The 72,089-nt window shown below is 38.7% G+C and overlaps 2 protein-coding genes, 2 non-coding genes and 4 pseudogenes across 5 annotated transcripts in view; 5 read left to right on the forward strand and 3 right to left on the reverse strand.

Moving 5' to 3' along the window:
• The first annotated feature begins 7,776 nt into the window (after nt 1–7,776).
• On the forward strand, nt 7,777–7,883 carry LOC147925435 (small nucleolar RNA R71). Its single transcript, XR_015585512.1, has one exon. It is a non-coding gene; the product is annotated as a small nucleolar RNA R71 (small nucleolar RNA).
• Nucleotides 7,884–17,742: 9,859 nt separating this feature from the next.
• On the reverse strand, nt 17,743–19,330 carry LOC104773313 (uncharacterized; annotated as a pseudogene). Its single transcript, XR_015583718.1, has 2 exons — nt 19,072–19,330; nt 17,743–18,035 (listed from the first exon to the last, which is right to left on the reverse strand). The product of XR_015583718.1 is annotated as an uncharacterized LOC104773313 (transcript).
• Nucleotides 19,331–24,727: 5,397 nt separating this feature from the next.
• LOC147925436 (small nucleolar RNA R71) lies at nt 24,728–24,834 on the forward strand. The gene has a single exon (XR_015585531.1). It is a non-coding gene; the product is annotated as a small nucleolar RNA R71 (small nucleolar RNA).
• Nucleotides 24,835–34,401: 9,567 nt separating this feature from the next.
• LOC104773318 (GPCR-type G protein 1-like) lies at nt 34,402–38,000 on the forward strand (annotated as a pseudogene).
• A 1,291-nt stretch (nt 38,001–39,291) lies between these two features.
• Nucleotides 39,292–40,459, reverse strand: LOC147925437 (uncharacterized; annotated as a pseudogene).
• A 551-nt stretch (nt 40,460–41,010) lies between these two features.
• Nucleotides 41,011–43,126, forward strand: LOC147925438 (uncharacterized; annotated as a pseudogene).
• Nucleotides 43,127–66,270: 23,144 nt separating this feature from the next.
• LOC104773310 (protein CDI) lies at nt 66,271–68,234 on the forward strand. The gene is made up of 2 exons (XM_010497892.2): nt 66,271–66,710; nt 67,117–68,234. Exon 2 carries the CDS (start codon nt 67,133–67,135, stop codon nt 67,910–67,912), a length of 780 nt encoding a protein of 259 aa, XP_010496194.2. The 5' UTR covers nt 66,271–66,710; nt 67,117–67,132; the 3' UTR covers nt 67,913–68,234.
• Nucleotides 68,235–71,772: 3,538 nt separating this feature from the next.
• The window catches only part of LOC147925439 (uncharacterized), a 1,473-nt gene continuing 1,156 nt past the window's right edge, over nt 71,773–72,089 (reverse strand). Inside the window, exons 4-5 of the mRNA XM_087492627.1 lie at nt 72,053–72,089; nt 71,773–71,938 (exon numbers count right to left, since the gene is read on the reverse strand). The exon at nt 72,053–72,089 is cut by the window's right edge and continues 33 nt beyond it. Coding sequence (XP_087348753.1) covers nt 71,773–71,938; nt 72,053–72,089 — 203 coding nt within the window. The remainder of the gene's footprint in view (nt 71,939–72,052) is intronic.

Here is a 72,089-nt window from a genome sequence, read left to right on the forward strand (position 1 = left end):
TTGAGTGTTCTGATAAGTGCTCGGCTGCTCGTCGCACTGCATGTCGTCGACTCTAGACTCGCCATGGTCCGAGACCAATACTACCACATCCGTAGGCTGATAATCACCTTGCTGCCCAACTTGTTGCTCAACCTCTTGCTCAGCTTGAGCTGCAGAACGACGCGCTGATCGACGACTTGAGGAGGCTTTTGAACCACGCAAACCGCGTCCCCTTCTCTCCCTAGATTCATGTGATGAGTGGCGTGAAGGGACGGGAGAAGATGGGCGCTGTCGTGGCACATATGAAGATTGACGTGCGGGTGATGGAATCGGAGAAGGTGTTCGCTCTAGGTTCGCGGAAGGGCGTCCTGGCATTGGTATGGTATCCTCGGGGATGGACCTTGGGACCGCGGTTGTGGATGTCGAACAGCTAAACTTACGCATGAAGTTCATGACACTCTTGGTGAAACGGCTAAACGTTTTGTCTCTGGCTTTCCCCCATTGTTGCAGCAGGTTGAGTCTATGATGAGCGGCTCGATCCCCCTTGGACATTCTCGGATCCGAGTACTCCTCGAAGTGGAATTGCTCCGGGCGGTACTCCTCTGGGCGGTAGTCCTCTGTGTCTTCTTCCATTGGCTCCGCGCGTGTTTCCACAACGTCGACATGATCCTCTTCAGCTTCAGAGTTGTATAAGATTGTCGTAGGAGGGATAAACTCGATATGCTCTCCACCTAAGATTGTAGTCAACTCGACGCAAGGGAGGAGTAATCTCGAAGGTCCGACCGCAGGATGCACAAAATTGTAGAGCAACCTTCCATGCCTCAAACCCCAATCCAAAGTGCGTAGCTGTCGCAGGTAGCGGAGGTCTATCCAACGTGGTGGGTGCGCCTCAGAGTGTAGGGGGACGCCAGCAGCCTCAAGGAACCAAGTCACGATGCCTCCCATGCACATCACTCCGGGAGTGTGGTTGAGGCTTAGTCGCGAGACCCAATGCTTGTATGTCAGCATGTGGTTGATAAGGTAGAGCGAGACGGAAGCGTTGGATATGTCACCTTGCAGCGCGGTGCAATCCATGGCAGTGAATGAGAGTCCCTTAAGCGCCAAATCGATCATCTCTAGATCGCCATTCGTCATGTATCCTTTAATCTCTTTAGCGTAAAATGCATTGGTGACCGCCTTCTGGAAGTAACGCAACACTGGGCTCCGCACGTTCAGCGCTTTTGTCTTCGAGGAGGTGAATGTGGGTGCACTCCCAATCGTTGCCCAGAGTGCGGATATCTCATCTCGATCGAACTGCGGCGTAGTCCCTGTTCCGCTGGGAAATCCAAACATCTCTTCGACAGTTTTGAAACTGAGAGTGTAGAACTGGCCATGAACGCGAAATGTAATGTAGCCCAGACCTCCATCAGACATCATTCCCGGCTCATCCGCATACAGATGCGTCTCCAGAGTACAGAGGAACTGAATTGTCTCCTCCCTGTATCCGCTTTTTGGTGTGTTCATGATTCCCCCCAGATGGCACCGGCTAAACAGATACTGAACATCCTCCCAAATCCCAAGTTGCTGCATAGTCTCAACATGGGGATATCTTGTTCCCTCAAACTCCATCTGCTGGAACAGCTCGTAGTATTCCTTGGGAGTTAATTTCGTCTCAGTGCTCTTCCGTTTGACCGATTTTCTGGGAGCTGGTGTTGAGCGCAAAGCGGGTTCCTCCTGTTCATAATCGCTCTCGTCCTCCTTTGAGTGTGAAGCTTGTGCCGGTCGCTTCCCGCGACTCTTACTCTTAGAGAGCGGTTTGGCCGGTCTGCTTGACCCAGCGCCTTGCGTAGGCGGCTTGGAAGTAGCAACACGTCCTGGAACCTGACAACCATACTTATCATACATCTCATCCCAAAAATTGTCAGACATTGCAAAGGTGAAACAATTCAAACTCAAAATCAAAGATTAGTAGGTTAGTGACCGAGCAATAATAAAAATCGCAAAAAAAATCAATGAGAGTGAGTATGGCGCGAAACACACGAAGATGGTCGCAGTGGCTCGGACGACAGCAAGATGGTCACAGTGGCTCGGTCAAAACGCAGATTGCGACAGTAGCTCGGTTGATGCCTCACGGAAGCGCGGGGTGAGACGGCGGTGATGAACGGGAGAGTGGAGCTTCGGCGAGAAGATGGAGAGTGAACTGCAGCAGGTCGAAGATGGAGAGTGAGCAGAGGTAATAGAACAAAGTGAGAACGTAAACAAAGAGTGATGAGGGAGTGGAATAATAATGGTCGTGAGGAGAGTATTTGTTTGGTAGGGGTGAAGAGTGAAGGGAGGGGAGAGTTGAATTTAAAGAGGAGAAAAGAAGGAAGAGTGGTGGAGTGATGGGAAGAAAGAAGACATAAAGTGATGTGTTTGTTGTGAGGGAACAAGAGAGGGGGAGGAGTGAGGTGATTGAAGATAATAGAGGTTCACGTGGGAGGGGAAGCCAACAAAGAGGGAGATGCAAGTGGGTTGCTTTCTTTTCGTTTTTTCGTTTTTTTTTTTTTTTTTTTTTTTTTTTTTTTTTTTTTTTTTTTTTTTTTTTTTTTTTTGCTCCCTCTCCTTTTCACTCTGTTTTTCTCTGTATCCTCTATCTTTGTTGCACACACTCCCTTCTGTAGATTCCTGAACACAGAAAACCAAAAACAAAAATTAAAAACACAAGAATCCTAAAAATATTTACAGTGATACCTTTGGGACTTCCTCCCAAGTGAGCTTGTTTAAAGTCTCTAGCTTGACTTTTCAGCTTTTTATGCTTTTTGGGGTTCATGGAGGAGTACAGAAAACCCCTCTGGGCGGATTTGATCAGCTAAATATTTTTTTACTCTTTGGCCGTTTACAGTGAATTCGCTGCCATCCTTGTTCAGAAGAGTGATAGCTCCAAATGGCAAAACGTCTTTGACTGTAAATGGTCCAGACCACCTAGACTTAAGCTTTCCAGGAAATAACTTAAGTCTGGAATTGAACAGCAAAACCTGATCTCCAGCTTTGAGCTCCTTGACAATAATCTTCTTGTCATGAAAATTCTTTGTCCTCTCCTTGTAAATCTTGGAACTCTCATAAGCATCAAGTCTTATTTCTTCCAACTCATGGATGTCAAGAGTTCTCTTAGCCTGAGCTGTGTCAATATCCAAGTTCAGCAGCTTGATTGCCCAAAGTGCCTTGTACTCAACCTCCACAGGGAGATGACATGCTTTACCATATACCAACTGAAACGGTGTTCTGCCTATTGGCGTCTTGAACGCTGTTCTGTATGCCCAAAGAGTCTCGTCCAACTTGACAGACCAATCTTTCTTCGAGACTCCAACAATTCTTGACAAGATACCCTTGATCTGTTTGTTCGAAACTTCAACCTGACCGCTGGTCTGAGGGTGATACGCAGTAGACACTTTGTGCTTGACCCCATACTTTCTCAGCATGCTCTCAAAAACTTTGTTGACGAAGTGAGTTCCACCATCACTGATCACCGCTCTAGGTATCCCATACCTTGGAAAGATTATACTTTTGAACAGCTTCAGAACAACCTTGTGATCATTGGTGGGGCTGGCTATGGCTTCGACCCACTTAGAAACGTAATCAACTGCCACCAAGATATAGACATTCCCATTAGATGGGGGGTTGAAAGGACCCATGAAGTCTATCCCCCAGACGTCAAATATCTCCACTTCCAGGATTGGATTTTGGGGCATCTCGTTTCTCCTTGTGATGTTGCCCATCCTCTGACAAGCGTCACACTTGGTGATGAAGTTGTGAGCGTCTTTGAACAAGGTTGGCCACCAGAGACCTGCTTGGAGAACCTTCTGAGCTGTCTTGAATGTGGCGAAATGACCTCCGTAGACGGAACCGTGACAATGCTCAAGCACTCCCTGCACTTCCCCTTCTGCTATGCATCTTCTGAACAGACCGTCAGAACCTCTCTTGTACAGATAGGGTTCATCCCAGAAGTAGTGGTTGACCTCTCTGAAAAGCTTCTTCTTCCTGTATGGATCCATGTCATCAGGAACTTCTCCACATACCTTGTAATTCACAACATCTGCATACCAGGGTGCAGTCTCAGAAGTGATTGCCATGCATCTGATTTTGAGGTTCTCAACCCCTGTGTCATGCATCCGCTCACAAACCTGGGCTACCAGAAGTTGTTCCTCAGGCATTGAGTCATTTATTGGAACAACATCTTCTATCCTCATTCTTGACAAGTGGTCTGCAACTCCATTTTCTATTCCTTTCTTGTCAACTATCTCCATGTCAAACTCTTGGAGAAGCAGGATCCATCTCAGCAGTCTCGGTTTGGTATCCTTCTTCGAGTAGATGTGTCTCAGAGCGGCATGATCGGTATACACAATGACCTTCGAACCTACAAGATAACTCCTGAATTTCTCGAATGCAAACACAACTGCTAGGAGTTCCTTCTCTGTGGTAGCATACCTTCCCTGGGTCTCGTCCAAGGTGCGACTTGCGTAGTAGATGACATGAAGCTTCTTGTCAATACGCTGTCCCAGAACTGCTCCAACTGCGAAGTCTGAAGCATCACACATGATCTCAAAAGGATGATCCCAATTCGGAGCTTGCACTATGGGTGCTGAAACCAAGGCCTCCTTGATCTTGCTGAAAGCTTCCAAACATGCTGCATCAAATTCGAACTCAACCTCCTTGCACAACAACCTTGTCAAAGGTCTTGCAATTTTTGAGAAGTCCTTGATGAATCTCCTGTAAAACCCAGCATGTCCCAGAAAACTCCTGATGTCCTTCACTGTCTTAGGCTGTTGAAGCTGAACCATGACCTCAATCTTAGCTTTGTCAACCTCAATCCCTTTCTCAGAAATTTTGTGTCCCAGAACAATCCCTTCTTCAACCATGAAATGGCACTTCTCCCAGTTCAGCACCAGGTTCGTCTCCTCACATCGCGTCAATACCCTGCACAAATTTAACAAACAGGAGGAGAAAGTGGAACCGTATACAGAGAAGTCGTCCATAAACACTTCCACTGACTCCTCAATTAAATCCGAGAAAATTGAAGTCATGCACCTCTGAAAGGTGGCAGGAGCATTGCACAAACCAAATGGCATGCGTCTGTAGGCAAATGTGCCATAGGGACAAGTAAAGGTTGTCTTTTCCTGATCATTTGGGTGAATAGGGATTTGGAAGAATCCACTATACCCATCAAGGAAACAATAATAGGGATGACTAGCTAGTCTTTCCAACATTTGATCAATGAAAGGCAAAGGAAAATGATCTTTCCTAGATACAGCATTCAACTTCCTATAATCTATACACATCCTATGTCCTGTGATGGTTCTAGTTGGGATTAACTCATTTTTGTCGTTTTTGATCACAGTTATGCCTCCCTTCTTAGGTACACAGTGCACTGGAGATACCCAAGTACTATCAGAGATAGGATAGATAACTCCAGCATCAAGCAGTTTTAGGATTTCTTTCTTTACTACTTCTTTCAGATTAGGGTTCAATCTTCTTTGGGGTTCAATACTAGCATAAGACTCATTTTCAAGATTGATCCTATGTGTGCAAAGACTAGGTGAGATTCCTTTGATATCATCTAAAGAATAACCTATGGCCTTTCTAAACTTTTTTAGCTCAGTGACTAGCAACCCCAATTCATCATCACTCAACCTAGCATTCACTATGACAGGATAAGTAGAATTGGTTCCCAGAAAAACGTACCTGAGTCCGGAAGGGAGAGTTTTGAGTTCTACCTTCGGAGCTTTCAGTTCCGACCAGTCATCAGCACGGGAGTCTGGAATGATCGCGGTCGAGTGGGAGATATCACGTTCTGAACTCTCTGTCTCAACTGCACGTACCTCCTTTGCGTCAGATATCTGCTCGAATTCCTCTGATCCATCCGTTTCTCTGTGGGAATCTAGCATATTCTTGTAACAAGTTGTCTCCCCATGCAGGAACCCTTCTTCTCCATCCTTGGTTAGAGCAGTTTTGAGATGATCCTCCTCAGCTAGTTCCTCCAACAGCTCATCAGCCAACTTATCCATCTCTTCAATATAGAAGACTTGTCCTCCTATTGTTGGCTTCTTCAAAGTATCCTTGATATCAAACTTCATGATGAAGTCATCGCCCAGATTAAGATCAATCTTGCCATTTCTGACATCAATGATGGCTCCAGCAGTCGCTAGGAACGGTCTTCCTAAAATCAGAGGATCTTTAGGTTCTTCATCCATCTCCAGAACCACGAAGTCAGTTGGTACTTCCACGTCTCTGATCCTGACAGGTAAGTCCTCTAAGATACCATGTGGAAGTCTCACTGATCTATCTGCAAGGATGAGGGAGATGTCGCATCCCTTAAACCTTGTGAAACCCAACCTCTTAGCCACAGAGAATGGCATCAGATTCACTGAAGCGCCAAGATCACATAAGCACCTCTCAAAAGACATGGGTCCAATGGAGCAGGGAAGAGTGAATGATCCAGGATCTTTGAGCTTCTTGGGTACAACCTTCTTCTGGATGATTGCACTGCACTCAAGACTTAGTACCACCATGCCTTGAACTTCTTTTGATCTCTCCATCACCAAGTCCTTGAGGAATTTCTGGTAGTGAGGAACAAGTGCGAATGCATCTAGCAATGGCATTCTCAACTCAATCTCCTTGACTTGCTTTTCGAACAAGGCTTTGTACTTCTCAGTAAGCTGCTTCTTGAACCTCACTGGAAATGGTAGAGGAGGCTTGTACGGTGGAGGGATGAACTTCGCAGGTCTGTCTTCAGGAACAGCAGGCTCCTTAACAGCTTCAGGCTCGGATTGCTTCACTGGCTCGATTGGATCTTTGACTGCCTCGACGGGGTTCTCCATCTGAGTGTCATCCTGACCAAAATCCTCCCCATCTAATTCCGCACTGTCCTCAGTGACGTCTGGTACTCCTTGCCTGGGAGGCAATGTTTTCCCACTTCTTAGCGTAATGGCACTGGCAAACTCCTTGGGGTTCTGAACAGCTTTACCTGGGAATTGGCCAGGCTTTGGTGCAGAAGTAGAAACCGATTGGCCCTCCATGTACCTTATCTTCGAATTCAGAGTTTCGAATTTGACGTTCAGATCATTGTAGGAACATTCCATCCGCTGACTTAGGTCAGCGAACTTCTTTGCAGTATCCATGGAACCGCTAGCTTGACCCTGAAGAATTTGTTGCATCATATGCTTCAGTTCTTGATCTGGGGTTGGTGTAGGCTGAACTGGTTGAGGGCGGAATCCTGGTGGTGGTCCCGAGGGAGCTTGGTAACCCTGCTGGAACTGTTGTTTTGGAGCGAATCCCGGATTGTAAGGCACAAAAGGTTTTTGTTGCCCTTGCTGTTGTTGTTGAGGAGGGTACACCTGATCTTGTGGATTAGCAACATTGGTACTTCGGTAAGACAAATTGGGATTCGTCTTGTAGGGGTTGTAACCTTTGTTGTAGCCACCCTGATTCTGAACATAGCTGATCTCTTCACTCTGCTCACCCTCCCCATCTGGAACTTGGAAAGGGTCGTCCTCAGAGACGAAGTGGACGCTCCTCTGCTGGCTCAGCAAGATACGGTCAAGCTTCTCATTTACATTCTTGAGGTCCTTCTTGTACTTCTCTTCAGACCCAGCGTCGCCGCGAAATGTGCGGTCATAATCCTCATTGTAGTTGCCGTCTGACTGGGCGAGATTCTCAACCAATTGCCATCCTTCCTCAACCTCTTTGTTCAAGAAATTACCGTTGGAAGCAGTGTCAAGCAGCATGCGGATTTTTGGAAGTACACCACGGTATAGAGTGCTCAGCAGTGACTCGTTGCTGAAACCATGGTGTGGACACTGGCTGTGGTAACCCTTGAAACGCTCCCAGGCTTCACAGAATGATTCTGAGCTCCTCTGAGTGAAACTGGAAATCTCATTCCTGAGACGTGCCGTTCTGGAGTTAGAGAAAAACTTGGCCAAGAATGCCTTCTTGCAGCCATCCCAGGTGGTGATTGAGCCCTTGGGAAGGTTTTTCTCCCATTGATGAGCCTTGTCTCCCAGGGAGAAAGGGAAGAGGCGCAACTTGTAACCATCCTCACTCACGCCGTTGATCTTGGTGAGACCACAAAGACGGTCGAACTCGTCCAAGTGGTCGAGTGGATCCTCCATAGGCAACCCGTGAAACTTGTTTCCTTGGATCATGGTAATCAGACCACTTTTGATCTCGAAGTTGTTGTTCGGCACGGCGGGAGGGACGATTCCAGCACGTTGAGTGTGAGTGTTCGGTGCATCCCCAGCACCAATGTTTCGCGGTCCCTGATGTGGTTCATGCTGTTGTTCCATAGTGACGTGTGCGAGATGCTCAACGGGTTGACGAGCTTGTCGTGGGCGTTGCAACCGGTTGATTTCGTCGATCACAGGAAGGAGATTCTGATGCCCTCTTGATCTGGTGTGCATGCAAGGTTGCAATCAACAGGTTCCTGAGATGCAAAACAAACAAGCAAACAACCAAAACAAGTCAGTACTCAGAATGATAAGTGTAACAGAACTTAATCTTGCAAAACTTGAAATCTCAAATGTAACAATACGAATCCCAAATGGCAACGGCGCCAAATTGATACTAAGATTTTTGTGTCTCCTAGCAGGTTCAATTAACCTTAAGTGTTGTAGTATTTAAGGTGTCAATCCAAATGGGATGTTGCTAGCAATCAAGATGCAATCAAGGAATCACAAGTTAAGCCAATTCAAAGAGTGTTTTTATCTAAGAGTCCTAGAATGATCAAAATGCGAAATGGAAATGAGTCACAGAACAAGAAACAAGAATGCATGACAAGAAGCGAAAGTGAATAAAAACGCAAACGATTCTAAGCATGAACAAATGAAACAGTTCCAAGAATGTAATAAAATCAGAAAGAAAGAAGTCCTAAGGATGGGGTAATTGATGTCGGTGGAGTATTCTAGTCTAAGGAGTGTTTAACATACCATAAGCAAAGTATCCCTAAACAATGAACATCACAACTTAGCTAATCCAATCTCTTGGCAAAAGCTACTCAGACGCAACCACTTCCATACCTAGCTCTCGCTAGAGAAACGTGGTCGAGCAGGCATGACAGACAAGTTCATTCGTGTCAACAAACATCCTAGACAACTAATCTCTTAGGCTAGGAACGTAAGTCTCTGGCACTAGTTGGTCAGACATTTCATCAAACACCTTTTGGGTGCGGAAATGTCTCGAACCTAGTTCCAATTGATCAGAGAGAAACAAGTAATTCTAACTCTAGTCCAGAAGGGAATTTTACAATCAAAGCTTAAACACTCTACATCCTAAGATCCTCCACCTAATCTATCCCATCCTCAGGAACTACCACACTACTCAGATCCGAAAATCATAGTCAAGGATGCAAACACAGAAATCATTGAATCAAGCATAATAAGATAGATAAAAATAAGATTAACAACTTTGTAGAAGGAATCAAATGCAAAATCTCAATAAATCTCAACGATATCGGAATACAAGTCTGAGAACGTGTTTTGGATGCTAGGTTAAAAACCTTCTGGGAACGAAAACGAGATTAAAAGATAAGATGTCTCCGCAAAGACTTAACAAAATGTATATATAGTAGTCCAACATGGAAAGCCCTAAAACTTAAAACGACAAGGTAAAGCGTCGGTTCGGTAATCTCCTGAAGCATGTGAAACCAAACGTCTTTCTTCCCGACATGTGCGATCAAGTCCATGTGCGTCGAATGGAATCCAATGTCATCATAGCTCGGATGGAAGGCTGAGGAGCATGGCTTGGACGGATAGCTCGGACGGAACGGAGATGGTGACAATGGCTCGGACGAGACGGAGATGGTGACCATGGCTCGGACGAGAATGAAGATGGTGACCATGGCTTGGACGAAACGAAGATGGTGACCATGGCTCGGACGAGAATGAAGATGGTGACCATGGCTCGGACGAAACGAAGATGGTGACCATGGCTCGGACGAGAATGAAGATGGTGACCATGGCTCGGACGAGAATGAAGATGGTGACCATGGCTCGGACGAAACGAAGATGGTGACCATGGCTCGGACGAGAATGAAGGTGGTGACCATGGCTCGGACGAGAATAGCTTCCAACGTTTCCTAAATACCTGAAATACTTCAAAATGCACAATGTATGCAAGGATGATGCAAGAGCTACCTAGACGTGCAAAGTGTATAGAAAAAAACTAGAAAACGATGCAAACCAATGAGTTATCCTAGCTAAATGCATGATAAAAATAAGCTAAGGAGAGACAAAATATAGACATATCAAGGATGTTGACTCAGAGTATCAGGTTTTGGCTAATGGTACTATTCTGGTGCATGGGCGGATCTGTGTACCCAAGGATGAGGAGTTGAGGCAGGAGATTCTGAGAGAGGCTCATGCTAGCATGTTCTCTATTCATCCGGGAGCGACTAAGATGTACCGAGATCTCAAGAGGTACTATCACATAGCTAGTTGGGTTGCGAGGTGCGATGTGTGTCAGCTAGTGAAGGCTGAGCATTAGGTACCAGGTGGTAGCTGAAGAGTCTTCCCATTCCAGAGTGGAAGTGGGATATGATTACTATGGACTTCATGGTGGGTTTGCCAGTGTCCAGGACGTATGATGCTATTTTGGTCATTGTGGACCGGTTGACTAAGTCGGCACATTTTCTGGCCATTAAGAAGACTGATGGAGCAGCGGTCTTGGCTAAGAAGTATGTGAAAGAGATAGTCATGTTGTATGGGGTGCCATCGAGCATAGTGTCTGATAGGGATTCCAAGTTCACTTCGGTGTTCTGGAGGGCATTTCAGGCAGAGATGGGCACTAAGGTGCATATGAGTACAACTTATCATCCCTAGACACATGGACAGTCAGAGAGGACGATCCAGATGTTGGAGGATTTGTTGAGGATGTGTGTGCTGGATTGGGGTGGCCATTGGGTAGATCATTTGAGCTTGGTAGAGTTTGCTTACAACAATAGTTACCAGGCGAATATTGGCATGGCTCCTTATGAGGCTTTGTATGGGAGGTCATGCCGTACACTGTTATGCTCGACTCAGGTGGGGGAGAGGAGCATGTACGGGGCAGATTTTGTTCAGGAGACTTCGGAGAAGATTCGGGTTCTCAAGCTGAACATAAAGGAAGCTCAGGATCGGCAGAGGAGTTATGCCGATAGGAGGAGGAGAGATCTTGAGTTTCAGGTTGGAGATAGAGTGTACCTCAAGATGGCCATGTTGCGGGGTCCGAACAGGGCATTGACTAAGACTAAGTTGAGTCCGAGGTATATGGGTCCGTTCAGAGTGATTGAGCAAGTTGGACCAGTGGCATATAGACTGGAGTTACCTGAGGTTATGCGTGCATTCCATAAAGTTTTCCATGTGTCTATGTTGCGGAAGTGTCTCCACTAGGATGATCAGTTGTTGGCTAAGATTCCTGAGGATCTTCAACCTAACATGACTTTGGAGGCGAGGTCAGTGAGGGTTCTCGAGAGGAGGATCAAGGAACTTCGGAAGAAGAAGATTCATTTGATGAGAGTCCTTTGGGACTGTGATGGTGTGGAGGAGCAGACCTAGGAGCCTGAGGCGAAGATGAAGGCAAGGTTTAAGAAGTGGTATGAGAAGCAAGCCGCAACTTGAGCTTGCCTAGCCTGGTCCTATCTGTAATCCGTGGCTGGAGCGGGAATGGAGTACTCCAGCCCATCTCTCTTGTTTACTTGGTCGCTTGGGATGGTTGGTTTTGCGACTAAGTAACAAGATGAGGTGGTGTTTGGGTACAAATTTTCCGCGAGGCAGTGTGTTGGAGGAAAGGTTTCTGTTTGAGAAGTTTCTATAAGTGGAAAGTTTCCAGAAGTGGAAAGTGCAAATAATGGAAAGTTTTATGTGAGTTAGAATTTGTCCATTTTTAGTGGCGGAGACCCTTGGAGAGGGCTCGTGTGGCCTTTGTGGCAGGCTGTTTAGCCACAGTGTGGCCTTTGTGGCAGGCTGTTTAACCACAGTGTGGCCTTTGTGGCGGGCTATTTAGCCAGAGTGCCTGTTAAAGCGGTCCTCCGGGACATATGGTCTTTGTGATGGTCCTTCGGGACGAGTGGCCTTGGTGGCGGTCCTTTTTAGGACATTTATTTGGCCTTGGTGGCGGTCCTTTTTTAGGACATTTGTTTGGCCTTGGTGGCGGTCATGTTTAGGACATTTGTTTGGCCTTGGTGGTGGTCCTGTTTAGGACATGTGTTTGGCCTTTGTGGCAGCCCGTTGGGCAGTGGGATGATCTTGGTGTGGTCATGAGGTATCCCAGTGAGGGGATATGTGGTTTGTAGGGCATCGGGTTGTCTTACGCGAGCCACAGAAAGGACTTAGACGTGTTCAGAATTGTTTGCTCTCGACTCTTGGGGAACTTAGGTTCTCCTAGTACCATCATATTCTAAGACTTTGTAGCTTGGGAGTATGGCTGGTATATCGACTTCGGATGACAATCCGGGGGCGCGCTGTAGGGTGGCAACCCGAGAGACGAGTATTGGACTCCCTTATATACATTATGACATGCGAGCTTAGACCCGATGAGGAGCCAATATTATGGCATGCAGGCTTTGGTCTGATGAGGAGCCAATAAAAAACTCAAGGTTTAGGCCTGTGAGTAAAAAGGAGAGTCCAAATGTCGAGAGCAAATAATGCCTAGAGCGTGAGTCTATCGCCTAGAGGTGACCTTTCGTATGTCGGTCAGAGGAGTGCAGGCCGTGGAGACGGTAGCACGGGAGTCCTTGGCTGAGGGTTGATCGAGATTCGAGGATGAATATAAATTGGTGGGGGAGAATTGTAACATTCGTGAACCAACATACGACCGATGCAAGGGTGTTTTTTGCGGACGAGTTTAAGTGAAACGCTGCGTTTTGGGCAAAGGAAAAGTGGAAAGAGTGTTCTTAGTGTTCTTGGTGATTTTTCTGTGGATTGGTTGCTTTCCTGCTGAGATATGAGATTTAGGACGTTGTAGGAGGCTTCTAGAAGTGTTTTCCTGCGTGTTTAAGGTTCAAAATCTTCTTGGCAAAGGCAAGTGTATGACCATGGCTTATCTAAGCTGGAGAAATCTCTGATTTGCTTGTTTTGTATTGTTAGGCTTGTTAGATTGGTATTGTTGATTGTTGATTGTTTATTGATGGTTAGAGATGACTCTATTGCTTGTGTGTATAGCCCAGTAGATGGGAGGATTGCCTTATTGATTGTTTATAAAATACTCATGCATTGCAATTTGCGTTTGTGGTGCAGGTACAGGCAAAGTGTGATCGTGGAATCAAGGCAATTAAGAGGAGGATGTTCTAGTGGTTCGCTTGGTTGTCTGGCTTATGTTAGTTTGCTAGAGTTGAGTCCTAGAATATTGTTTAGGATTGCTGGTTCTCTGGTTTATGATGTTTGGATCATTAGTTTATGATTTGCAATTAATATCGGTTATTGGATTATGATTGGATTATTTATTGGTATTGATATCTGTTATTTCCGCTGTTGGATGTGTTTGTGGTTAGGTGACTAGTGGGTATGAGACCACTAGCTGTAGTGTATTTATTATTATTATTTATTATTCATTAATTTAAAAAAAAAACAACGGGGCACTCATTAATCTTCAATTCTTCATGTTTATTTTCTGATTGTAAAAGCTGGTGTACTGCTGTTGTGTGATGAACGACAACATATCCCTACTATCTACAAGGAAACAGTAGTGGACTTTGATAAGCAGATTCACAGTTGTGGAAATACCACAAGAAATTGAAATAATCTGTTGATTGTATATCTTCGTTTACAGTGTAACTCGCTCCCTAAAAATATGTATCATTAACTTTAGGGTTTTGTGCAAAAAAAACCCTTCAAATATTTTTTTTGCAAGAAAACCATTTACATAAAAAAATTGTAAATTAATACTAGAATCTCAAAAGTCATCGGCAATATAAATGTAATGAACGCCTCCGGAAATCGTGGGTGGTACCACGAATATCAGGACCAGACCAGCGGACCCGCTACACATATGGTACATGCGGCGGTCCGAGAGCAGTACGTGGTACATTAGCGGCTACAGTAGTGATACATTAGAAGCTACGGTAGCAGTACGTTAGACGAGTTTCCTAAGAATCGTGGTCGAGAATCCGAGTGTTAGACGAGTTTCCATCGAGTGTTAGACAAGTTTCCATCGAGTGTTAGACGAGTTTCCAAAGAGTCGTGGTTGAGAATCCGAGAGTCATAGTCAATAGAGATTGGTAAGTAACGATCCATGGACTAATGTTGCAATTAGGAAAACTTTGGGGCCACTTTTTAAATCTTTAAACTTAGGCCTTGTTGTGTCGGTTAAACGGGGTGTTGATTGACACCAAAGGTGATGTCAATCGACACCATCACTTTTTATTGTCTTTAAGTTGATTTCCTTTTGTTCAATGCTCCAAAACGTTCCAAATTACTTCACTTTGTTCTATTTGTGCCAAAATCTTAGAAAAACTGTTAGAATTCATAAAAAAACCTAAAAATACATCGAAAAGACACTAAAACACTTTTTATATCATCGTTAAAAACCGTAAAAACCATGATATATCATGATGATTGATGAAACTAGAACAATATTGAATATTATGTCCCTATTCTAAGACAAAGTACTATATGGTGTTCTTTTTGAAACTAGAACAACACTATTTACCCGATGTAAAAAGAAAATATGGGTGTCGTAAAGTGAAATAGCAAGTTAAAAAGGTGTCACATGATATAACTTGTGTTGTAAAATGAGACGCATAAGATCAAACTCTTAACTTACAAAAAGACTTACGGTCAAAATCCAAATATTCACATCAATAAAATTTGACATGTATTTTTTAATTTAAAACTCTCGTAAAAACCACAAGTTTTTTTTATAATAAATTTTCACAAATCACACCAAATAAACATTTTCTCTCATGAATTGACAAAGTCAATTTCACTTTTCACAGAATAACTACCCTAAAAAAAAAGACAAAAATACCCTATAATTAGAAAATTATAGTTTGGTGTCATTACTCAAAGGTGCCATGTTCGGTTAATTAAAAAATAAAAATATAATTGAAAGTTATCTTAAGTATTTGGTTCTTCTTCCTTCGCATAAAAAACAGGAAACTGAGAGAATAATAGTAAGAAATTCCGATGAAACAAAATTGTGTTTAGCACTCCAGCAAGAAGAAGAAGAAGAAGAGGAGGAGAAATATTTTGATTTGCTGTGTAGAACTCCGGCGAGGAGAAGAAAAGAAAAATGATTATGATTTGCTTCATTGGTTTTTCCAAACAAATTAAAAACTCAAAAATTTTAGTTTTTGAATTTAAAATATGCTACTATATGTTAGATTTACAAGGTTTAGGTGTAAATTACATTAAACTGTAAAGAAAAACAAGGTTCAAGAGGAGCTGTGAACATGGCTGCAATATTAGGGTTGCAGAAGATACCAATGTTGAAGAAGAGTGCAAAAATACAATTTTATCCTCTATTAAAAACAGACTTATGGACGTACACATTAAACAAATGAACATAATGGACGTACACCAAACTATTATGTACATTAAACAAAATATTATGTACACCAAACTATTATGTGTATAATTCCGGCGTGTTTGGATGTCTTAGAAGATTTAATGAGTTTGGGTGTGTATAATTCCAGCGATAAGAAGAAGTGGAGGAAAATTTCGGTGAGTTTTGATGTGTAGAACTCTGGTGAGAAGAAGGGGAGGAAATTTCTGATGTGTATGGGTGTGTAGAACTCTGACGAGAAGAAGAAAAAGAGAAAATTTCTCGTGAACAACAACGACAATATTAGCTAGGGTTGTAGAAAAAGATATGTTGAAGATGACTACAAAATTACAATAATGTCCTTCATTAAAACGGATTTGTGGACATACACTATGCAAAAGAACGTTATTTACATACACCAAACTGCAACATACACTAAATAAAAGAACGTTATGTACGTACACCAAACTGCAACATACATAGCTTATATTTTTGACACCTCTATAACTATGTTCAACGATGGGTTTAACACCTCTATAACCATGTTCAACAGTGAGTTTATTTGTAATTGTGTGAATACAGTGAGAGAATGTGTTATTGCTTCAGTTATACATATCTTTATGTGTGATTGTTTCACTTCTCTCCCTAATTAGTCTCAAACAAGATTGAATGACATAATTCGTTTTATGATGATTGCCATCGCATTTCTCACATAAGTACATATTTTGAATGTTACATTAAAATAACTAGTGTACGTACATGTTTTGAATGTTTTGTTTGTAAACAACTTGTGTGTTCATATGTACGTACACGTTCATATGTACGTACATTAAAATAACTTGTGACCACTAGTGAGGTATTGTAGGACATGATTTCAAATGTCAATGTAGTTGTTGACATTGTTGATATTTTTATGTTTCATTAGTTAGCTTCAAACCTGCAATTGGGGTACGATTGCCGGTGAAAATGCAAGCATTTCTCTCATGGCAAATTGTATAAACCGCTGCTTGAGCCGCAATAACCTTCAAGGGTTTTATTTTTGGTTCATTAGAAGGGGATCTAAGCCAAAGAAGGAACTGATCATAAGTGTTGAAATCTATGTGAAAATGTAATTGCAATTTGTAATCATAAGTGTAAGAATGTAAAAGAAAAAATGTATGTGAGATAGAAAAGTTTGAAATAAAATTTGAATTTAGAATGTAAAATTGCACTAAGTAGTATATGTTTAGTGTAAAATGTTGCGTATATCGTATATATGTATTTAGTATAGTGATGTAGGGTACATGTACGACATTGTGTACTATTATATACACTTCCTCCTTATATATGTTTTTTTTTGTAGAAAAACTCCATCCTTGTAATTTCATATATATATACAATCTTGTACACAAATTATTACCATGTACGTACTAATTATTACCATATACGTACACATAAGTATACAAATCATTTTAATATTTACGTACACAAATGTATATAATTTATTACCATATACGTACACATAACACATGCAAATGTTAATGTTAACACATATACGAATCATTTTTAACGGTACGATTCAAATAAAAAAAAAAGTTATGAAAATGGGTCTTAAAAAATAGAGAAAAATGAATTGTAATTAAAAGGACAAAAATAAAAAATAGTTATAACGATAGAAAGAGAAAAAATGTGAAAACAAAAGAGGTTGAAGAAATAATAATAAATTTATATTATCTAATATTTCATATTTTTTATTTATATTTTCTTTGAAGCTGACGAAAAAAACTAACTACCCATATATAATTACTGTATCATCTAGTTTAGTTACGGATATTTTGGTCTAAAAAAATACCTTGTGGCTATTCTATAAAAGTTGTGTTTGACTTTGCCAAAAGATGAATAAAAAACATGAACAGTTTCTATTCTATGTAATTTACCTTTTTTTTTTATTAAGTTATACATAAAGTAAGAGACAAATAGAGGTTCAAAACTACCTCTATGTTTGATATTTCCAAGTAGAATATTTTTGTCTTATGATTTTGGTATTTTCCTTAGAAGACAAGATATTTATATTTTAAAATATGTTTTATTTAGATTTTAATTCTCCGTGTTAACTAAAGAAAATGTATTCATTGAAAAAAACAATAATGATCAGATTGATCGATTTAAAAAAAACTATCAGACCAATTCATAATTTCACTCTCTTTTACAAGCATTCACTGATAACAAGACCACTAGTGTACGAACAACCAAATAGACTGTAATCGTCCAAATCCCTAGCGAAAATTCTCACGTCAAAAAATTCAGACACCCCTATTCACAAAACCCAACTAAGATGCAATAAAACAGTTTACGCTGTAGCCAATGTGCAAAACTGCAGCAAGATCACAAGCTAAGTCTTTTGTTTTACAAGAACACTAAGAAATGTGAGATTTTTTACAAAATGTTTCAAAGAAAAAGGGTCGTGAGAGCTCATTTATATATTTATTAGTCATCATATGAAATGTGAGGACTGGTGACACAACCTGGTGCATTAGGATCCTCTGCTCCGCAACAGTCGTAGAACTTGGCTGCAATATGGTGGATATTCTGGTTTCAATTCATAATACCTTTATTCTTGACAAAAAACAAGTTTTAGTTTGTCTAAAGCTCTTAGTTCAAAAAAAAAAAAAAAAAAAAAGTTTGTCTAAAGCTCTTGGTAAAAAAATACAAAAGTAATCAAACAGATGGCATCATACTCTAGTCGGATTCTCCACGTAGGAGCGACGGTTGTGAATGAATATATAATCAGTTAGTTCACCTTATACAATAGACATGAAATAACGAATCTCAGGAACCAGCGAGAATATGAATGCAAAAACTAAGAAGCATGAACATCAGGAATAAACTCATTTGCTGCACATAACAATAAGAGCTCATTAGCTTTTGCTATGTGGAACAGAGAACACCAAAAGCCGAGGATGTAAGTAAATAACAAAAGACCAAGGAGAAGAGAACAGACTAATAAAGATCAATAAGGAACAGAGAATCAGAGAATCAGATAATATCCTCTAAGATTTATCTTCACCCGCTCTTTACTAGTTCCGTTAACCTTAGGATAAACAATATCTTGATTTCCCAAGAAAAAATGTAAGCCACTAGGAACCTCCAGTCCTTGGAAGTATTCTAGGTTTAAGAGAGATTACAATCATTATACAGCTTCATGATTATGCCAAAATCTCAGACTATCTCATTTAAACTTGGAACTAATATTACTAGAGCAGATCAGGAATTGGTAAACAAACTTGATTTAAAGAGTATTATTAAATGGGTAAGGCAAATACAACAAAAGTAGCTAAGTATCTGCAAAGAAGGCTTAAGAGCTAGTTTCAAGAAAAAGAAAAAAAAAACATGCACTTTTCGACCCTAATGATGCAACAAAAAAAAGCCATTAAACTGACTGAGATAATGATCAGCTCTCACTTCACCATTATTGGCTACAACGAATTGACCAAAATCCACTAAATTAGCTAACAGATCCAGAACCTTGGATACACAAATTAATACATGCTAATTTGATTGCTTTCAAAAACCCATTTCATAAATCTGTATAGGGTAGGGGATCAAGCTGTTGTTTAGGATTGTAAGCAGATTTTAGGAAACCACCTTTTCTGGTCATCGTGGCGACGACAAACAAAGAAGGAAGGGTGAAAACGGCAAGAGGAAGCGTCGTTTGAAGAATCTGAGTAGCTTTGTTTGCACCTCTGGCACAGCTTCTCTATCTCCTTCGTCTCCATTCTCGATGAGCACTGGAATCAAATTTTCTAATTTCAATCGCAACTCCAATGGATCCCATTCCGGGTAACCGGATGTTACGTTTTGGTCTTTTTTTTACCGATAAATCAGTTAGTTACTTAGTATTGATCCCTGGGGTTTTTTTTTTTTTTTTTAATTAAGTAAATGGGCCTACTTGGTCTCATATTCAATAGTGAAATCATCCAAAAGCAGAGCAATAAAAACATATATCTTTTTTTTGGTTTTAATAAAAACATATCTTAAACAGATCTCATGGGAAGGTTTCTCTCTCTTTTCTCTCTCTCAAAATTTTTCAAAGAGAGAGGAAGCTTTTCCCGTTTGATTTGCCGTCCAAATCTTTTTTTGGCTTTTCATCCAGCATCATCTGGTTTCTTTAACAGTGGTGGCTGACTTCCATTTCCAACATCGTCCAATTTCTTTAACGACGGTGTTTGGCTTGCCGTCCGGTGTGGTATCCGGCTTTTGCTCGACATGGACTGACTTTCACAGCAGTGCATGGTCGGTTCTTGTCTAGCATCTTCGGCTCATACAACAGTGATGGCTAGCTTAAGGTTTCAACCCGACGTAGTTCGGTTTATTTCTGTTTTTTGCCTTCTCTCTTCTCCGGCATGTCGGTTTGCTTTTTTTTTTGTTTTTTTATCACGGTTTCGTTTAGACCGTTGATTGTTTTTAGTTAAAATCTCATCGGATGTGTGTGTTGGTGCGTAACAGTGACATCTCTGCTCATGAGGGTTCAATTCCAACCTATCCTTTGGGTTTAAAGTTTACGGATAAAGATTAGGCGATTTGCAATTTCAGTTGAAGATTCAAAGCTCTTTCCTCAGCTTATTACTATTGCCTTTAGCTGTACTTTTATGTTTAAGCTTCGACTGGTTTTTAGTCAACAGAGGTGGATTAATCGGAGATCTTTTTCTCTTTTGAGATTAATGGATCCGTATTAGATCTTCACTTCTGTTTTGCAGTTGTCGGAGAAACACAAAAGAATCTATCTTCGATCTTTAGTCGACGTTAGTTTCATTCTCCGGCGGAATCGATGGCTTCAACGGCGAAGGATGATGACGGAAAACTTTTAGTCTCCTCACGTTACATGTTCCAGCTTCGTTATGTGCTTTTGACTAGTTTTCAATTGTAAAAGTTGTGGTAATTGCATCTGTTTACATACAAGTCCGCCTATTCTGTTTCTTGATAAATAGACTCTGATTGTAAGAAGAATGCGGGAACTGACTAAAGAAGGACTCCAGTGGACTGACAAAAGAGTCAGTATCATAAATGAGATTTTGGCATCTATGGATATTGTAAAGTATGATAATCTTAATTACTTCTCTTTTAGCATTTTATGAACGGTACATTCTTAAACCATTTATTCTTCATATAATATATTCTCTTGGCATTCTCCAACTTTGTTAGATGTTATGCATGGGAGAAGAGCTTCGAGTCTCGAATTCAAGGAATTAGAAATGAAGAGCTCTCATGGTTTCGTAAAGCACAGTTACTATCGGCAGTATGAATCCTTATCTTCGATTTTTTAATGCCTGACATTTTGAGGGAAACCTTTAATCTCATGGTTTCATCCTGTTTGCCCTTAGTTCCATATATTACTTAGTCCTTAAATAAGGATAAACTAATTTTGCTTAAATGCTTAACATTTCTTCCCTATAAACGTTTTCCCTCTTCCAGTTCAATAGTTTTATACTAAACAGCATTCCAGTAGTTGTGACACCATCACCACCGTGCCTTCGTATATCGCCCATCCGTAACCCATCGCCAAATCCAGATCCAAGATCTCTCTCTCTCTCTCTCTCTCTGTGTATTGCTCTCCAAGTTCTTTCTAAATCTCTCTTAACACCAGAGTTTATTCTAAGTTGATAAATTACAAACAGTCCACAGAAAATGCTGTAACATGTGGCAGCAAACTGGTAGTCTAGGATTTAATCAGGAATAGAACCATGAATACAACAATTGTTAAGGCAATAAAGTAATGCTTTCTCAAGTCTAGCTATCTCCATCAAATTGAACTCTCGATTTTTTGTAAAAGAAGCAGCAACAACAAAGCCAAAATTAAGTCTCACGATTATCGTATGGAGCGAAAGACTGTTAATACATAATTGTAAACAAGTTTTGTATAAAGAAATACCAGTTGGGTAGCATTTCTATAATAAAAATGGTTTCAGGAACTCCTACGAAAGTTGCAACGATTTTCTTAGAACTTCTTCTATTGTTCGATTCTATTCGAATTTCATCATTTCTGAAACAATTAAAAAAATATATGACTTCATTAAAATAAAACTAATAGAAAAAAAGGTATTTAAGAATACCTCACTTGTTATGATTAGGGTTTATTTTTAGTTTAAACTCTAATCAAACTCATCATCATCTCCACCACCACCATCACCATTACCAAATGACTCTACTCGAACTCGCATAGATGAAGGCGTTGTTATACACCAACCAACCATTGAGTTGTAGAGTTGAGTCAGACAGAACTCTCAACACTAGAGTAATTATTATATAAACGAAATATTTTGTTTTTCTCGTTGTTTTTAGGTTCTGTTTTTTTTTTCCCAATTGAAGATTTTATTGATATAAACAGTACACAACAACCGAGCAAAAAAACCCACAAAACATACGACAGTTTACAGAGACTAAAGAAAGTCCAACTGGCCCAACATTGCATCACTTAGAGAAGAAGATTGGATCGAATTAAAATATCTCAAGACACATGTCAACAATAAAGACACATGTAACGTGAGGAGACTAAAAGTTAAGGTTAAACTCATCATACATCTCTAATACAATATATGAAACATTCTTATATGAAACATGCTAACAAGATCTTAATATGCAATGCAAACTACATGAATACTTTATTTTTTTTATTTAAAGATTTTTGTGAAAATTTTTCAATTTGTTTTTGTTTTTTCTATGCCTTAGATGAAATTTAAGTACCAATATATTTAATGCATTGAAATAAGAAAATAGAAAATAATGTTAAGTGTTGTCTTAAACCCTCCCCCAAACTTAAATTACACAGTCCCTTGTGTAATAAAAATTTGAAAGAGAATTTAAGAACTAAAACAAACAAAACTTGAAATGAAATGATATAAACAATGAGATAGGTGGTGTGGTACCTCATGGGTTGTGGAAGAAGTCATCTAAAACCTCATTCATGCTGTCATAAGTGTATCCAGTGTCTTGAGGGTCCATTTGAACTTCTGGTGGAGAGGGAGGGTACTCAACTATGACTCCAGATTGGCGTCCAGTCGAGCCCCAGCTCGAGTGCCCTGGTCGAGTGGGTGGTGATGGGTAGAATGGCTCCCCATACTCGAGCATGCACTCAATCGAGTGTGTGCTAGAACTCGAGCAGCTGGTCGAGTTGGCATTTGAACCTTCCTCTTTTCCTCTGATTAATCTCTCCTTCTTTCCTGGCCACAAAAACACTAAAGCAAAACCAAAATACTAAAAATTTAGACTAATATTCACAAGGATACCTTAGGGACTTCCTCCCCAGTGAGATTGGTTTTGAGACCAGAGAGGTGATGAGGTCCCCCTGGTTCAATTTGATCACCATGAACCTTGTTCTTGGTCAAAACTGTCATAACACTTGAACCTTGCTTATTCTTGATATTAAACCTTGGCCTTGCTTTCTTAACAGATTTCTTGTTGAGCTTCACTTGGAGATCCTTCACCAAATTGGTCAACTCTTGAACTGTAACCTTGAGGTCTTGAACAACTACCTCATTGGCTGAAACTTTGGCCTTAGAGTCCATTTCTTCCTTGAAAGACTCAGCATCAGCTTTATCTTCTATAACAAAGGGTTGGCCTCCAATGGTGGGTTGACTTGATGGAATCTTGATATCAAACTTCATAGTAAATCCCTCAGCAATGTCCAGGCTGATCATACCCTTTTTAACATCAATAAAAGCTCTAGCTGTAACCAAAAATGGTCTCCCAAGGATGATAGGATCATCAAGCTCCTTTTCCATCTTTATGATGATGAAATCAGTTGGTATTCTGGCCTTGCCTATCTTCACTGGAAGATTCTCCAGTTTACCAACCACATCCTTCTTAGAGCCATCAGCTAGACTTATATAGAGGTTGCTTGGCCTGAACTCTTCATATCCTAGCTTCTCTGCTATTGAGAAGGGCATAACACTTACAGAAGCTCCATGGTCACATAAGCACTTGTTGAAGTGCATATAGTTCAGTGAGCATGGTAGGTTGAATGGGCCTGGATCTTCAAGCTTGGTTGGAATCATAGCTGTTCCAATGTCTTTTAGATCCCTTTTGGCTTGATTCTTAGCCTTCTGCTTGGATATGTTAAGTAACATGCCTTTATAGAGAGGATATGGTTCATACTGTTCCAAGGCAGGTCCTCTCTCCTCTTCTTTCTTCTCAACAATCATTTCATGTTAAATAGCCATCAATTCCTGTTTCTCAAGCTTTTCCTTGAGTTTCCTAATCATTTGTTCTTTGAAACGCCCTGGGAATGGCAGAGGTGGTTTATATGCTGGAGGAATGTACTTGGTGGGCTTATTAGACTCAGTAGTGATCACTCGACCAGTGACTCGGTCAGGCACTCGATCGTGTGCTGGATCGAGCATACTGTCGAGTATCATCTCTGTTTGGTCCTCTGCTTCATTCTGAGCTGAAACTTATTGAATCTCCTCCCCATCTTGAACTTCACTGTCCTCAGTAACAAAGATAGCCTTGGTTGTGTATTCTCTTGGGTCTTGAATAGCTTTTCCAGGCAGTGGATTAGGCTTAGGAGCAGAAGTTGAGGCCATACTGCTCTCCATGAACTTTACTTTGGAGTTCAAGCTATCAAACTTGATATTCAAGTCATTATAGGTAGAATCTATCCTCTAGTTGATCTCAGCAAACTTCTTTGTTGTTTCCATCTGACGACTTGCTTAGTTAAGCAACAACTGCTGCATTAGAGTTCTTAAGTCTGGTTCCTGGGTTTGGTTGGTCTGAAACCCTGGTGGGGGACACAATGGGGCCTGGTAACCTTGTTGTTGCTGCTTTGGTATATAATTGTGCTGCTGTAGTGGTGGTTGAGGTGGATAAACTTGGTCTTGAGGATTGGCCACATTTGTGCTTCTATAAGATAGGTTGTTAGGCTTAAACTGATTATAGCCTTTGAAACCACCTTGGTTCTGCACATAACACAACTCAGCTACATCATTCTCCCCATCTTGAACTGTTGTGTCTTCTTCACCAAGAAAATGTGTGTGTATTTTGTTGGCTAAGCAGTATCCTATCCAACTTGTCATTAACAACCATCAAATCCTTCTTATACTTCTCATCTGGTCCAGAATCAACAAACCTCACTTTTCTATCATAGTCCTCATTGTAGTTCCCATCAGACTGAGCCAAGTCCTCCACTAGTTCCCAGCCTTCATCCACATGCTTGTTGAGGAAGTTTCCATTTGAAGTTGTGTCTAACAACATTCTGATCTTGGGCAATACTCCTCTGTAGAGTGTGCTAAGTAGTGAGTCATTGCTGAACCCATGGTGTGGAGATTTTGTTTGATAGCCCTTGAACCTCTCCCAAGCCTCACAAAAGGTCTCATTGTTCTTTTGTGCAAAGCCTGAAATCTCATTCCTTAATCTCCCATAGATGAGCCTTGTCTCCTAGAGACAATGGAAACAACCTGAGCTTGAAGCCATCTTCACTAACACCATTGATCTTGGTTAGGCCACAAAGTCTGCCAAATTCATTTGGATGATCCAATGGGTCCTCCATTGGGAAACCATGGAACTTATTGGCCTAGATCATAGTGATTAGCCCACTTTTAATTTTGAAATTATTATTGGCTACAGCAGGAGATACTATGCCAGCTCTCTCGTTGTGTGTATTTGGAGCATCCCCTGCCCCAATATGCCTTGGCCTTTGATTCTGGATGTTTGGTGGATCCATCAGCAACTGTTCTTCATGTTCTTGAAGGATTCTGGTTTTCTGCTGCCTCAAGTCCCTTGGTAAGCGGTTTATATGATCAATGTACTTCTGTAGGTTCTGGTTTCCTTTGGATCTTGTCTGCATCAACCAACTCGATCACTTGCTTGATTAGACACACAATCGAGTGCTGGTTCGAGTTGCTGGTCAACTGATTGAAACGCGGAAACAGACTGGTTTTTGGGTTGGTGCTCGATCATAGGGTAGAGTGACACACGATCGAGTGCTTGTCCGAGTGTACACCTGAAACTCAAAACAACCAACCAAAACAAGAAACTAGACAGTGGTGAGCAATTAGTAACATAATTTAATCTTGAACCTTTGTAAATCTTAAATGAAACAAATCAACACACTAATGGCAACGGCGCCAATTGAAACATGTGGTTTTTTTATGTGTGTGATGCAGGTCTATGGAATAAATGTAAGAACAAACAGACAAACCCAAGCTATGATGATCAGATGCAGTGCAAGGTGTTTCAATACCCTTATGATGTTGTAGCATAAAGGATGTCAATCCATAAAGTGTGTGATGTTTAAACAATCAAGATGTGAAGAGTGGTTCAAGTTAAGCCAAGTATGATGATGGTTTGATTACTAACAACCTAATGAAAATAATGTAAATGCAGAATGTAAACTACTCAGAACACAAACTAAATGCAAAGTAAACAAGTGAAAACTAAACAGAAACTAGACTAAACAGCTAAAACAACTACATAAATGCAATGAAATACAACTATAAGGATGCAGAACATAAGCAGGAAAGTAAACTGAACAACCTGAAGGTGCTCGATCAAGCACTCGACCGTGTGTGTGGTCGAGTGGCTAGGTCGAGTGGTTTGGTACAAAGAACACAAACGAACTTAACAACTTAAACAGAGACAAAAGGTAATGAAACAGGCTAATATGCAGTAACAGACAATCAATAAACAAAGTAGGCTCCTAGAGATGAATTCATGGGCTGGATTTCATATTGTGGCTATCTAAACTGGTCAACAAAACCTCAACCAACATGAGCTATCTCTAGACAATGATCTTAATGACTCACTAATCCGTTCTCATGACAGAAGTGATCACGTTTTAGTAACATCCTAACCCAACTATCATTGGTGAAACTATACTAAGCAGGCATTAAGAATCAGACCATTAATTGTCAAAAGTCACCTTAAATAACCAATCTCTTGGATTAAGAATGATAATCTCTAGCATTAACTTTATCGAACAACCTAAACATTGGTATGATGCAAGGAAGCTTAAGATCTGTTCTTCACCTCTCAGATATAAGAACAGCTTAGAGCACATCTAACCTAGAAGAGATATATTATCAAACAAGCTTGAGCAATCCAAACAACTACAGCCTGATGTTCATATATTTTACCCTGTTTTTCTTTAATATATTCACATCTTTTGCATCTTTTGCTATCCATTTTGACCATTATTGCATAGCTTTAGGACTGTTCTTGCATTAGAGTTTAGTTGCATTGCATTTGTATCTTTTCATGCATAAGCAGGTGATTTTGGAGCTTAAGGAGCATGGAAGCAATGCTGAGGAGACTCGACCGAGTGGGAGGAGCACAAGAGGAGCCAACTCGACCGGTCACTCGACCGAGCACCAGGTCGAGTTGGTCGAGCCGTCTGGCTATTTTGTCTTTTAGCGTTTTTAGGGCTTCCACTACTTTTTCTATATAAGGGCTTGTACCTGCAGCCACCAAGGAGTCCAGCTTTTTAGAGAGTCAAAAACCTAGTTTTTACCTTTTTTAGAATTATTCCTTTTGCACTTTTATTTTCTTAGATCTTGTACTTCTTTTAAAGGACAAAAAGACTAAATTCTTCAATATTGTTGGTTTCATAACTTTCTTAATATTGAGAATTTGAGTTTGGTTCTTTCTTCAATATTGTAGATCTTTGATTTATCTTTCTAATGATGCAAGTTTCAGTATTTTCTGGGTTTATGACTTTGTTGTTCATCATGTGTTCTTGTGAGTAGTTGCTTAGGATCTTGAGGATAGGTTAGGCTGGTTTGTGTTTGAGGTTTGTTTGATTTGGTCAAGCTTGATTGTTTTAGATCTCTTCTAGGCTAGATGTTCTTAATGCTGATCCTATATCTGAGAGGGTAGGATCTGATTTCAAGCCTCTTAGCATCACACCAATGTCTAAGGAGTATAGATAAGGCTAGATCTAGAGATTATCATTAGGCTTGCTAAGAGATTAGAAGTCTTGTTTGATTTTTGACATATTGCTTAATGCCTGCTTGTGTAGATTCTTTACTTTGTGAGAACAAGTCTAGAGATGCATGAGTTTGATTGTTTCTTGCCATGAGAGTGGATTAAACATGTCTTAGAAATATATGTCTAGAGATTAGCTCAAGTTGTTTGAGATTTGTTGACCAAGTTAGATGACCTCAATCATAGTCCAGCCCATGAATCCCTCCTCAAGACCTTCCTTGTTTATTGATTTTTTAGCTTAAATCGTGTTGTGTGATCGTTGTTTCAATTTGGCGTTGTTGCCCATTTGAGTGTTTATTTGTGACAATTAGGGTCATTATTAGTCTAAGATTAAGTTCTATTGCTACCTTGATCACTACTAATCTCGATTCTTCTTCTGCTTGTCTGTGTTGAGTTTCATTTACCAACTCGACCATCAACTCGAGCTAGCACTCGACCGAGTGCTGATCGAGTACCTGATCGAGTCACAACCCGAATACATTTGTCTTCTCATCTCAGTCAGCCCGACCTTCAACTCGAGCCTGTGCTCGACCGAGTACCTGTTCTAGTCAGTAATGATGTACCACAACAGTATGTTCAATTACATACCCATGCAACATCAACCAGTATACCAGGCTGAATTGTATCCCTCTCCATGGTTCCAGACCTCACAAGCTCAAGAACCTGACTTAAGAGTTATGATGCAACAAATGTTGCTTGGGCAAGCCACTAAGCAGATTGAGGAAGCAAGGCAGTTTGGTGAGCTGCACCAAACGTTGAATTCTTATTCTACTGGACTGAATAACCAGTTGGAGAGATTGAGCTCTACAATCACGAACATGGAGAGTTGCATGGCTTCTACTTCCTTTGCCTACACCAAACCAACTTCAACACCCAAGGGAATGCACTGCTAAGGCCATTCATCTCAATGAGGCAGTTGTCACTGAGGACAGTGAAGTTAAAACTGGGGAGGATTGGTTATTTCTTGAAGCTCAAAGTGAAGATTGTGCAAAACAAGCTGAAGTTGACAAAGAACTCGACCCCCCACTCGAACAGACACACGATCGAGTGACTGATCGAGTTTCCAGTCGAGTTGATGTCCCAGAAGCTGTTAAGCCTGCTAAGTACATTCCTCCTGCTTATAAACCACCTCTACCATTCCGAGGACGTTTCAAAGCACAAAAGCTGAAAGAACTCAGAGAAATTATTGAGAATAGGGAAAAGTTGGCTTTGCAACAAGAGAAGGAGTTAGCTTTACAACAAGGGGAAGTCATTGAGAAGGAAGAAGTCATGGCTTTGAAGGAAGAGGTTGTGTTTGAAAAGAAGGAAGTGAAGGCCATTCAACAGGAGGTTGTCATTGAAGAGAAGGAAGAGGAGAGAAGACCAGCTTTGGAACAATATGCCCCATATCCTCTCTACAAAGGCATGTTACTTGACATATCCAAGCAGAAAGCTCAGAATCAAAACAGGAGAGATCAAGAAGAGATTGGGACAACTATTGTACCAATAAAACTTGAAGATCCAGGTCCATTCAATCTACCTTGCTCCATCAGCTACCTTCACTTCAACAAATGCTTGTGTGATCTTGGAGCATCTGTTAGTGTCATGCCCTACTCTATAGCAGAAAAGCTTGGACACACTGAATTCAAGCCAAGCAATCTCTACATAAGTCTAGCTGATGGTTCACACAAAGATGTAGTTGGTAAATTGGAGAGCCTCCTAGTCAAGATAGGCAAGGCAAGAATTCCCACTGATTTCATCATAATAAAGATGGATAAGGAGGTAGAGGATCCAATCTTGCTTGGGAGACCATTCCTTGCCACAACAGGAGCAATCATTGATGTTAAGGAGGGGCTGATAAGGTTGAACATATCTGAAGGTTTGACCATGAACTTTGATATTACAAATCCATCTAACCTACCAACCATTGGAGGTCAACTATTTAAGATTGAAGATAAGGCTGATTTTGGGGTTTTGAGAGAATAAGAGACTTCAACAGCTAAGGTCACATCTCATGAGGAATCAGTTCAACATCTTAAGGGTTCAGTTCAAGAGCTGACTGATCTGGTGAAGGATCTTCAAGTTCAGCTCAACAAGAGGTCTTTGAAGAAGGCAAGACCAAGACTCAAGTTTAAGAAGAAGCAAAGCTCAAATGTTAAGGAGGTAGTGATCAAGAAACAACACCAAGGTTATCAAATAGAACCAGGGGGGATTTCATCACCTCCTTGGAATCCAAACCAAGCCTGAACAGGCATCAAAAGTCAAGCTTAGTGACTCTAAACAAGCTCACTAGGGAGGAAGTCCCTAAGGTATCCATGTACATATTGTTTAAGGTTTTTGGTATTTTGATTTTTGTTTTGGTATTTTCATGATCAGGGAAGCAAGGGAGGCCAGATAGAAGAGGAAAAGAAGACTCGGCAGCCAGCTCGACCAGGCACTCGACTGAGTACCAGTCGATGGCCATAGTCGAGTTGCCCCAGTCTCCTCCTCCAAATCAACAAGACCCCAACTACACTTTTGACAGCATGCAAGAGGATGTGGACAATTTCTTCTCCAATACTTGAGGTACCACTATCATCTTCCCTTGTAAATACCATTGCATTTCATATTGTGTTTTGTTTTTGATCTTGAATCCTCTTACAAATTTCTTTCACACAGAGGACTGTGTGATTTAAGTTTGGGGGAGGGTTTGAGATAGCATTTGATGTTGTGTTTTGTTTTCTTATTTCAAATTTTTAGCATCATCATGTTAGTATTTGCATAGCATCTAAGGCATAGAAAAACCCTAAAAATTTGAAAATTTTTGCAAAAATCTTTATAAAAAAAGAGTGTTCATGTAGTTTGCATTGCATAATAGCATCTTGTTTAGCATGTTTCATGTAGGGTATAATATTTTCATTAGGGATCTATGATGAGCTTTGCCTTGTTAGCTTGTTTAATTCACTAGACTAGGATCAATGCCCAAGTTAATAGTACTTTGATGCTAGTTGAGTGGTTAGAAGCATAAGATTGAACCAAGCCTTGAATTCCTGCATTGCATTTTGTCTTAATTGAAGCATGTTGTGATTTGATGCCATTTCCTACTTATAAGAACTTAATATTGACTGTTAAATATCAATGTGTGCATTGCTTTAAACTCATGGATATCATATACATATTTGGATCATCTTTCTCCTTTTTACCACTCTTGTTGATCCAAGTAGCTGATTGAATTATTAAAATCAGTTTCCAATACCCTTAACCAACCCTTCTTTCAAGCCATGTTTATTCTTGAGTGTGTGAGGCCTTTTTGGGATTGAGCTTGGTAGAAAGTGTTAGGTTTGAACTGACAAGAATAATGCCTTGTGTAGTTCTAGTTTGCATTTTCCAAACTAGATAGGACTAAGTGATTTCATTGTTGGGTTTGGGATTTGGTTGTTTGAAAAAGAAAGAAAAGAAAAGAGGAAAAAAGAAAGAAAAGGTTAAAGTCTTTAGGAGGGGAATGTGTTTAAGAAAAATCAAAGTCTAGTGAAAGAATGGGAAGTATGATATTATTTAAAGATGGTTTCAGTCAAAGAAAAGCAAAATGCTTTTATGTTTTAAGAATAAGAAGTAAAGAAAACCATAGCAAATAAGTAAGAATCTCTCATTCCATTAGAAAGATCATATAAGAAACCTCTCCTAAGACTTTAAAATCAAAAGAGAAAAGGGTGAAAGAGAAGAGAAGAAGTTAAAGGGTAGCACTAGGATCAATTGGGTTTAGATTGATAGGATAAACACTTTGGGTGCCTTTGGGTAGACAAGGTTTTGTTCTTGTATGTGTCTAAGTGTTCTTACCTTTAGCATTCTTCTAAAGCTCAATCCATTTTTATGAGAGAACCTTGATATTGATAAGCTCCACTCTAAAGAGAGACCATCATTGTCTCTAAACCTTTTACTACCAAGCCAAATGAGTTTAAGCATTGCATAGAATTGATTCATGTTCTTGATTAATGAATGTTAAAGGAAATGGTTGATTTGAATGCATGTGGACATCTAAGACTCAAATCAGTAAAGGTTGTGATATGCTTGTCTAAAATCTTTAAGTACAGCTCATTCAACTTGCATCATAGTACTAGTAACTTGGACATTGATTCTAGATGGTCTATTTGCAAGCTTTAGGAGCTGAGATCCCACTTTCAAACCTCACCTACTTTCTTATGTCTTGTTCATTTGCTTGAGGGCAAGCAAAGACTAAGTTTAGGGGTGTTGATGTTCATATATTTTATCCTGTTTTCCCTTAATATATTCACATCTTTTGCATCTTTTGCTATCCATTTTGACCATTATTGCATAGCTTTAGGACTGTTCTTGCATTGCATTTGCATCTTTTCATGCATAAGCAGGTGATTTTGGAGCTTAAGGAGCATGGAAGCAATGCTGAGGAGAAGTGAAGCAATCATGAGGAGAAAGCAAGAGAGCTAAGGCTGAAGAACCAAGGTCCGGAGTCCAACTCGACTGCCCACTCGACCAGACACTTGACCGTGTGCTGAGAGGGACTCGACCGAGTGGGAGGAGCACAAGAGGAGCCAACTCGACCAGTCACTCGACCGAGCACCAGGTCGAGTTGGTCGAGCCGCCTGGCTATTTTGTCTTTTAGCGTTTTTAGGGCTTCCACTACTTTTCTATATAAGGGCTTGTACTTGCAGCCACCAAGGAGTCCAGCTTTTTAGAGAGTCAAAAACCTAGTTTTTACCTTTTTTAGAATTATTCCTTTTGCACTTTTATTTTCTTAGATCTTGTACTTCTTTTAAGGGAGAAAAAGACTAAATTCTTCAATATTGTTGGTTTCATAACTTTCTTAATATTGAGAATTTGAGTTTGGTTCTTTCTTCAATATTGTAGATCTTTGATTTATCTTTCTAATGATGCAAGTTTCAGTATTTTCTGGGTTTATGACTTTGTTGTTCATCATGTGTTCTTGTGAGTAGTTGCTTAGGATCTTGAGGATGGGTTAGGCTGGTTTGTGTTTGAGGTTTGTTTGATTTGGTCAAGCTTGATTGTTGTAGATCTCTTCTAGGCTAGATGTTCTTAATGCTGATCCTATATCTGAGAGGGTAGGATCTGATTTCAAGCCTCTTAGCATCACACCAATGTCTAAGGAGCATAGAGACTATCATTAGGCTTGCTAAGAGATTAGAAGTCTTGTTTGCTTTTTGACATATTGCTTAATGCCTGCTTATGTAGATTCTTTACTTTGTGAGAACAAGTATAGAGATGCATGAGTTTGATTGTTTCTTGCCATGAGAGTGGATTAAACATGTCTTAGAAATATATGTCTAGAGATTAGCTCAAGTTGTTTGAGATTTGTTGACCAAGTTAGATGACCTCAATCATAGTTCAGCCCATGAATCCCTCCTCAAGACCTTCCTTGTTTATTGATTTCTTAGCTTAAATCATGTTGTTTGATCGTTGTTTGATGCGTTTATGTATTGCTCTGTTTTTCTTGTGTTGCTTTGTTTTGCGTATTTTTCCAGCTCGACCCTGCACTCGATCAGCACTCGATCGAGTGCTTGCTCGAGTTCCAACCCAGAACTTGTGTTTATGATTTGTGTTTGTCCTGTTTCACTCTAGTTGCATTTCTGTTGCATTCATTTAGTATCATGTTCATTACTTACCTTGCATTAATTCAATACTTGCATTATCATAGTTTATATTTCTGTTTTAGCTTCATAATTGTCATAATCATTCTGTTCCATTTGCATTTAGCTCATACTTCTTTTAGTTTTACTTTCTGCATTTTACATTTCATCATAGGATTGTTAGTGACAAACAACCATTACATCTGGCTTGACTTAGACTCATATGCACATCTTGATTGATCACAAACACTCAGATTGGATTGACACCTCTTATACTACAATTTCATAAGGGGAATTGAAACACCCTGCCACCCATTCATTCATAAGTCATCATTCCATACATCATTCATCACCACCACCACAAAAATATCTGTTTCACAGCCCTAAACCAGTCTAATCCATCCCTAGAATCCTAACCCACTACTCAGATGAACAAAACATGATGATGATAAACATAAACCCAGAAATTAATGAAACTAACATGATAAGATAAATAAAAGAGAGATCTTTAACATAATATAAATAATCAAACTCAGATTCTCAATACCCAGATAGTTATAGAACTTAAAAAGTATGAAAATCTGGAGAAAAGTAAGAACAAGAGGAAGAACAAGAGTGGCAAATGTTCTAAAAATGCTAAAAACCCAAAATGGTCAAAAACTAGGTTTTTTTGTGGCTACAGATAGTTTTTCTGACTTAAGCTGACTTATTGGCGGTCATGGGGTATAATAGATATTTATAGGATAAGAGGGAAGCCCTAAATTAGATAGCAGACAAAATAGAGAGGCGACTCGATGTGCTTGACCATGCACGGTCGAGTGGCCATGGTCTAGTGCTTGATTCCTCTGTTTTTCACTGGTTGAGTCCCTCAGCAGCACACGGTCGAGTGTCTTGGGGCGTGGTGGTCGAGTGGCCTCTAAACCTTGGTTTTCATCTTGTCAGCCTCTGTCTGCTTCACTGGTTACACTCTACTCCTCTTAGGCTTCATTTCCATGCTCCTTGGGCCCAAAGCACCTGTTTAAACAAGAAACAATGCAAATGCAATACAAATCCTACTCTAATGCACATATAGACTTTAAACTACACAATAATGATAAAACTAGCTAACATATCATGCAAAATGTGTAAATAAACAATAAACTATGCTAAAACATGGTAAAATATATGCACATCAATTATGTACCATTATGTTCTTGTATCATAGTTCATATACAATTTTATGAAAAAAACTATTTCATGCTTACATGTCAAGCTGCTCATTGTACTCTGAAGTGATTGTATCATGACACTTTTCTTGGCATTAGTTTGGGAGGGACCTGAAAAATGTTTTTTTTTTTTTTAATTTCAATAGACTGATAAAATAATGGTGCTGTAAAAGTAACCAAAACTAAGGATCATATTTATTTAGTGGAGTAAACAACCCATGGTCTTGGTTCCTTGCTCAGCTGCAAGTTCTTTTGTGCGTGGGTACCTAAATTCTTGTTTAATAGTTTCGTTGCTGTTATCCCAAACTTCTATCTAATGTTTTTTACTTGAATAATATGCCTTTATTTTTAGTGATGATTTTGGGAGCTAATCTTCTGATGCTTTTTTCTCCCAGAATAAAAAACATAGCTCTTTCTTCAGAAGAATTGTTGGGACTGTTGTGCGGTCGGTTCAAGATGACCAAAAGGAGCAAGGTCAGTTTAATGTGTTCTGGTTGTAGCTGTGCGAAAACTGAAATGAGTATACTCTGGATGCATTACCTCGACACAATTTAGCGTGAAAACTGTTTATCTTTAATCATTAGCGGCTTTGGCTTGAGGAGAATGAGCCTGGTCAGAGGGATTATATTAGTTGAACACGAAATTTTGGTAATATAATTTATTGTGAATGTGTTCTGTGCTTTGATGGTGCTGTTAGTAAGTAGTAACTAGATCAACTACAAGATCAAATGGAAAACATACTGTCCTTTTTTTTCCAAAATAGTCTAAACCAAAAAGTAATGTTGATACTTACTACAGGGGGAGGGAGACTTGCGTCTATTTTTGCCCATAAATATGTTGAGTTGACCATGAATCTTGTCAGAAGAAATGTATTCACATAGACCAACTTGAGATCAATTTTTTCCTTGTTTGTTTGAATTAGTATTTTGTTGAGTAGTTATCACCTTAGCATTTTTGCAATATTGAACCTTTAGCAGAGGATGATTCAATTAGGTAAAAAATTTCAAGTGTACATGGGGAGATATTAGTCTATTTTATGAATAGATTGTCTGGTCAAGTCCCTCCAATTAATTGATAACTTTTCTTTATGAAGACATTAAAATATCGGAGGCGGAGGTGGAAGCCCTAGAGGAGCTTTCAAAACAGTTATTTTTGGAAATATATGAGCTGCGCCAAGCAAAGGTTAGCTTCCAGCTGCTTTGGTTTTTGATTCACTAAAAAAATTTCTACTCATTGACTTGGTGGTGACATCTTAGTACTTTGGCTGAATATTCTATTCTTGAGATTAGTGCTTCTGAGTTCCTTCCTTGGTTCTGATATTTTAAAAGCATTTTCTCTGGCTTCACCCATTTGCAGGATGCTGCTGCTTATTCTAGAACTTGGAAGGGTCATGTGAAGAACTTACTTGGTTATGCATGTTCCATTTATTGTGTGTATTAAATGTTGAAGGTAAGTTTCTTTATTCTTGTAACGATGATCTAGCTTTTAATGTTTTAGTTATACCCTATTCTTAGATCAATTGCAAGATAATTTTAAACTATATATAATGGATGTGAAAACAGCTCTTCTTGCTATCAATGCTGGTTATGGTAATAGATATTTGAGGCATATATAACTTCAACAAGTTGTCTAATTTTTCTTTGAGTTCTTTACTCCTTAAAAGAGTGTGTCAGACACCTTATGGGTAACTTTTAGGTTTGAATGGTAATATTTTTAGAAGATTGAAAAGTAGATGAATAATGATGCTCCAATTTTCCTTTCGGCTGGAATAAGTCTTTTTATAGAATAAATTTTCCATTTCTAATCATCCCTTTTTGTAACTATGTAAGAACACCTCTTCTTATAGTTAAAGAACATTCCTAGATACAAAATATATTCATACGACCAAAATGTTTAATCCGACTTTTGAATGATTCCGCTTATTCCTCTCTAAGTTACCATTCAAAGCCTTAGGTTTTTGGGTGATCAGTTGGTGAATAGATTTGGAAATTTCGTTCTTGTTTGTTCATCTAGCTGTCTCTCTCTCTGAAACCCTTTATCTTGTTTGTTTGTACAGTTACTCTCAGGACACGTATGCGAGAAAAATGTTCTCGATGTCCATTATTAAAAGTCTTCACCCATTCTTTAACTCTAGTTTCTCCATTTTTGTGCTCTGTTTTTGCAGTCTCTACAAAGTGTTTGTTGTCTTCAAAGAGGTACCCACATGCACTAATTTGTTTTCATTCAATTATGCATCATCACTATTGTTCTCTAATGAATCATTATGTGCACCTCTTAGTACTTGAAATTGTTAATAATCAGCTTGTATACAGGCCGGTACAAAAGACCCTGTCACGACGATGATCAGCATATTCTTGCGGTTATTTGATATTGGAGTAGATGCTACACTGCTTTCAAGGTTTGCGTTACTTTTGCGTTGCTATCTCTGAAAATAGAGTAGTGGACGGTTTTTCTTCTTTACAACAAATTGAAAGCTTAAAGCAACCTACTTTCTTTGATGATTTAATGTTAGTTGTGTTATGAACCTCTTTATAGCTTGAGAATTAATAAGAATATGAATGCTTAGCTCCCTCTTAACCCTAATTCTCTCTTAGAGATTAAGGTTAATTCTTGGGGGTTCGTTTCTTATTAATCAATAGAGAACATTATATAGGTTTTCATACAACTTAAATCATAATCCTAATGCATAAAGGAAAATACTTAAACCAAATTCATAAAGTAAACCACCAAAACTAATTAACTAAAATGTCCTAACCATACTCTAATCTACCTAACCATGATCACGTATCAAGTTGGTTGAAGAGACAAGAGCTTTCTTTTGTCCTAGTTATAATCCTGACTATTTTTTATAAAATGTAAAATATATGCTGACTTCTCAAGTTCTCTGCGTCTTGTTTGTTGGATTGTGCAACTTTTTCTAATTATGTTTCTGTCTTTCTTGTTTGCAGTATATTTCCCTGATTGTGATTTCTGTGAGGGGATTCTTGATGAACCTGATGAAGGTGAATTAAGATTCTAGTATTTTTTTTTTTTTTAACAGTGTGCATGTTGACTGTCCTTCAAAGATTTGGTAAGGATTTCTTATACAGTCCATGATGTAGTTTCACTATTATTTTCGCACCATATAATCAAGCTACTACTTAGAGGGAAACATGTTCAAATAGTAGAATTTTTTCACTTTTTAAGGTGGTGATAATTGTTACTAGGTACTAGTCACATATTACTACTGTGATTGTAGTGGAAACATAACTGTGGGCGTGCTGAAGTCTCCTGAATTTGAAATATGTAGTTTTGGTTAATGAGTTGGAGTTTGTGGATGGTGGAGTTTTTCTTTGTAGTCTCAAGAGTGGGAAGTGGGTCTACAAGCAATGTTTTGCTTTTCCTATCTGAAATCATGGGCAATGTACTTTTTGTCTTCCATTCTTCTAATCAGAAAATGCTTGAGAAATGAGTACAAGTACCCATAATTCTCTGGTCATGAGGAAGATAACAATACTTTATATTCTTAATCAAAGTACATACTGGCTTTGCCTTGGTTAGAGTTTTAGTATCATTATTGCTTCTATGTTCCGAGTCTAATTATCTGCTTTTTGTCCACAATTTTCCTGTGTATGAAAGATCTGAGAATGGGATATGAAACTTTAGTGGTGTTTTATTAGGCAGGGGAATTATAATGGATGTGTTAGGTGGAGATATTCAGTTTGATTTCTATCATCGATGGTTTGATGCAATTTTTGTGGCGAGCGCTTTTCTTTCTCTCCTTTTGCTTTCTGCACATTACACTTCTCGTCAATCTGATAAGCACGCCATCGAGTAAGTTTCTTAGCCAATTATGGTGCTTGAGAAAGTCCTATTGTTATTTTTTGGCCTTACACAAACTAAAGGAATGGTTGCTTTAGTGTATAGCTTATCGTTGGCTATTTGTATACTTTAGACGTTTATGTGAATGATTAAACTGATCGGTTCAAAGATCCATTTGTACCATTAACATTGAGTTATGTCTGTTTGTACATTGCTCCTACTTCAGGAGTGATGATACGATTAAGTCAAGAAGATTTTCGATCTCTGTATTTTCGGTCTCGCTAGAAGCAGTACTTGATGTATGCTTTTGAACCTGTCTTCAGAATTAATCAATACCTTTAAAATTTGATTCCGGCTTTTAAGCCACCAACACGTGCCATATTTCATTTAAAAACTGTAGTTGTGAATTTAGAGAATCTGCCATTAATTGACACTCATGTCCACGACTATTCTCTTCTCTCTTCTTCTAGGCGATTCCAAAAACGATTTCCACCGACTTCTCACCGACTATCCACCGACTAAATTTTTGGTTGTTTTTCTTTCGTTATAGTGCGGATTTACTCTCTGATAGCTTTGTCGGTCGTCCTTTTACTATCTATTTTCATCTGTTCGTTAGAGAATTACAAAAAATGTCTAAGGATTTATGGAAAGCTCTTCAAAATCTTAATCTGGGTTTGGAGAAAACCCCTTTGCGGATGTCCAGGGAAGGATTAAAGGATCGTAGAGCTGCAAATAGATTAAGTCGGGTTGTGAAGTGCTTAAATCCTCAACATCAGAGACCAATAGGAATGAAAGGAGCCCTCCCTAAAGCTTTGAATTTGCAAGGAAAAGACACGAGCAAATTAAACGATGATGGTACAGTCAAGTTCTTCTTCCACGCTGAGCATCAGTTAGAGCATCTCCAATGGTCCTCTATTTTTATCTGTAAACTCTATTATAGAGTAATTTTTGCTGCAATGGATCTCTATTTTCACCTCTATAATAGAGATTGCTATTTTTTCTATATTTATAGAGGAACTCTATTTTTTACTATATAAATAGAGGTGAACTATTTTATTTGTAAAGTAGTCCTCTTATTCTTTAACTTCTTTTATTTATGACCAAAATAAATAAATTAAATATTTTTAAGAACTAATAATATAAATTTAATAAAATAAGTATTTTTAAGAACTAATAATATAAATTTAAATATAAATATTTAGTCTAAAATATTGAGACTACCATTTGGAAAAGATAATTTATATAAATAATAAAAAAAATTTTATTCGTTCCATAATAATTATTTTAATACAACAAAAACTAATAACTTAATAATCTGGTAAATTACTTTGGGATCCACCAATATCGCTAAAAATATTGTCCAAACGAACCAAATGATGTAGATGGAGGAGGAGCTTGTTGGTTTTGTTGTTGACTATTCCGTTTTTGTATACTTTGTGCTTGTTCAGCCTCAAAATCTCCACGAACATTTGGATATAGAGTATATTTTCTTCTTTTAGCTCTTTCAAAGCATAACGTTTACTTTGAATCTCCAACTGTTGTTGTCTTTGTTCACTTGCCATCGTCAGCTGCTCTAAAAATTGCTTATTTCCTTCTTCCAAAGTGTTGATAACCGATGTTGTTTGATCACCAATTTTCTTTTCATTTTTGATTTTTTTACCCCAAGCGGTCGTGGAGAGGGAGATCAACCAACAGTCTCACCATCATCATTTAGTGAAGACGAAGATAAACGTGGAGATGCTTGCATTAGAGAGTTATTGGTAGGACTATTTGATTCCAAAGATGTATACTCAAAACCAAGTGGGATATATAAACGTTTAGGAAGAGCAACACCATCTTGAAACTTTTCAAAGTCCTTAACAATATCCCAAACATTATCAAATTTCCAACTGGCATTTGTATCTTCTCTAAACATTAGTTTAGCTTGATTAAACTGCATATCATTAAAAATAAAACACTCATTTTTAGATTCAACAATAAATGTAATTTGGCAAATATATATAAAAATTTCTATTTTGTAAATAAAAAAAGATAACACAAACAACAAAAACCCTAAATTAAAATATTCGTAGCAACAAATAAATAAACAAATTTATAAAATATTTTGGAAAAAAAAAATAGCCAAAACAACAAAAACCAAACATATTTAAACATTCATAGATAAAAAATAATTCAAAAAATAAATAAATTACTTACAATATCTTAATTTGATGCACCACTTTGATTTCTATTTTCACATTGTTTTATGCATGCATGCAATTTTTTTGTCGCCTACTGAATCATTTGAACACGAGACTGAATTGATTTTTAGAACGTTCACTCCAAGTTATTTCTTTTCCTTTCTCAAAAGATTCCATCACACGGACCCAAAAACGATCGGACGATTGATAAACACCTTGAATTGGATCTTGAGAAATTTGCATATAAACTTCACATAATAATATATCTTATTCAACACTGTAACCAAGAGAACGAGACATTTTATTAATAAGTAGAGATATGATATATTTTTTTAGAGCTGTGAATCCAAGCAGTTTAACTGTAATAATATATATAGATGCAGTGGTACAAAATATTTATGAACTTTCATCTGTTTAACTACTTTACATAATGTTTTTCTACACATCTATGACCAATGCATGTTTTTGTTCGGTCATACTCAACTAATTAACCAATGCATGTGTAAATTATATATTTATAATGGACAGATTTTTTAATTGGGTTTATCCTGTCATTGGGTTTGTTAAGTGTGAATGTTTTGTTTGACCAAACATTCATTGGGTTTGTGCGGTCATTGGGTTTGTTAATTGTGAATGTTTTGTTTGACCAAACATGAATTATCGAAAAGGACAAAAAAATTACAATCAAGCTTGTGAATGTTGTTGTTTTTCATAGAATTTTGTTCAATATACTTTCAAAAATAAACTAAAAGAAAAAAATGTCATCAAATTCATCTATAAATACGACCACAGTTTTTAGATTTAGTCAAACAAATCAATTACTTTTTTTAAAAAATTACTCCAAAAATGAATTTTAATTTGCCACATTTTCACTTTTCGTCATCCTCTTCCGATGATGATGACCATGTAGAAATCATCAATAATTGCGATCACGAAGAAGAAGCAATACAACTAGCTATCACTAATAATAATTCTGTTATTCAGTTTTTTCTCAATCAGCAAGAAAATCAGGCAATTCATAGTGGTTCAGTTCCCAGACATTCTTTTATCAACAGTGACCGAGAAAGTGCTCATGACATATTGTTTAAGGATTACTTTTTAGAGAACCCGATATACAATGAGGCTACATTTCGTAGGAGGTATCGTATGTCTCGTCCCCTATTTCTTCGTATTATTCATGAAGTTGAAAGACATGACAACTACTTCACACACCAAAGGGATGTAGCGGGTAGACTTGGATTATCTTCTCTTCAAAAATTACAGCTGTATTTCGGATGCTAGCATATGATCTTCCTGTAGATGCTGTAGATGAGTACATAAAGATAGGAGAATCAACGACAATCGAAGGCATGAAAAGATATTGTCAAGCCGTAGTGGAGATATTTTCAGAGGAATACTTACGATCACCAACATCGAATGATGTTTCTAGACTTCTTTACATTGGTGAAAAACGAGGTTTTCTGGGAATGCTTGGTAGCATTAATTGCATGCATTGGAAGTGGAAAAATTGTCCGACTTTCTTGGGCGGGACAATATTCCGGCGGTAGTGGATCACCAACAATAATTCTTGAAGCTGTGGCAGATTATGATCTTTGGATTTGGCATGCATATTATGGATTAGCAGACACTAATAATGATATCAATGTGCTGGAGTCTTCCCACCTTTTCTCTAATCTCGCTCAAGGTATTGCTCCTCCTGTTCATTATATCATTCAAGACTAAGAATATAATATGGGTTATTACTTGGCCGATGGTATATATCCAAAATGGTTCACCATAGCGCAAACTATTCATGAGCCAAGAGGTCAAAAAAATAAATATTTTGCAGCACAACAAGAAGCATGCAGGAAAGATGTGGAACATGCATTTGGAGTACTAAAGTCGCGTTTTGCTATTTTGAAAGGACCGGTACCTTTTTGGAAAAAAATGTGTTACATGACATAATGACTACGTGTATTATTTTGCGTAATATGATAATCGAGGATGAACGTGATCTCAATGCACCGATTGAAATTGAAGGAGATGTTCCACCTCCAGCGGTTCAAATAGCAGAAGATGATGACAATCGTTTCCAAGAATTTCTAGGTCGATTTAGAAAAATAAATGATAAAGAAGCTCATTTTTCACTTCGAAATGCATTAATTGATCCTTTGTGGGAAAAATACAGTAATGCAGATGGTTAAAAATCTAGTATATTTTATAATTTTTGTATGATGTGATGCTTTTTATAATAATAAATATTTAATTTAAATAAAAATAATAATTTTATGAAAGTGTTACAAATTTAAAATAAAATGGGTTAGTTTGCAATTTTCATGAATAAAAGGTGTTAATTATAAAATAAAAAATAATCTATTTGGAATATTCTTTTTTAGAGGAAAAAATAGAGAAACCATTGGAGCAAAAGTCATCTCTATTATAGAGATCATCTATTATAGAGGAAAAATAGGAAAAACCATTGGAGATGGTCTTAATGACAGTAGTTGAAAACGGGCCTTGGCACTATAATTTCTGGATGGTAACAATGGATCGTTGAACAAGGCGTCATCTTCCCAATTTCTTAACTGAAATTTCGTTTTGGGTAAAAATCCTTAATATCCCTAAATAGTATAGATTTGATGTTGTTGTTCATGAAGTGGGAGGTGTTCTTGGTCATATTGACGAAGTTAGATTCCATGAAACCACTGAAGAATTGAATGGTGAGGTTTTGGATCCTGCCAAAATCCATATCAATGATCGCCTCATCTTCGTCAGGTACATCGAATTCAATCCTAGTAAACCACCAGTTGAATTCGATCCTAGTAAACCACCAGTTATTATCAGACTTGTTTTTCCCAAGCTTTGGAAATTCTGCTTTCGGTGTGGATCTCTAAGGCATGATCAAGTGGCTTGTGATTATGAAACCCGAATCCCACAAATTGATGACGAAGCAATTCGCTATGCCTTAGGACCACTTCATTGAGAGGATTTAGGAGGGGTTGAGAATATGAGTGAGAACATTGAATCATCTACCCCAGTATTTGGCACATTAAGAGCTCAGTTTCCAGCTAGGCCGAGGGAAGAAGATGATATGGCCATAACTTTAGAATTCATCCCTCTTACAATTAAGGAGTATGGTGCCACATCTAAATTGGCTGCAAAGGATAAAGGGAAAGCTGTTGCAGTGGGACCTGAAGATGAGGCTTCTGCAACTGTCATTAAGGAAGATTCTCTATAACTCAACCAGAACTTCCTGAAGATCTCCAACAAGATATTCAGACACAACTCCCAGAGATTATTATGAATCCAGATGTTCAAGCTACAACGAAAGAAGTCGATGAAAATACTAAGATTGCAGACAGCGGACAAAAGAGAAAAGGACAAGTACTCCATTGGAGGATCAAGCCTCAAATTCTAAGCCTTAAACCAAGGGTGAATTTCAGGGGAGGGTGGAAACCCCGAAACCACCCCACTTAGGATGAAGATAATGCACTGGAATTTCCAGGAGTTAAAGAGAAACCCTTTGACAATTCCATATTTAAAAGATATCAGAAAGTCTTCTAAACCTGATATCTTGTTCCTCATAGAAACAAACAACGACTATAAGTATGTGAATACCTTAGGTAAAGAACTCGGCTATCCAAATAGGTTTATTCTTCCTTCAGAAGGTCTTAGTGGAGGTATGGCTATTTTTGTAATGATGTGGTGAAGGTTGATTTTGTTGATACACCATCACTAAACTACACTGACATGTATATATCAGAATCGGGTTCACCAACATTTTGGCTTACCTATGTATATGGAGATCCAGACCAAAAGCATCGCAATAAGATGTGGGATACAATGACTTTTTGGGCTGAAACAGGCTTGTAGAGACGAAAGCCACGGTTAGTGTTAGGGGACTTCCATGATATTATAAGTAATGAAGAAAAGATAGGAGGATCTCAAAGATCCAAAAGCTCTTTCAAGATTTTCAGGAGAATGTTAAACACCTCTGGTCTACATGATTTAAAAGTAATGGGTGGAAAGTTTACTTGGTACGACCATATATACTCATACTCAGTACAATCAAGAATTTACAGAGCCATGGCATATGTAGATTGACAAGATATATTTTCAAAAGTCTATGTCCATCTTTTAGATTGGATTGGATATGATCACCGACCAACCTTAATTCATACAAGAGAAAAAAAGAAGACAGGCTGTCCATTATTCCGATATGACAGTAGATGGTGCTTTAATAGGGACGTTAAAGAAGAAATTGCTAAAACCTGGGACTCGAAATGCCAATATCTTTCAGCTGCACATTTCCATGAAGCCCTTACAAGACATCAGATATGTCTTTCAAGGTGGAAATAAAAAAAATTACACCAATTCGGCAAGGCGAAACTAGGAAATGAAGTTTCAGATTCATCAAGTGTATAACTCTAGTCCTGTTGATTTCAATCAGATTAAGTTATTGAAATCAGAATTAACAAATAAATACAGGATGGGAGAAGAATACTGGAGAAAAAAAAGTCAGATTCAATGGCTCCAAGTAGGAGATCGCAACAAGAGATTTTTCATGCAAAAACCAAGTAGAGACAGAGCTATAATAGAATCAACGCAATTACTGATACAAATGGGAAAGTATGGTCCACCGAAGAAGGTATCAACAGAGTAATTGTAGATTACTTTCAGTCTATGTTCCTTTCAGATGCAAATAAAGGTTATATTGATTCGGTGGTAAGGCATATCAAACCTAGGGTCTTTGTTGAATTAATAAAGCTCTCACTAAACCTATTACAGAAGAAGAGCTATACCAAGTTGTCTGTACTATGGCAAGAAAAAAAGCTCTAGGACTATATGGTTTTAATCTAGGATTCTACCAAGACCATTGGTCCACGGTTTATACATGTGTGTACAATTATGCAAAATTATTATTTGATGACTCTAGTCTGGATCCGAAAATGAATAAGACACATATCTGTTTGATACCAAAAGTGGAACAGCCTAGTGAATTAAAAGATTACTGACCTATAAGCCTTGCCAATGTAGCATATAAAATTATATCAAAAGCGTTAGCAGATAGACTCAAACCTTGGCTAAGTGACATCATTTCTGCAAACCAATTAGCTTTTATTCCAGGGAGGATGATTACATACAATATTCTCATTGCGCATGAGCTTATTCATTCTCTCGAAACTAAAAAGCTTGTTTAACCTTTTATTGCTGCCAAACTGAACATTAACAAAGCTTTTGATAAGATTAAATGGTCTTTGTTGAAACAGTTATGAAACAGATGGGTTTCTCTGAGGTATAGTGTAATTGGATTATGAAGTGCATCACAACTGTTTCATACTTGGTGATTATCAATGGACAACCAGTTGGCCAAATCAAGCCTCAGCGTGGTATATGTCAAGGTGATCCTATTTCACCATACATCTATATATTATACACTGAAGCTTTGTTAGCTCTAATTCAAGATAATATTCAAATGAAACGGCTCCATGGGTTTAAAGCAAGAAGAAATGGTCCTACAATATCTCATTTACTGTTTGCAGATGATTCCCTTATATTCTGCAAAGCCTCGGTGGATGAATGTATAACTATCCTCAATATCCTACAACAATATGAGAAAGCCTCAGGTGAGAGCGTTTATTTTCAAAAATCTGCTATTACTACGTAGAGAAAAGAAAAGAAATTAGCAGGATTCTCAAAATACACAAACATGAAGGTTTTGGCAGATACCTGGGTTTACCTGAGTTTATTGGAAGGAATAAAGCAAATGCTTTCTCAAATTTAACTCAAAGGATCAAATCAAAAAATGGATAGTTGGTATACTAAACTTCTGTCCCCTAGAGGTAAAGAGGTGCTTCTAAAATCAGTAATTACAGCAATCCCATCTTAAAGTATGTCCTGATTTCTTTTCCCCTTAAGAATAACCAATCAGATTACAAAAGCTATGAGATAATTCTGGTGGTCCAACACTAAGGATAAGCACAAAATCTATTGGGTTTGACCCAAAAAAAAAAAAAAAATCCCTTGGATAGCATGGAGTAAAATCACTGATCAAAAAAATATTGGCGGATTTGCAATCAGAGATCTTAAGGTTTTCAATTTAGCTCTTCTTGCAAAAAAACGTTTTGAGGATTCTGCAACGACCAACCTCTCTCATGGCACGAGCTTTTAAAGCAAAATATTATCCAAAGAAGAGCATCCTCGCCTCAACATGAAAACCGAACTCCAGCTATGCTTGAAAAAGCGTTTCTCAAGGTACTAAGCTTATCTCTCACGGTCTTAAACATATAGTAGGTAATAGTGAACAAATTAATGTATGGCATGATCAGTGGCTTCCTCTCAACCCAACAAGGGGGCCTATAGAACCTGGAGCCCATATTTACCCTCATTTAAGGTTAGTAATCTGTTATCTCAGGGTAATTGGAATGAAACTCTTCTCCGTAGCATCATTCATCATGAAGACATTCCACACACTACAAGAATATTGAGTTTTAATAGCAATATAATATAGTGGTTTATGTGTTAATGCTATGCTTGACTTATCCGTAACTTATTTATAGCGTTTTTATATTTGGAAACGCTATAATATATTGGTGTCTTCAAAAGATTGTACTTTCCCTTGGTTTTTATTATTTTTTACTCTAGATATTTTTATATTTATCGTTTTAAAAAATTAGAAAATCATTGATTGTTTGTTTAAGTGTTTCCCCTCAAACATTTGACCTAAACACACTCAAATCTTATATCTATTAGTCTTTTCCATTTCCTCTCACTTCTCCTCTTTGTTTCTTCGTCTCTTTTCTCCCCTTCTTCACCATATTTTTTCTGCCACATATACACTTTCCATCGACACCACCAATGTCTTTATCTTCGTCGACCCTCCTTACTCCCAAATCTGTAAGAAATCTAAAATTCGATGTCTGGATCTATGATTTTTTTTTTATTATTTTAAATGATTGTGTTTGGATTCAGATTCTTCTTGAACCTTCAAGGAAATCTGAAGAGATTTTAAAAGTGGGTGGTATTGGTTCCGAAGTTGATGAAACAGCGGCGGAAGCTTCGGCCCAGATGAAGCTTCTCTTGTTCTTAAGAGACTAATAGCAAGATCTATCAAGACTGCTAAAGATTATGCTTGGTGGTGTGAATTTTAATGAGGTGAGAATTTTTCATAAAAGTTTATGTTTTTAAACTTCAATGGTTTTATTTGTTGTTTAGCTCAAATTATTGTTTAATTTTTTTGCTATGTAATGACGTTGTTGTTTTATTTGATAGATGTGATAAAAAAATGAAGGATTTGTATATAGAGAAAAATCCCGTTGATACCTATTTTCAGGAAGGATCTTATTTAACAGTGACAACATAACTTTGATGAACATGTAAGTAGCACACTGTCTTTTCTTTGTCAATTCTATTTTATGATATAAATTTTGATTTGTCACTTACCAAGAACATGAAAACACAACCCTTTCTATGTTAACAAGGGAAAGTGATGTTTGTCTCATCAAGATATGCTCTGGCGAAGTTATTTCCGACCACAAATGGGAAATTGTTGATAAAGTAAGAAGACATGTGTTGAGTGAAGATGGAGAATTTGAAGTGATTACAAGTCAAGGTGAAGATGGGAATCATGTAAACTTTGTAAAAAATTGTTACTTGCGTTTATTTGAACTTATGTTTGTATTTTTGTGACAATTAATAAAATATTTTGATATTAATATACCGTCTTTAAATCTAGAATCTTATTATATATCAAATCAAATTAGTATAAAATAATTTATAGGAAGCAATTACATTTATATAACTGATATTATATAATATTTAATTGCGGACGAGTAAACGCTATTGTATACAACAATACAATAGCAAAACAAAAAAACGCTATATAAAGTGTTGGACCTACGATGACGGGCGCAGATACAGCGTTTGTCAAAACGCTATCATATTGATAGATAGCGTTATTCCGACGTTATTAGAACTCAATATTCTTGTAGTGACATATTCAAAAGATTTGGCCATATATAACAGGAGCACATGATACAATTGTTGGATAAACTTCGATGACTTAAGGCCCAAGATATCCTTACAAAGGAGAGATAAGGACAAGAGGGGCTCAACATAATCCTAATAGAATTAGGAGTAGTCTAGTTCTAATAGAAATAGGAGAATAAAGCACTATATATATATCAATTGTTGAGTTATGACATTGATAAGAGAGAAGAGTGCTTCATTGTTTAGTTTTGAGTTATTTTCTAAGCAATAATAAGAGAGTGATTCTTATAAAAGCAAAGTCCCTAATCTTATAACAATCACCTGGATCCATACTAAGAATGGGCTTTATTTAGTCAACTCAGGGTATCATCTTCAGCTTATGGTCTCTCATGAAATTCTAATACTACTCTTACACACAATACCTCTTCCATCAGACCCTTTGCAAAGATCTGGACATATAATATGCCCCAGAAAATTAATCATTTCTGGTGGAAATGTCTTCACAATGCATTGCTGAAACAACCCGTCTTTTTTTTTTTTAATTTACTAGTGGTCCCATACCCACTAACAACCTAGCAACAATCAACAACAGCGGATAACCAAAACAGTTCCAATAAACCAATAAAAATTCCAACATTAACAATCCAATGACCAACAAAACAATACTCTAAAACTAACAAAGAAATAACCAAGTTCCAACATCCTACAATGTTCTATCAGCTCAATTCTAGCAACCTAACAATGGCTAGACCACAATCAATCAAGCCTCTAGAACATCCTCCTCCTCATCGCCCTGATTCCACGATCACACTTTGCCTTTACCTGCACCACAAACACATATTGAGATGCATGAGTATTATTAAAAATACACACTGAGGCAATCCTCCCATCTACTGGGCTATACACACAAGCATTTGAGAATCTAATGTCAAGCAATCATCAACAGTAACAATCAAACCCGGAAACAAGCAATTGTCGACCAACAAAGGTTGGTGTCGATCGACACTGACAACCTGGTGTCGACCGACACCTCCTTGATGTCGACCGACACCTGCCTGACACCTCCCGAAAACCCTAGTTGTGTCGACCAACACCTCCACATGGTGTCGATCGACACTCCCAAAGATTCCCGAGCCGTCCTCGCACAAGTGTCGACCGACACACCGAAGGTGTCGATCGACACTGTTGTCGAGCATTGTCTTCCTCAACGCTCTCTCGCAGATTCTTGCTTCCCAAAGACTCCCATTCATCTCAAACTCATCCATAAGCCATATAAGGACATAGAAACACCAAAACAACCACAAGCAAACAAGGAATCAATTAAACAACTCAAAATCACAAAGAAACATAGATTTCTCAAGCTTAGATAAGCCATGGTCATGCACTCACTTCTTTTGCAGGAGAATCTGACTCAAACACAGCTGTACCACACTCCTAGCAATCTTCTGATGCAATCCCAGCAATAGATCTCCCCAGAAACCACCACAATCTCTCCAAAACTCAAGAACACTCTCTCTCAAACGCTTAAGCGGCGACATAAGAGAACTTTCCTAACCCTTTTCGTCGATCCACCCTTAAATATGACGATTTAGGGATTTCAAATTGAACCAAACCGAACCAAACCACAATTAAATCAAACCGGTCGAAACCAAAAAAGATGGTGTCGATCGACACACCCATGGTGTCGATCGACACTCAGACCAAAATTGCAGCTTCCGGTTCGCAAATGTTACAATTCTCCCCCACCAAAAAGGATTCGTCCTCGAATCCTGCAGCACCGTCCATCCGGCAAGGACCTCCGTGCCACCGTCAAACGGCCCGCACATCCTCCGACTGGACTTAAATACCATCATCCAAGGTTTCCCGTGCAATTGTCGCAACAGCCCGCACACCTCCGACTGAACCCCAAGGTCTCCCTCTAGTCAATATAATCACATCCAAGACCCTATTTTCTCACAACTCAGTGCTTCTTCCATCCGTGGTCGCAACCAACAAATCATGCCGGCTCGCTATCAGGCCAACAAATCATGCCGGCTCGCTATCAGGCTCCCCCCGCTCTCGGGTCGCAACCCTCGAGACATAGCGGCTCACTGTCGAGCCACGGCTCACAGCTATGGTATCCAGGGAGTCCCAAATATCCCGATCTTGGGTCGTCCCCCTAAAGCGCGCTCTCGGATCGTCATCCGAAGCAACATACCACTCCCACCCTCCGGACACAAAGTCCATCGAGCTATCGGTATCACATGAATTGGGCCCTCACGACCTTGAGCAAACAAGTCTGATGCCCTCAAGTATCTCTCGAATAGATCTACCTCAATGCTTCCTTTCTGTGGAAACTTCCTATTTATGGAAACTTTCCAAAAATAGAAACCCGAGCTATTTCTCATTTTCCCATGACAAAAACAGTCAAAAATAAAGAAAAATACTCATCTTATTAATCTCAAAAATGTCATAATCGTTACAACCCTAACGAAAATACATAAGAAAAATAAGATATCACGATCCAATCCATTAACCCGCATCCCGAACACCACCTCATCTTGGTACCTTGTCGCACTACCAACCACCCCTAAGCGACCAAGTATCAAGAAAGATGGGCTGGAATACTCCGTACCCGCTCCAGCCAAAGACTACAACTTGGACACGGCTAGACAAGCTCAAGTCGCGGCCTGCTCCTCAAACCACTTCTTAAACCTTGCCTTCATCCTCGCCTCGGGCTCCCAAGTCTGCTCCTCTACTCCATCACAGTCCCACAGGACTCCCATAAAAGGAATCTTCTTCTTCCGAAGTTCCTTGAATCTCCTCTCGAGCACCCTCAACGGTCTCGCCTCCAAGGTCATGTTGGGCTGAAGATCCTCAGGAATCTTAGCCAACAACCGATCACCCTTGTGAAGACACTTCCTCAACATCGACACATGACCTTGTGGAACGCACGCATAACCTCAGGCAACTCCAGCCGGTATGCCACTGGTCCCACCCACTCAACCACTCTGAACGGACCCATGTACCTTGGACGCAACTTAGTCTCTGACAATGACCTGTTCGGACCCCGCAACATGGCCATCTTGAGGTACACTCTATCACCAACCTGAAACTCAAGCTCCTTCCTCCTCTTATCAGCATAGCTCTTCTGCCGATCCTGAGCCTCCTTCATGTTCAGCTTCAGAACCCGAATCTTCTTCGAGGTCTCCTGAACAAAATCTGTACCATAAATGCTCCTCTCCCCCACCTGAATCCAGCATAAGGTTGTACGACAAGGCTTCCCATACAATGCCTCATAAGGAGCCATCCCAATACTCGCCTGGTAGCTGTTGTTGTAAGAAAACTCTACCAAGCTCAGATGGTCTGCCCAATGACCACCCCAATCCAACACACACATCCTCAGTAAATCCTCCAAAATCTGGATTGTCCCCTCTGACTGACCTTCCATCTGAGGATGGTAGGCTGTACTCATATGCACCTTCGTGACCATCTCTGCCTGAAACGTCTTCCAGAACACCGAAGTGAACTTGGAATCTCTATCAGACACAATACTAGCAGGCACACCATGCAATCTGACTATCTCTCTCACGTACTACCTGGCCAAAACTGTTGCTCCATCAGTCTTCTTGATGGCTAGGAAGTGCGCAAACTTAGTCAAATGGTCCACAATGACCCAAATCGCATCAAACGTCATCGACACAGGTAATCCCACCACGAAATTCATCGTGATCAAATCCCATTTCCACTCTGGAATGGGCAAACTCTGCAATAAACCACCAGGAACCTGATGTTCCGCCTTCACTAGCTCACAGGTGTCACACTTCGCAACCCAATCGGCTACGTCCTTCTTCAACCCGACCCAATGATAATACCGCTTGAGGTCAATAGACATCTTGGTCGCTCCCGGATGAATAGAGAACTTGCTCGAATGAGCCTCTCTTAGTATCTTCTGCCTCAAATCCTCACCCTTGGGCACACAAACCCGACCATGCACAAGGATAGTACCATTAGCAGAGACCTGTTACTCTGAACCTGCAGCCTTAGAGGCACTCACCAGTCCCACATCACTCTCCTGAGCTAACCGCACTCTACTCAGCAAATCCGCTCGATCAGCTGCCTCCAAACCCAAAGGCTCCTGTGAGATAGCACACAACCTAAATGCACTAATCTCACCTATTAATACCTCCATATCCTGCTCCTGAGCCGAAGACGCTTGCTTCTGACTCAAGGCATCTGCAACTAGATTAGCCTTACTAGGATGGTAAGCTATGTCTAGATCATAATCCACTACTAGCTCCATCCAACGCCTCTGTCTCAAATTCAGCTCTGGCTGAGTGAAAATGTACTTCAAACTCTTGTGATCTGTAAATACTTGTACCTTCCCGCCATACAGATAAGACCTCCAAATCTTCAGAGCAAAAATCACTGCTGCCATCTCTAGATCATGAGTAGGGTAATTAGCCTCGTGCATCCGCAACTGCCGCGAAGCGTAAGCTATAACCATCCCCTGCTGCATAAGCACACAATCCAATCCCACTCCAGAAGCATCTGTATACACAACATAGGGCTTGTTCTGCTCAGGCAGTCCTAACACCGGAGTGGTAGTCAACATCTGCTTGAGACCTACAAAACTCGCCTCACACTCTGATGACAACACAAATGGGACATCCTTCCCTGTAAGCTTAGTCATCGGTTGTGCCATACTCGCAAATCCTGGAACAAACCTCCTGTAGTAACCTGCTAAGTCAAGACAACTCCGAATCTCAGTGGCACTTTGAGGCCTCGGCCACTCACTAATGGCCTGAATCTTCTCGGTATCCACCGAAACTCCCTCTGCCAAAACAATGTGGCCTAGGAACCCCATCTCACACTGCCAGAAACTGCACTTACTCAGCTTAGCAAACAACTTCTGCTCCCGCAGCTTCTCCACAACAGCTCTCAGATGTACTTCATGCTCCTCAGGACTCTTGGAAAATACCAGGATGTCGTCAACGAAAATGATTACTGACACGTCCAGAAACTCCTGGAACACGCTGTTCATCAATCTCATAAACGCAGCTGGCGCGTTTGTCAAACCAAAAGGCATCACCACAAACTCATAATGCCCGTATCTCGTCCTGAAGGCAGTCTTCCTCACATCTGCCTCATGTATCGGAATCTAATGATAACCCGATGCCAAGTCAATCTTGGAGAACCAAGTAGCACCCCTCAACTGATCTAACAACTCATCAATCCTCGGGAGAGGGTACTTGTTCTTCACAGTGACCCGGTTCAAACCCCGATAGTCGATACACAACCAAAAACTCCCGTCCTTCTTCTTAACGAACAGCACCGGTGCTCCCCACGGTGAACAACTAGGACGGATAAAGCCCTTACTCAATAAATCCTCCAACTGCTTCTATAGCTCTGCCATCTCTGCTAGAGCCATCCTGTAGGGCGCCTTAGACAACGACGTTGTGCCCGGTTCCAACTCTATCGTGAAGGGGTCAGACCGAGATGGTGGTAACCCCTGCAACGAGTAGAACACATCCTCAAACTCCTCCACAACCCAAATACCTCTGACAGAAGACTGCCCCACAGACTCCGGCATCGAGATTGTACCCAAATAGGCTTCACGCCCCTTCTCGATCATCCTCCCAGCCTGCATAGCCGAGATCACGAGACTCCCCGAAGTCGGTCTCACTCTCTCGAAAACGAACTTCCCTTCTGGGCGCTCAAAGACAACTCTGCCCCTCTAATAGTCCAAATGCACCCTATGACGATGTAACCAATCCATACCCAAAATCACATCATACAACTCCACTGGACTGATGCTCAAATCTGCCGGTCTCGACTCTCCCGCAATCAGACTCTCCACATCTCTCGCACGACCGAAGACTCTTAGGAACCTCCCTCCTGCAACCCTGATAACACCCGTGCTCTCACAGGGATCTCCACTGATACAAGCGCTCTCCGCGCACTCCGGCGTAATGAAGCAATGAGTTGCTCCAGAGTCAAACAAAACGTGGGACATAAACCCGTCCACCAACAAGGTCCCTACATAAACCTCATGTGTTGAGAACCTAACATTCAATCGCAAGCAAAACAACAAGCATAATCTGAACTAATGAATACACCCGTGATGTCGGCTCGATCCAACCCACCGGCTGCACACCCTGCGGCACTCCTGGCTGACCCGCAACCTGCACCCCTGCTACTGCCATCTGCTGCAACTTGGGACAACGAGGCTTGATATGCCCCGTCTTCCTGCAGTAGTAACACACCCAAGTATCTATCTGTGGCTCCATCACCGCCCGCTGCTCTGTCACTGCCCGCTGTTCACCTCTTTGCGGACAGTTGGTAACCTTGTGGTCCTTGCTACCACACCCAAAGCATCTCGGACCACTGTACCTCGATCTCTGCATATGCTCAAACTTCCGCTTCTGCCCCTGCAAAGGCTTGCCGCCCTTGCTAGGAACAGAATGGGGCTGGGACCTCTGTGGCTGCACTGAAGGACTGACCACAACCACCTGTGATCTTAAGTCGTCCTCTATCCCAGCTGCAACCTCCACAAGCTCCGCTCTCGTAGCATAGCTCTGCACTCTGCACCGAGTCCTCAGATCATCCCGAAGAGCCAACAAAAACCTCCGCACCTGAGCCGACTCTGGCTCCCAAGCCCGACCTACATACCCCACAAGTCGACTGAACTCAGCATCCGGCTCCCGCACTGTACGGTCACCCTGAGTCAACCCAAAGAACCGTGCCTCCATGCAATCAAGAGCCTCCTGAGGAAAATACTTGGAGTTAAACTCCCTCACAAAATCCTCCCAAGACATATCCCACTGCACCCTACGTGTTGTCACCGACCTCCACTACACACGTGCATCACCTGACAAGTAATGCACTGCCAAGTCCACCCTAAACTGGTCGAGACACTGAAGCGAACGGAAAAGACCCTCCATCCCCTCCCTCCACTCATCAGCTACACTCGGATCCGTACCTCCCGAGAAAGATCCCGCTCCCACTCGCTGCAGCTGCACCATCATCTGCACATACTGAGCGTCCACTACCTCGGCCCACGGCTGGAAACCCGCCATAGGCGGCACCACTGGGACTCGCCCACCAACAGCTGGCGGTACTACTGGAACCTGTCCATCAACAAGTGGTGGCACTACCGGAACCTGGTCACCGACCACTGGCGGCACCGCTGTTGGAATCCGCGCCAAAAACTGAGTTAGCAAGCCCACCAAGACAGCCTCCCTGCCTGGAGAACCCTGCTCTGCAGCCCTCACACCCGGGGCATCACCGTGACCGGCACCGGGCCCATCCGCCCCACCGTCACCCAAACCAGCCTGGTCTCCTGACACACTAGGATGAACCTGCGACTCCACTATCTTCTCACTGGCCATACTCTGGGTCACACTCACACTGGCCTCGGGAACCTGACCTCGCCCCCGACCACGACCACGACCATGACCACGACCTCGACCACGCCCACGACCAACAGCATCCGCACCTCTAACCATCTGTATCACCAAGAACAGAAGGCTAAGCAACAATAACTCTAATTACACAAGATCACAACTCACCGTGGAATCACGAAGTAGGCTCGAAGGGGATGTTCTGGGACCTCATGCCAAACACAATTGACTAAATCACATAATCAACTCTAGCATGAAATCCCAAACAGCAACAATAAAAGCATAGTGAACCCTAGTCCTAGAACCGTAAGGGCTCTTATACAAAAATGAAACAACCTTTTTTTTTTAATTTACTAGTGGTCCCATATCCACTAACAACCTAGCAACAATCAACAACAGTGGATAACCAAAACAGTTCCAATAAACCAATAAAAATTCCAACATTAACAATCCAATGACCAAGAAAACAATACTCCAAAACTAACAAAGAAATAACCAAGTTCCAACATCCTACAATGTTCTATAAGCTCAATTCTAGCAACCTAACAATGGCTAGACCACAATCAATCAAGCTTCTAGAACATCCTACTCCTCATCGCCCTGATTCCACGATCACACTTTGCCTTTATCTGCACCACAAACACATATTGAGATGCATGAGTATTATTAAAAATACACAGTGAGGCAATCCTCCCATCTACTGGGCTATACACACAAGCATTTGAGAATCTAATGTCAAGCAATCATCAACAGTAACAATCAAACCCGGAAACAAGCAATCGTCGACCAACAAAGGTTGGTGTCGACAGACACCATACCAGTGTCGATCGACACTGACAACCTGGTGTCGACCGACACCTCCTTGGTGTCGACCGACACCTGCTCGACACCTCCCGAAAACCCTATTTGTGTCGACCGACACCTCCACATGGTGTCGATCGACACTCCCAAAGATTCACGAGTCGTCCTCGCACAAGTGTCGACCGACACACCGAAGGTGTCGATCGACACTGATGCCGAGCATCGTCTTCCTCAACGATCTCTCGCAGATTCCCACTTCCCAAAGACTTCCATTCATCTCAAACTCATCCATAAGCCATATAACGACGTAGAAACACCAAAACAACCACAAGCAAACAAGGAATCAATCAAACAATTCAAAATCACAAAGAAACATAGATTTCTCAAGCTTAGATAAGCCATGGTCATGCACTCACCTCTTTTGCAGGAGAATCTGACTCAAACACAGCTGTACGACACTCCTAGCAATCTTCTGATGCAATCCCAGCAATAGATCTCCCCAGAAACCACCACAATCTCTCCAAAACTCAAGAACACTCACAAAACTCAAGAACTCTCAAACGCTTAAGCGGCGACAAAAGAGAACTTTCCTAACCCTTTTCGTCGACCCACCCTTAATATGACGAATTAGGGATTTCAAATTGAACCAAACCGAACCAAACCACAATTAAATCAAATCGGTCGAAACCGAAAAAGATGGTGTCGATCGACACACCCATGGTGTCGATCGACACTCGGACCAAAGTTGCAGTTTCCGGTTTACGGATGTTACAGTTGCCAACTGTAGATAACTTGAAGAAGAGGAAAATGTTGATAGATGATACATGTCAGAGATGTGGTGAAACACCAAAAAAGATTAATCATCTTCTTTTCCACTGTAGGATAAGCAAGGAGATTTGGGACCTTACAACGCAATATCAGGGTACATGTATATCTTTATCCTCCAACTGTGTTGATGAGAACATAGATCTATTGCTGAATTTAAACAAAAACCAAAGAAAGGATGTAAGCTTATTCCCTTCCATTGGTTGGCGTATCTGGAAGATGTGAAATGATCTGATTTTCAACAATAAAATGTGGTCCATTCTTGATACTATAAACAAGGCTGTATTTGATTTTCAGCAACGGAAAGAAAGCTCTGTAGCTAGCAAAGAAGTTCCACCGAAGCAGCAATCTCTGGGACATAAGAAGCATCAATCTTTGGCAGCAACTACATCCACCAGTTCCATTATACAGAAAGCCAACGATTACTGTTGCTTTGTTGATGGGTCATGGAGTTCTCCAAATGATTGCAGGGATTGGTTGGGTCTTATATAACAGAAACGCATAATTTATTCTCAGAGGCATGACGTCCATCAATCCTATGAGTACACCTCTCGAAGTAGAGGCTGAAGCTTGAAAATTGGTTGTTCTTCATCTCAGCAGGTTGGGTTATAATAATGTCATGTTTTGTGGGGATGCGAAAACCTTATATAAACAAGTATCTCATCTCTCCAATGGCGGGCATAAACTTAGCAAAGAGATAAGTCTTTATTAGCAACCCACTTGAAGGACATTGAGAACATTTCCCTTTCAGATAAAACTATAACTTTTGTAAAGATCCCACGTTCACTAAATGTTATAGCTGATGGTCTGGCAAGAAATGCTAGGATAAAAAAGTTAGACTTTGTAATATCATGAAACAATGTTTATTGATCTTTACTGAATATAAAGTTATATTGTTGTGACACCTCGGTTTCATAAATTGCTGAGAGGTTTAAAAGAATTGATTTAGCCACCTATATCACCAAAGTGCACTTATCTTTTCGGTCAAGAGTCCTGAGAGAACTCCACAAATAAGCGTGCTTATGCTGGAGTAGTCTCAGGATGGGGGACTTTCCGGGAACTGACTGTCGGAACTGTGGGAGTGAAGAAAAAACACAGGGAAAGATCATGTGGTGATTTGTAGGGACGGTGAACAAATCTTTAAAACCTCTCGGATGTAGCAAACCGACCATCGGATATGGATGGACTCAGAGGCCGAGTGAGAGGACTAATGAGTATATGTATGATGACTTTTAACTTTTAGAAAAAAATGTATACCCCTAAACCCTCAACCCCAAAAAGTGTCGAGCACATTAATCATATAACCATTTTTCTTACCGGATTTTGAAACAATTTAAGATTGGGGTATGAGTTATGATCATGGGATTATGGTCGTTTATGATTTATAATTTAAAGTATGTTATTTTTTTGTGAGATAATATATATTTTTAAAGTTTTAGTTTTCATTTTTATTGAATAATATAGAAATATTTTAGAAAATTTTAATAATTATAGTTGTTTAAAATAGTAACAATTTAACTTTTAAATGTGTTTACTTTTGTAGAATAACATAGACATATTTGGAAGATTAGAGTAATATTAGTTGTGCGGGGTCTATATTCTAGGATTTAATCAACATATTTGCGCATGGTATGTTTGTAAGTAAATTAATTTGTATAACATATATAACCCGAACTGACACCAGCTCGATAGTTATTTTGGTTTCGATTTTAATTTTTAATCCGGTTAATGAATAGTTGAAATAATAATTTTAAAGAAAAACGTAGTTCAATGTTCCGGTGCAAGAATTTGATAGACATCAAACATCAAAGTTCTATTCATGAAACTCGTTTGTTTTGCTCTATTCCTTAAATTTTTCTATTTAATCTTGTTCTTTTGAATCTTCTCTCCATTAGTCTTTTCCTCTATAGTTTACTAAAACGTGGGATTTAGAAAAAAAAAAAAAAGAAACAAAGTGTAATTCCCTGACCATCACCTTGCTTATTGGATCTCATGTTCACTGGTCCATGGGTCCACCTCACTTAGTTTAATTCTTCGATCGCCATCTTTTAGTAGGTCCCATGTCCAATTCTAGTCCATGGGCCCATCTTTTTTAATGGATCTCACGTTCTCTCACTAGATCCGTGAGCCCATCTAAATCCGATGACTAGTTTGCTACGTCCAGGAGGTTTTAAAGATTTGTTACTGGCCCTACAAATCACCACATGATCTTTCCCTGTGTTTCGTCCTCATTTGCACAGTTCCGACAGTTACTTTCTGGAAGGTTATCCATCCTGAGACTACTCCAGCATAAGCACGCTTAACTGTGGGGTTCTCACAGGACCCTTAACCGAAAAGATAATTGCACTTTGAAGACATAGGTAGCCAAAAATCAATTCTTTTAACCTCTCCGCAAGTCACAGACATAGGTAGCCAAAAATCAATTCTTTTAACCAATTCATTCTTTTTAAGTCTCTCTGCAAACCAGGGTGTTACAATTCATCCAGCTAACAGATCACAACGTTCTCGTTGCGCACCGAGACCATCACCTCGAACTAAGGGCGTACGGTGCTCAGTAGATACAAGATTGAAGGTTTCAGTTGACATCTACAAGAAATTGGTGCTTAATGAGATTGGTAGGTAGCTACGTTTTCACTAGTAAACATGTAATAATGGTCGGAATGAAACATTCATGAAGGATTCCAAGAAATTTAGGAAGAAGTTCTCAAATTTCATGAAGATTTTTTCATCAAAAAAAAAAAAAATACAAAGCATAAACATCCCCCAAAGATCTTGAATGTTTTCTTGTTTTATGAATTCAAATTTATTTTCATATTCATAGATGTTTCCTTGGTCAATTCAAATTTTTGTTGATAGCTCGCATAATCCCTTCTCATGTTCTTGTCACTTGAAAAATCAACACCTAGCATCCAACAATCCTTGAAAATTCAGAAAAATATTCTTGAAGTTTAGGATAACTTTTATAAAGTTTGAATTTCATGATGAACTTAACGATAACCTTCATAAAAAGCCTGGAGCATAAAAATGACATCATTGCCATTCAGTAATGGACTAATCTTTCACATATTGAGGCAAAACACCAAAAATATATTTAAAACACACATTTATTTAAATTTAGAAAGAATTTAATAATATTTAAGAATGACACATTAAATTTCATGATAACTTTCATGACACAATATCAAATTATTACTCTTATATATAGATAAGATATCACGATGTTTACATAATAAATTCAATATAACTCATTAAATAGATTTATCTATGATACATTAAGACAAAACATAAATTAAAACATTCAAGAACTCATTTCTTTAGATTGAGGAAGGATTTCATAATGTTTAAGAAGACATACTTAAAATTTAGGAAGGTTTTTCTAAATATTTAGAAATCGAAATAATTGTGATGATCACTAGAACCCAAAGACCCTTCCTACTGAACACCGCCTCGTCAACACTATTAGCCCACTTCACAACCGAGAAAGTACAAGCCGAAGAAGCCAAAGACATTAAAATCGACGACAACGAGAAACTTTCTTACTCTTTACCAATTGCTTTGTTCTCAATGACATTATATCTAACACTTGGTATATAATAGCTTTGGTATTGATATTTGCTAACTTTGTACAACACGCAGCCACAATTTGGACATGTGATTCATCAAAAAAATTACAGTGCTTGAAACTAAAACCACAATAAGTTATCATTAAAGGACGTTCGTTATGACAATTGTTCTTCACAATCACTCGTTTCTCTAAAACCACTACAAGTTATCTTGATCAGAGAGATTTCAAAAGTTTTGTCAACACCATTAAAAAAAACTGCTCATGATATTACTCTAAACCAAGCACCAACACAAGAAGTCCCATCACTCCAAGTAAACACACCACTTCCTTTAGGAATCCCATTCTCCCGCAGCTCTGAATCTATTCCTAAAAATCACACTGTTACACCATTCTCCAGTATACTGGTTACTATTTCCCTAAATGTGTCGACCTTTACCATTTTGCAGATTCCTTCTCCAAGTGCCTTCGTAGAAATCTCCATTTGAGTAACGCTTTTGCCCATGACCATGATTCTTATTAGCAACCCAAGTTCCTCTATAAGTATCTCCATCAGCTCTAGTAAAAGTCCTAAATCCTTCCATTCTCCCAGATTTGAATTCACCTTCGTACGTAGTTCCACTAGGCCACGAGAATTTGTCTTTCCTTGAAGCTTTTCCTCATTTCCAATCGACTTCGTACATGCACTCATCTTTCCATAGAATACTTGTCGAATCCATGTGGAAACCCGCCGAAGAAGCTTTTGATGTTGAGATCTCCGTTGGGAAGCGACTTCTCAACGTCAACTAAATGAGACGAAGTTCCTCAAGATCTTGATCTCCCCATTGGAGTAGAAGACTAAGCTAGCAGCACCAAACCGTCCTGTCTCTCTACTTCGTCGCTGCTTAAAATCACCAACACCAAACAGAGCTACAAATCTGAATATGATTGGTTATGGACTAGAATCTCTAACTAAATCACTTGACTGAAGCTTATGTCGATCGGTTAAGCAATTAATTGAAAGATCTGAGATCGGAAATGAAGACCTCAGATTGGAAGATTCATCAAAATCTTTACCGGAAAAAGTTAAAAGAGATCATGAGTTTGATTTTAGTTCTTTTAAATAATAAATTTTGTTATTTAATTAAAATACTTCATATTCACAAATGCTAGATTTGGAATACTTATGCATTTGTGCTAACTTTGGAAGAAAAACCTAATGTAGTGCTATCCTAAGATATTTCTCAGCTTAAACTAATACAAAGAGAAAAAATAGGTCAGGTTGTTTAATACACAATCATCGAAAAGAGTTTTATAACATTCAATCAACAATGCAATTACTTTAAGAAAATTTTGGTATTACCAAATAGTTACTTCCTATCCAAAGAAAAAGAAAAAAAAAACATAAATCATAATTTGGTAACGACAGGAAGATGTAATGACCACTTTCATATGATGCAAGATAGTCAATTGTAACCCAATACAGCTCGTTATCATGGTCTAACTTAATTCTCTTGACCAATTCTTGCGTACATATCACATTACTAAATTGATTTAAAGTTTCAAATAAATCTCGACCACGTTTCAAGAATTTTCCTTGATTTTCAATGACGGTGGTGAGAAGATCCCACTTATCTAGATTACTCTTTTTGCTATAATCTATAGATTTACCTTTCCCACGTGATGTTGATTTAGTAACCGGTTCAACTGGTGCCATGATAATTCTCTAATTTACATGTTTTAAGCATCCTTTTTTATCTATATTTTGCATTATTTTTACCCTAATCTTAGCATTTTTAGGTCATTTACTATAGGAATCCATATTTAGGCCATTTAGGGTGTTGCATTCTTGCATTTGCATATTTTGGATGAAAACAGGTGCTTAAGAGCCGAAAATGGAGAGAAACAACGTCAAATCCGAGCATGTGCCCGAAGGAGCTATGGAGCAGGAAGAACAGTCCGAACACCAACCTGATCGAGGAGGATCTAAGAACAGGAAGAACAATCCGAGAGCTTACCCGAAGTGCAACCCGAGCTCATCCTAGTGCACCCCATCGAGCAGATCCTCGGGCAGGACTGGGAAGCTAGGGTTAATGGGTTTACATATATAAACTCCCCCCTCTTTTTGCTATTCTTTTAGATTTCTACTCTGTACTCTTCTCTTCTACTTTATATTTTAATACAATGCAATTTTCGCTCATCTATGCTTTTGTGTTTTCTCCAATCAGATCTGAGTAGTGAAACAAAGTTTCTAGGGATGGGATAGACAATTTTGTGTTCTTGATCGGTTAGGGTGTTCTTAATGCTATCAACAGACCGAGATGTTGGGATTAGATCTAAGGCATTTTACCACTGAGAGGTGTAGATGAAATGCTTGAATCAATCAATGCTAGAGATTTACTCACTTAGCCTAAGAGATTAGATGAGTAAGAGGTTTATTAACAATAATGAATCGGTTTGTATTACCTGCTTGGTCATGTTTCTCCAACTAGAGTTGGGTAGGGAAGTGATTAAGGTTGATTGTTTCGATCACGAGAGTGTTTTAACAAGATTTTAGAGATTCATTGTCTAGGGAATATTTGCTTGAGGCATGTAGGACATCCATATTGGTCAGGAACACTTAGCAATCGATTACCCCATCCTTAGGAGCTTTTGTATTTAGACTGTTTACATTTTATTCATAACTCGATCCCTTACCCGAACATGTACACGATCACCTGCTTCGAGTATACCTTCGAGCTGTTCATACTCATCTTGCTTATTCGATCATCCCACCCGATCCTGTACTCGAATGCTTGAATCGAGTGCTTAGGTCGTGTGGTTCTTGTTTATTTCTTTTCTGTTAGATCAACCCCATTGATTGTTTGGCTTGACTTGCATAGTTCTGATTATATCTTATCTGCTAACATAACAATCATTTGGATTGATAACTCTTTGTACTACAACTGAATAGAGAATTGATATCATGTTATTATGCCACTTCTTCATCAGATTCCACTACTTGTTGAACAGGACTTGATGGCTCACAAGGTAATGAATTGGTCCAGCACAAGGTTGTCATAAACGATCAAATAAAGGATATTTGATGATGATTAAGCAGATTGGATACTTCTCGGACATTCTACAAAATAAATACAATGATTAAAAAATATATTAAATAACAAACAAAATAGAAAAAGAGACTAACAAAAAATTTCAGATCATTAAATGAAATTTTTTAATATAACTTATTTTTATTGTAGTTCATTTCAGCAATTTGCTGACATGTCGAGTTCTCCAAATTCATTAAAATCTATCGTTTGTAAATTTTATATTGTCTTTTGAAATGGTCGAACCGATATTTATAATTAGTCCATGTAAAATCCAAATGAAAATGTTTCAAAAACTCGATTCGAACACTTCTGTCTAACGATTTGTCAAGATATATACCCTTCCAAAAAACTTTTTTCTTTTTGTTGTTTATTGCATACCCTTTCAACTGATGACTCCAATAAAACTTTTATTGAATAATTGATGCATATTTATATAAATATATAAATAAAATAAGAAATAAAAATTATTTATTAACAGTTGTGATATGTAGAGAAAAATCACCCCAAATGAAGATTGTGCAGAAACTTCAACTAGATTTGCCATGTTTTCACCACATGAAAAGCAAAACTACAAATTATCATCTTTATATGATCCACTGGAATTTGTCCCCTGGCACGCGAGGGATTTTTGATCTAAAATATTTTCTATAGATATAAATTTTAGTTCAAATATAATCATTCAATCTTTTGTTTATAAATCTATATAAACTGTTATTAAGTGATATACAACATATATATTGTTGAAAATAATATTTTTATTGTTATATCTATTTTTGCGCGAGATTTTAGTTTAAATTTTTTATCAATAAAAATCATTATATATATATTTGTATATATATATATAATCATTTGAAGTTTAAAAGGTAAATCTATATAAACATTATACTTATTCAACTAATCTATGTATAACATATATTGTTTAGTATCACAATAACATTTTCTTGGAAAATCAACAATAAATCACATGGTAACAAAAAATGACTTAAGAACCTCACTGGAAGAGTCGTCAATCTTCTGACCTATTCCATATTCATATTCCATGAATACATATTTTCAAAAGTTTTAATGCCGAATGTCGATCGTTGGCCTAATTATAAAGATAATTTAAACATATCGATATTCCACATTAAATACAAATATACAAACTTTCATAAACAGTTTTAGTGCTATGAAAAATTTTATTTATGTTATTTACTTCATTTTTATATAGTTATTATTTTATTAATTATTAAAAAGTCACATCATTGTTTTTACTATTTTAAGATTTTATTAATTTTACTTAATTCTTTTTTATTTATTTTTGAATATTATTAATTATAAGTAACAAATATGTAATGGATGAATATTTAAAATGGTAATCTTTAATGAAAAAAATATATAGTATTGATTAGGTGGATGCTGATGTGGAGGAAGATAAAGAGAAATGGTAATCGTTTCTATAACCCGCGCGTTACGCGGGACTATACTTTTAAAATATTAATACAAAATGTTGAATATAATTATAATTATTCAGTATGAAAATATAAATCTATATAGATGTCAAATTTATTTTATTAAGTGATATATAACTTATCTATTTCTTTTAATATTTTTTAAGAATTAAATCTTTTTTTATTTTCTTGTATATATTCGTAGTCTCTTGCATATACTCTCTTTTCACTTTCTATTATGTCACTTATAATATATTGACTATGAACACATGTAATAACTATTTTTCATCTACCAATACTTTTTTTTATCAGTTGAGTGATCATTATTTACTAACGTAGACGTAAACTTGCTTAGAGAATATACCTACTCTTTGTCCCAAAGTTTCTTTAACAGTGTTATATTCTAAAAATCATAATTGCACTCGTTTTTATCTATAAATATCATATTATAACATATTACATTTCATCTTAACTGTTTGACAAAAGAAAAATTATGTTCACATATATAATTTTTTTATTTTAAAATATGTATAGTCCACTATGGTCTATATAGTGTTTTTTCTTTTATTTTGATTCTCCTAAATCTACAAACTCATAAGATTACTCTAACTTTTAAATATGTGTATTTATCCAAAAAGAGAATTTTTATTAAATTATAATTAAAATTCTACAATCTACAACTATTGTCATAATTGTTTTTATTACAAATAGTTTTTCAAATTCCATCTTAGTATTTTTGACTATTTTTTTGGTGTGTGTGATGTTAAGAATAAGTTTTTTTAATATATTTTATGTCAAGTAACCTTCTACATTTCTTATATATTTATATATATATATATATTATTTTAATTTTTGAGCACTTCATTAATATTTTCTCTTCTTTTATATATCTTTGTCTATGTAATCTCTATTCGTATTTTACATTGATTTTTTTTTATTTTGTATTTTTTCTCATTTTTTGGTTGATATTTTAGTTTAAATTATTTAAAATGATTGTTTTTAATAATAAAAAAATATTACATAAATAAGTGAATTAATTCATTTTATGTTCTTTGATGATGTGAATTAATTCATTAAACTTAAAAATAAGAATCGATGAGATGAAAAAAAGGAGAAGACAGAAAAGGCAACTTTATAGATTTCTGATTGAGCAAATAACTCACAACAAGTTAACAATCCGTTTATGATGCATAATTTACAGAAAGAAAGAGAGTGTGTAGGCGAGGCCTGAGCCCATGGGAAAGGAAAGAGGCAACGCATAAAACTCACGCCGACGATGAGTCAACACGCGAGTCAACTCGAGCCTCTCTTTATTTAAGAAATAGTTAATTTCTAAAATTAAGAGAGACCAAACCACCATAATTAAATCACTCTCCTCTCCTCCTTTCTCGCTCTTAATCTAAAAATCTTTCTCTTCTTTTTCAACATTTCAAGTCCACAAAACAAATCTGCAATTCTGTCGGTGCTTTTTTTTTTTTTTTTTGGTTTCCTCATCATCTCCATCAAGGTACGCTCTCTTCTGGAATTTCATGCCTCAATCTCTCCGTCTCTAACTACTTGATTCGCATTTTGATATGATCTTGCTTCATCACGTTTCTCAAAAATTTGCTTTGCGTAAATAAGAATGATAGAGAGATCTCTAACTTTCTCAATTTCTTGGAATTAATCGCTCTCGGAAGATGCTTCAGTTTTTGTTTCTTACTACTCGATTTCACTTGATCTGCTGCACTTTTATACGATTTTTCTCAATTTTCCTGGGAAATTCGTCGTAGATTTTACTTGAATCCATGGCTACTGCTTCATTCATTACGATTCTGTGAATTTTTTTTTTAATATAAAACAAACAAAAAGCTTAGTAGTAATGTGAATGATAGAGATCTCTTAACTTTTTTTTGTTGTTTGCAACGAGACAGATCCGAGTGTACAACGATGACAATTACCAACGGCGATGTGAAATCTGAGACCTGCAACAATGGCTTCACTGTGAAAAAACCTTTCAGGATCTTTGTTGGTTACGATCCACGCGAAGATCTTGCTTACCAAGTCTGCCGTCATTCAATCACCAAGAGATCTTCAATCCCTGTAGAGATCATTCCGATTGTTCAATCAGATCTTCGAAAGAAAGGTTTGTATTGGAGGGAAAGAGGTCAGTTGGAGAGCACTGAGTTCTCTTTCTCTCGTTTCTTGACTCCTCATTTGTCCGATTACGATGGTTGGGCTATGTTCGTCGATTGCGATTTCCTCTACCTTGCTGATATCAAGCAACTTACTGATTTGATCGATGATAAATACGCCATCATGTGTGTTCAACATGATTACGCTCCTAAAGAGACTACTAAGATGGATGGTGCGGTTCAGACCGTGTACCCGAGGAAGAACTGGTCTTCTATGGTGCTTTACAACTGTGGTCATCCTAAGAACAAGACCTTGAACCCTGAGACTGTCAACACTCAGACTGGTGCTTTCCTCCATAGGTTCCAGTGGCTTGAGGATGAAGAGATTGGCTCTATCCCGTTTGTGTGGAACTTCCTTGAGGGTCACAATAGGGTTGTTGAGAAAGATCCAACTACGCAGCCTAAGGCGGTGCATTATACTCGAGGAGGGCCTTGGTTTGATGCTTGGAAGGATTGCGAGTTTGCGGATCTCTGGCACAATGAGATGGAAGACTACAGCAAAGAGAACAAGAAAGAAGCTGACAAGGCGAATTAGAAAGAAGAAGAGGTATGTTGTTTCTTACCACCAACACGAGTATTGCACTTCCTTAAAGATTTCCTTACATGTTTTATATATAAGCTTGGCTCTGTAGAGCCACGGATCATTAGTCTTGTGGAGGGCTGTGGAGTTTTATCTCATTGAATTTGTTAAATCATTCGCAACACTACCAGTATTAAGATCATATATGGCCCTATTAGTTTGTTTCTTATGGTTGTACCTTTAATTAAAGGTAGTTTATTTGTAAAATTGCTCTCAAATTAAGCAACTTATTTGATATGTGACTAAGTGACATTATGAAGCAGTTCTTTTCAGTTTATTTGTAATGAGCAATCGTACAACATATATAAAATATTGGTGGATGATCAACGGCTGTAAAATAAGGTAGACTCAACTTTGTTGATGAGTTATGAAACTGTATATGAGGCTATCATATAATTGTGATTGGGGGGTTCATAATGCGACTTGTGCATGTACGTGCCAATGAACAAACTAACCAAACCAAAGACTCATTTGCTAGTCATAAATCTGTCGCAAATTTGCTACAAATTGTCATAAAAAAAATCTGTGGCCAATTGCTTCTAGTTGCTATACTTCTCTGTAACTGATTACAAAAGATTTCAGGATTACTTGTCATAAATTTGTTACAATTTGTCACATTATGGTTGTGACCTATTATTAAGAGGTTGCTTCGCATATTTCGTAAGAACTAGTTACGAAAACAACAAATGTTTGTAACAAATTGGCTTCTATTAGCTACAAAATTATCTGTAGAATGTATTGAAAGATTTTATATAAATTCATCCAAATATAAATTATGTGAAAAATATCTAGAAATTTATGTGAAAATATGTTAAAAATCAAATAGCAAAATGAAAGTACACAATTACAATTAATGTTAAACCTTTGTGTAGTATCATACATTCAAAAAAGAAAGAGTTTTGAACTTTCAGACATAGTTAAAAACCACTTACAAATGGAAGATATATAAGTACTTAGAAGCAAGTCTTATAACACAGAAAAGAATGATGAAAGAAAACTGAGACACAAGTTTATTCTTCTCAGCTTTCCATATCTTATGGTGACTTCACTTGTCATAGGAACCTGAGGGCATTGATATGATACAAATCAGGACAACAAAATTAGAAATGCCAAAACTAATTGAAAAGCTAGCGATACAAATACAATGTATAGTATAAGTTATGTTATATTCGAAGAATGTTAAAGTTCTATAGAATTAACTGCAGTCGAAGAGTATAAACCATCAGAAGAATCATTTTAAAGTTTAAGAATGGAAAGAGTTGTTTACTTATTTCCCGAATTTGGTGTCATTCTGAAAGGCAGTCTTCACCCATTTTTCCTGAAAATAAAAATATATCAGAAGTATCATAGTAGAGACAAGGAAGACAATCAAAAAATACAAACCCGAGGAGTCTAAAAAGCAGCATAGGATGGAAGCATAAGGTATTCATATTCAAAACCAATGATAGCAAAGTAAAATAGCAATACCCTAATAAATTTTTTTTGTCTGAAATGGTCTTCTCGATGCTGCAGTTACTGTCATCCAAGTGAAGAAACCATGGTTTAGGAGAGCAACCATGGATGGCTATGTAAAGGAACATTGGTTTCAACTCTGTCTAAAAAATCAAAATTCATACCAAACTCTTACAATTAGTCAAATGCATTGAATTGTCACACATTCTGACTCTAGAAACCGTAACAAAGCTGTTTACTGCTTTGAATCAATGTTTTCTCAGTTTTAACCTCTTTCGGGACAAAATGGGTATAAGTGTTGTCTAAACACTCCAAATTCATCCCAAACTCTTACAATCAGTCAAATGCATTGGATTGTCACACATTCTGACCCTAGATACAGTAAAAAAGCTGTTTAATGTTTCGAATCAATCTTCGCTCGGTTTTAGCCTGTTTTCTCGGTTTAAGCCTGTTTTGGGATAAAACAGGTTTAAGTGTTGTCTCAGCACCCCAAATCCATCCTGAACTCTTACAATTAGTCAAATGCATTGGATTGTCACACATTTTCACCCAGAAACAGTAACAAAGGTGTTTACTGCTTCAAATCAATGTTTGTTTGGTTTTAGGCTGTTTTGGGACAAAACAGGTTTAAGTGTTGTCTAAACACTCCAAATTCATCCCAAACTCTTAAAATTAGTCAAATGTATTGGATTGTCACACATTCTGACCCTATAAACACTAACAAAGCTGTTTACTGCTTCAAATTAATGTTTTCTTGGTTTTAGCCTGTTTTCTCGGTTTTAGCCTGTTTTGGGATAAAACAAGTTTAAGTGTTGTCTAAACACTCCAAATTCATCCCAAACTCTTACAATTAGTCAAATGCATTAGATTGTGACACATTCTCACTGAGAAACTGTAACAAAGTTGTTTACTTCTTCAAATCAATGTTTCTAGGTTTTAGCCTGTTTTGGGACAAAATGGGAATAAGTTAATACGAACTTCCTAGGATGAAACTCTGATGGAGGCTGATGACAGGTAAGTGGCGACGTGAATTGATGGTGATGACGCACAAGTGGATTGCGAGTGACGGCAGGTGATGTTCGAGAGAGAAAAGCAATGATTCGATGGTGAGAAGTGTTAGATGGTTATATGGATTCGAAAATAAAGTGAAGAGTTTCTTAATCACAAAGTGTTTAGAAACTCGGAATCATGAACACATTCACGAGTTCGGATTGAGAGAAGAAAGATTCAACAATACTTGTTACATAAAACTTCTTCGCTACCAAACAAGGAGGCGTCGCTTTTGGGTTTTATAATCAACCCTAAGGCTCGACACTCCAAACAACAGGAAGCTCAAAATAAAACAACAAGGCATGTAAAGGAAATAAGAAAACAACGAAGCGTCTAGGTGATCTGTAGTATTACAGAAGTCACTTGTATTAGTACAGATGTCATGGTGACTTGTACATTATCCCCCATTGGTAATGACTTCTAGATAACTCGACGTAGTGATCCATTTGCCTCATTAAAAACCATACCGAGAAAACCCATTGGGACAAAACTCAGCTATGGGAAAAAGAGTACAAACTTCACACCTAAGTTATCTAGTTATCATTACCGGGTGAAGTCTTCAGGGTGGATATGTTGAAGACTTGGATCCTCGGTAGATTGAATGACCCGTCAGCTATGAGGGCATGAGCTTCCTTGGCCATCTCCTTAGCTCTTGAACGAGTGATCCTTCCCACGATCTCCGGTTTCTCTGCAGCTTCTGTCTCCTTGCTGGCCACAATCATATCATCCTCCCCCTCTTCAAAAGGATTTTTCCTCAAATCGGGATCTGCATAATAAGGAAGCAAGTCAGAAACATTGAATGTTGAAGATATATTATACTTACTTTGAAGATCAATCTGGTAGGCGTTGTCGTTGATCTTCTTGATGACTTCAAATGGACCATCAGCTCGTGGTAGAAGCTTGCTTTTCCTCTCTTCTGGGAACCTATCCTTGCGTAGATGAATCCACACCAAGTCTCCTTCTTCGAAAACGATCTCCTTTCTGCCCTTGTTCGCATGTTTCTCGTACTGCTTGGTTCTTTTCTCTATGTTCTCCTTAGCTTTAGCATGTATCCTCCTGACCTGTTCAGCCTTTTCTTTGCCATCAAAGCTACACTTCACACTTAAAGGTAAAGGAATCAAGTCTAGAGGTGATTGTGGATTAAAACCATAAACAATTTCAAAAGGAGAGAATAGAGTAGCAGAATGCTTAGCGTGATTATATGCGAACTCTACGTGTGGTAAACACTCTTCCCATGACTTGAGATTGCTTTTCACTAAGGTCCTAAGGAGTGTAGATAGCGTCCTGTTCACCACTTCGGTTTGCCCATCTGTTTACGGATGACATGTGGTTGAGAATGATAGCTTGGTTCCGAGTTTAGCCCATAGCGTTCTCCAGAAGTGTCCTAGAAACTTAGTATCTCGGTCTGAAACGATTACTTGAGGTATTCCAGCATCATCCATCTTGTGACTGGCAATGAAGTGAGCTATTTTGCTAAACCTGTCAACCACAACGAAAATCGAATCTCTACCATTTCTGGTTCGAGGGAAGCCAAGAACAAAATCCATAGAAATATGAGTCCAAGGTTGAGAAGGGATAGAGAGGGGAGTGTACAAGCCGTTGGGCTGTACTTTACCCCTGGCCATTTTGC

The sequence above is a fragment of the Camelina sativa genome, chromosome 16 (assembly GCF_030686135.1).
Source record: "Camelina sativa cultivar CO46 ecotype springtype chromosome 16, ASM3068613v1".
Classification (NCBI taxonomy): domain Eukaryota; kingdom Viridiplantae; phylum Streptophyta; class Magnoliopsida; order Brassicales; family Brassicaceae; genus Camelina; species Camelina sativa.

Bases quoted from the DNA above. Each gene is read 5' to 3' on its own strand.
- LOC104773310 (XM_010497892.2), top strand. From the start codon at position 67,133: ATGACAATTACCAACGGCGATGTGAAATCTGAGACCTGCAACAATGGC.